Raw genomic sequence first — 72,089 nt, forward strand, 5'->3', positions numbered from 1 at the left:
GAAAGTGCAAATCGAATCATATGTTTTCAATTTAGCAGCGCGCTGATACACCGGCTTTTATGAGGAGACAAATTCCGCTTCTGTTTTTGATTTTAAAAGACAGAATTTGATGAACTGGATGAGCCTGGTCGACTGTCAGTAAATGGCCTCAAAACTTACCCCCAAACTCTGCATTATAAGAAAAAGAAAACACAATGTGCAGTCGGAAGTGTAACATGCTTTATAACGTGCTTTTCCTCAGTGACGTTACTTTGAATGAGTCTGATTTACTATACATTAAACAGCAACTCCGTTTCACTAAAGACAGAGTTAGGATGCCATTCCTTTATTCCATGTGGATGCTATGAGGATAAACACCAAGACCTTAAGTATGGTGAGAATGAATGAATGAATGACAGCTTCTAAAATTGTCTGTGAGTCATCCCCTTTTGCCCAGTATGCCTACCTTGTATTATATTTGCTAATTTAGGCTAATACATTTTTTAAAAGATAAATATAATGTATAAAACTATACATTATTTATATTACTTCATAATACCTATACGTCCGATAACCTTTTTTATAATTATGGACAATGCACAAATATGTTTCACAATGTTTTTACACTACATTATTTGAATCTACTGTAGCAAGCTTAGTTTACAATGTTTACAATGTTTACATTGTTCTACTTACATTAAATCTAAATCCTAAATATCAGAAATGACTGAAATTAACTGAATGTTAAGATTTAATTAATGTAAGTTTTAATGTTATTAATTAATGCACTTATTGACAGATTTCATTCATTCTTTTCCTTCTGCTTTTTGCATAGAACACAGACGTGGGTTTAGCTGGTTTTGACGCAAAAGAAAATCCTTTCCGTTTTAAAAACCAAAGAATGGTCTGTGACAAAGCCTGATAGATCCTTGTTTACAAGAAAAGAGGTCTGATGAATTTCGAGGGTTTTGCATCTGAACTCTTCATTTATTTTTAAAATTATGGATATTTTTTATCTATCATAATTTATTATTTATCTCATGATAAAGATAATGTGATAATTTAATATGTAATTTTCATTCATTTATTAAATATCCTTCAAAATAGTCCCTTTATTCATCAGGGGTCGTCACAGCAGGATTAACCATCAACTTATCCAGCATGTGTTTTATGTAGCGGATACCTTTCCAGCTGCAACACAATACTGGTAAACCACCATGCACACTCATTCACACACACACTCATGGCCAGTTTACTTATTAAGTTCACCTGTACCGCATGTCTTTGGACTGTTGGGGAAACCGGAGCACTCAAAGGAAACCCACACAAACATGGGGAGAACATACAAACTCCACACAGAAATACCAACTGACCCAGCCGGGACTCGAACCAGCGATTTTCCTGCTGTGAGGCGACATATGTAATGTAATTTTATAGCATAATAATAATTAGAACAATCTCATAATTATTACTGTTTTGGGGGGTATAACTGACTTTGTCACAACTGTGACTTACACACAGACTATTTCATCAGAATGTAGTTTGAATAATTAATCATTTGTGTTTCAAATCTCTGCACCTTGCATAAAAGCTTATTTTTAATATTATTTTTAATATTAATTGCAGGTGACACACATTTTTTTACATTTTGTGTTACAAATTCAGCTCAGTTACTATTCATTCAGTATGCTACCTTAAATGTTAGCTGCCTATATAGACAGCTCACTATGTTTTGAAACTGAGCTATTTTGCCCGCTGACATTGGTTCAGTTTTGTAACAAATCCCTTTAGACTGAAACGGACTGTCTATTTGTGTGTGCTCTCAGGGCTCTTCCTAGCATGATGCAGTGGATCCGCTCACAGCGGCCTGGGGAAAGTGGAGTAAACATCATCACTGCCGATTTCGTGGAGCTGGGGGAATTTATCAGCGCTGTTATCACCCTCAACTACTACTTGGATGATGAGGAAGAGAACGCCACCTGAACCTCCACATATACCGTGGTATCGATTACTTGCTCCCTCTCTCTTTGCCATATTTTTTTAAATGTCTTATTGATTTTAATAATTTTTTCGGATCATAGAAACTCTGTTCAACTCTGATATATTTAGGGCTAATGAAAAGCATAAGAATGAGAGTAGAGGCCAGACACGGTCAGATAGAATCATTTTAGGTTTTGTCTGAGAATGAATGGGGGCAGATGATAACATAATTTCGAAGGGGAAAAAAAGGTGACCAGCCTTTTCCTGTTTCTCTGCTTCCCATCTGTTGGACTACTAGTTGCTGATTCACATGCTCAAAACCTTCTGATCTAACAGTTCTCATTTCAAGGAAATAAATATTGTTTGTACAGTGAATGTGATGCTGAATCTATAGTAGGTTTACTTCTAGTGGTCGTAGTAACTTGTATGATTGTCAAATTGTAAATACTTGTAAACCTGTTGAATTGTAACTTTGCTCATCTCACTATTTGTCATGCCCGAAAAAAAAGAAAACATATGTCAAGGTTTCCTTTGGGTGCCTTGGTCTGGTCTTACAATGTTGATGAAGTGAACTATTAGATGTTTGTATTCACAACCAAAAACTGCAAATGTATGTAACAGCATTTTTGCCTTTCAACACTACTAATTAAGGCTTTGTATCAACTTTTTTGTAGTCGTCCTTTACTTTATCCTACAGATTATTTTATACATATCTGGGAATGACATAAATATTCATTTAATTTGCACTGCTGTGACTGTGGACTGTTAAAAGTGGCCATCCGAGTTTGCCAATGCATAAAATCCCTTAATAATGCATCATTTGCATTCAACTGTAAACATGCATACATAAACGAACACACAGGGGACGAACTCAATGGGTGTGAACAGACTTATTATAACACCATTTTCTAATTAGCCCGACTAATTGGATAAATGGCCTTGCGGATGTTTTAATCACACAGACGCCAGGAAATTAAATTTGTTTAAAATCTGACATTATAAAACAATATGTCACGTTGCTGCTTTCTTCTTTTGTCTGTCCTGTTGAGATTAGTCTTAAATTGACTGGAAATTTAAGGTTACGTGGCCCTAGAATTTCAACTTGGAAAGTGTTTGATTCATGTTCAATAATTTGACAATCCCATGGCCGACCTGGAGCATGGACTTGTGTGAATGCATTAATCATGCCTTTGTACAGTACAAATTTGCATGTAGTCGTCAAAGTCGATAAATTGTACGTAAACTTTCTATGGTTATATGTCCTAATCGAGAATTTCTGACAAATCTGGTGTACAATAAATGTAAATACTGCATATACAATGTACCACAAGTGTTTGTTTGACATTGCACTTTAAGTCTAGAGTGTGACGTGTTGTGTATTCGTTGCGTATTACATGTTCAAAATGACGTTTTGACATATTATGTATTTAGAAATGTATTAAATGCAGTTTATTCCCCAATTACTATGACATGCAGAAACAAATAGGAGTCAATAAGTCCGATAAGATAACTCGACTTCTTTATGACAAAGCAAGATTAGTTCATGTTATAAAATCTTTTGATATGGCTTTTCAAAATTAAAGTTTTGGCCAGTTGGTGCGGTGAATTCACATAAATTGGTTATCATTTTAACTTATATTGTTATTGTATGATCTGCTGACTCTCAAGCAAGGGTTAGGTTTAGGGCTACATTTTTATGTTTAGTTTGTTGACAAAGAATGCACAATTTCAACTCAAATTGAACAGAAAGAACTAAATTGGCAACTGACTTGTCAAAATACTCATATAAAATTTTCAATATGGTATCTCCAAGTGAAACATGAGTGAAACATGAATTGAAATCTGTTGAAGTTCATATGAGAAGCAAATTGAAATAAATCATGATCAAAAAATCAGCATTTACACAATTCGGATACTTTGATAGGATACGATTACTTCAAGTTAAAATACTATCTGGAGTCAAATATATATGGATTTTAAAAAATCTTGAAAATTACATTTTCCTGTATTTTATTGTAATTTCCTCCTTGATTATTTACACAATTCACTATTTATAAGCTAATAGGGGACAAAGTTATATGAGCTCATGTGATCATTTGTTCATTTTTGTAATTTGACTTCCATACCGTAGCTACATTTACAAAAGGCTCATTCTGAAAACGTACTGCTATATACATTTCTGTGAAGCGCCAAATACATCTCAGGAGTTCCGTTTTTTTGCAGCTTTTGTTTTTGCGAATCCACCAGAGGCTGCTGTATATGTTTTTTAAGATTTTAAATTTCTCTTGTGAGTGCCATTCGCACCTGCTGTTCTCGTGTAAATCCACCAGAGGTTGACTGACTGACTGACTGAAGTACTGACTGACTGATCGACTGACGCACCCTCCTCTTTTCCTGAACCCAACCAATAGTGTTTTCGAAAGCACCAACTGACCCGCCTTCCCACTTCCCACCAAACTGACATTTTTAAAAAGCAATCCATTTAAAGAAAAGCCCTTGCCTGATTTTTACCACGTTTTTAGATTTTACTACGTTCTCACCTTGTTATTTACTTGTTTATGTTTTTTTTTGTTTGTTTTTTTGGCTTCTGTTTTTGTCCTGCCTGCTTTTTGGAACTGTTCTTTCCTGGACACGAACCCAGTTGTCATGCCATTTTAAAGACGAAATGCAGCCATACGTACTTCTGGCTACATGGTTCGTGATCTCCAGAAATGTATAAAGGGCTACGTTTTCAGAATGTGGCTGTGTTGCAACTAATAACTATGTAATAAAAAAAAACATTTTTTTTTCTATACATTGTTGAAAAGCTTTGCATGTAGTTTACTGTGTGTTATAAAAATCATTCCAGTTCACACAGATATTCACATATGACTAAAATACTGTATTATTGGATACCAATAGATGGTGATTTCAGATATGTACTGCATACTGTATATAGTCATATCATAAACAGGATCATTACTTGGTACTTTCCCTAAACCTACTTCTAACCCATGTAGTTACCTGCATCCATATGTAAGTACATTTACTGTGAAACTTGTATTATTGTATGAATTTGCCACCAATTTGTCAAACTGTTAAACTATGATTGTGATCGTGAGCTTATTATTTATCTGCAAATAAAATTGTTATCTCAAAAAAAAATATCCAATCATAACTGATAAAGTCAGTTTAAAATGCAGTTAAATTGTGCTGAAATTGTTACTCACGGTCTTTTATGATCTCTCCCACCAAATGAGCCATGACTGCCTAAATCTATTGAAATGCAGATGAGAAGCTGATTTGAATAAATAACGATAACAAAAGTAACATTTGCGTAGAGTGTGGTTCGCCAGTTCTCTGGGATGCCGAGAGCAAAGTCCGTGGCCTCATTACATGCTTTCTCAATTACAGCTATTCATTTCTGGCAGAGGTCCGCTCAGCTTGTTTTGACAATGGCGCTATGCAGCTGTGAAAAACCTCTCTTTTACTTTTTTCCGAGCAGTGTGTGCTTTCTTTTCTGATTGTGAGCCTATTACCCGGAGCTGTTAGTCTGCTGATTGTATTTTCAGAAGCGTTGGTGTAACTGTGATTCTCTGAATTAAACTTCATGTTTGATGTTCAGTGGTTTCATGCTACAGTACATGACGGAAATTTTAAAACTCACATGGAGACACTTGCAGATGTGCCTCACAAATTTGAACTATTGTTTTCAACCTCTTGTTGTCTTAGAATTTTGTATTTGGGTCCAAAATAACCCATCTTAACCAAACTTAAAATCCGTTAAATTTAGTTTTGATCCTCAAAGCTATGTTGCATGAAGAAACAAAATAGATTGGAGGTTTTCCCTCATCAGTGTGAAATATTTTATCAAGGTTTAATCAGTGGTCACTACTCTTTTTGACTTTTGACTAAAGTAAAGGGTATATTTTCTAATACTAAAAGTACAATCCCAACAATATTCATAAAAGTTAAAGCATTTATACTGTTTGGGGAAGTTTGTGTTGTAGTGTCCATGTGTGTGTCAGTAGTTTTTATAAATGGTTTGGTGGGCCAAAAAGGGCAAACTGTTGTAAATGTGTACAGCTTGTAAAAATGTTCAGAAAATATGAAAATAGAAAATTATTTATTTTCTCTAATGTTGGGGTCATTTTTGAAAAAAAGTCACCAAACTTCAAAATAAAGATTCTGTTGCTGTTAAAATGGTGGCCAGGTCAATTTTGACTTGTAAGTTGGATTAAACAAATAAACAAAAATATGCTTATTATAGTTTAAAATAGTATAAAGTTCACCACTGGACTGATATGTGGCCTCCTCTTTGACGTTAGCACATGCACTCAAAAATATGTTTAATGTTTATTCAAACATTTTTTGGGGGACAACTTAGTACAATTGGTTTATGCTCAATCCATTTAAATTTGTAAAACTAATAATAATAATAATAATAATAATAATAATAATAATAATAATAATAATAATAATAAATGAATTTATTCCTTTATGTTGTACCAACACAAACTGTGTGGAAGCCAAAATTTTTTACACCGTGGGCCACTCAAACAAACATGCAGAGCTGCAGGCACCAGGTAATAAAGCTAGCTGAACCATTCTCCTTTACCCAAAAGTGTGTGCTTTTTTATAACTATGCTAGTAAATTCCCCAGCCAGTGAACCGAGTTCCTCCAAGGCTCCCAAAACCTGACTTGGCTAAATGCCTGCTTGGTCAACCTGCATATTGGGGATTGGTGCACCATATGTAAGGTTCTGTGGCTTCTCCTACAAGCTAAACTGTCTTCAACTATTGTCTTGACTATTGTCTTTCAATAGTCACCGTATCCAGAATGCCCCCATTGGGAAGTAATTATAGTCTCAGCAGTGTCCTTCCCCTTCAGGAATGCTTCAGAATGGTTTTGCAATGTATTGTCTTATTCAAACCCCTAGTCTTTACTTACCTAGTTGACTCCCGTAAACTGCAAATTTTTCCTCTTCTTTTCATCTTCTTCTTCATTTGTGCATGTATATAGCACATATATTTTGAATTACATACACTTAAAGCTCTTTACATTCATGTAAGGCATACTTGTCAACCCTCCTTTTCCCTGCATTCTCTCGTATTTTACATTTCGTCACCTTAGAATTATAAGGTTCTATCTGACATTTTTGTCAAAATTGAGTAATTGACACATTCCTAATAAATGACAACTTATTTACATCATGTGATGTTTTTTTTTAATGTTGTTTACATTTTAAAGCTTTCTTTAAAAAAAAAAAATTATACACACATACTGTTTGCTATGGAATGCAAAAACTTTAAAGCTCATTATCTCAAAATCATTCAGAACGCAGATAGAACATTATTATTCCAAGGTGATGAATTGCATCCCGCTATCATACCATAAAGTTATATTTCTGTATTACTCCCGTATTTTCAAATTCTCAGTGAAGGGTGGCTATAAACATTAAAGAGTTGATCTTCCCTATATGTAACCCATACCGCCAAAATAAATATGAAAATGGCAGGACACCCTTCCTTTCTATCACAGGCGCCATTGCCCCTCTTATGCAATCCTGTAGTGGTGCATGATCAATTGTGTGACTGTCAGACACACTCCATAGTGATAAATAGATGCCAAACGGATTCTGTACATGCAATCTGAAGTGAAGCGAAAGTCTGGGTTTTGGGTGTTTGTTTGAAAAGACATATACAAATAATTAATAATAATAATAATAATAATAATAATAACAACAACGACATCTAAAGATGATGATCTTGGTGGGTTATCTTTTAAACACAACTAATTTTGTTTTAAATGAGGATAAACAGATAGGAAAGCAAAGTGACACCTCTGTTATTTATTGTAATCAAATGAAAAATCTAAATAAGAGTTTCATTCGCTGCTTTTTAATCAGAATGTTTAAATTATACAGAAAGGTTCATGAGATTTGATAATTTATTTATATTTCTTTATAATAGATATTCATTTTAATAGGCTAAATTGTTTGCTAATTTATGTGCAGCTTTTTCTAATGTTTACTATTTTGTAAATAATAGTAATTTTTCTTCTTCTACTTCTTCTTCTTCTTCTTCTTCTTCTTCTTCTTCTTCTTCTTCTTCTTATTATTATTATTATTATTATAAAACATTGTATCCCTTATTTTCACACCCAGTGTTGATAGGTATGGTTTGAGGTTGTCTTTTTTCACCACCACCAGTGTTTAGCTTCCACAGACATTAGATGATGACACATTTAATGGTGTTTGTGTGCTCACACTACTGTAGATGCTTTACAACATCACTAAAATCATGTAACATCGTTCAGTAGTTGTGGAATTTTCTAAAAGGACCCCATTTGTCGGTCATGTTACAGCATAACTTGTATTGACCAACTGAAAAGCAAGGTCTTGATTACGGATTTAACCCTCATCTTTACAACCACAACTTTAAACTGCCAGCTGAATGCCGAGCTGTGTATTGGCTACTCAGCAATAACCTGAAGAGAGAGCTGCGCACAACAGCTATTTTTATTCCTGGCGGCTATTTAAGTTCTGTGCAGTTCTTGGCCAGTTATTATTTGTTATGGAGTGTTATCAGCATTCATTAAATCTTCTATTAACAGTATCTTCCTGTCTTTTGTGCGCACATGTGACATTTATTATGTTATTCAAAATGTTATTTGAGTTTTATAATCTGGTAATACTTTAAATATGACATTATGAAATTATTGGAATAATTATAATTAGTATTATTCAATAATTATAATAATATATGTATTTTAGAACAAATAAAATGACAACAATACCAACAATAATAATAATAATAATAATTATTATTATTATTATTATATTATTGTATATTATTATTTTTTGTATTTTTACTTGCTAGAATTAGTTTTATTTTATTTTATTTTATTTTATTTTATTTTATTTTATTTTATTTTATTTTATTTTATTAAACATGCTATAATTAGTACAGCTTTTGTTTTCCATGATTTCGTAATTCAGCAACTTGCTCAGAAACAATCCCTGATTCCAAGTTACCTTCAACTGATTTAACAGCAAAGGCAAAGCCGTATCTCTGGGGAATAAATAAAAATCCCTTGTGGGAGGTGATCATGATATAATCATTAGTCAGTTTCCATTTCTGATTTAGAGTGGACATTATCTGATTGGGTCTTTTTCCTGCCAACTGAATCTGTTCATATTTGACAGTTGCCAGCAGCGATATTAAGAACGCTATTGAGAAATTTGCCAAATAAGGACGGGCGTAAGCCTCACACTCACAGTCCTCAGTGTAATTATGAGCAGCATGGCACCATTCGGAAAGTGAAATACGAGTTTTCCTAATGCCAGAGTGCTTTCAGACAGACAGCTGAACAATGTTTGCAGCACTGCATGCATTTACTCCTTTTACTGTGTCAAATAACCCAAAGACAAGTTTAGGAATATATTTTAGTGATTTACATACTAAATATTGCTTCATGGACCACTATTAAAAGCATCAGTTTACAATTTTTTACTGTTTTATACAGTCTATTTTTTGCTCCAAACTAGGAATCATTATTAATCCTGTCTGTGACAGCTCTTTCTTCTGTTCAGTCTCATCATGACCAATGAACCAAATGTTCGATTCCAATGTCACCTGTCAGCTTTATCTGTAAATCTCACTTCACAAATCTTGTTTTCACAACTGAGGTGAATGGCTTACACAGGGCACTTAAAATGCAGACATGTCTACAGCCATCTTTAAACTAAAGTCAAGGTTATGCTGAAAAACATACAGTGAAAGGGAATGAGGCCAATTTAAAAAGCAGAAATATAATTTTATAATTTTATAAAATCACTTTATTCTGTTAAAGCATTTGTATTATTTAAGTTGTGATGATTATTTTGTCATTCACGTAGTTTATGAAATTGTGTTGCTATGGCAACAATAATTGTAAAATAATTGTTATTATTTTAAATAAAATCACTCACATATACATACACATATATAATATGATTTAATAACTAATAGGTTACTGGAATAATGAGTGTTTGTGGATGTTTCCCAGAGATGGGTTGCAGCTGGAAGGGCATCCGCTGTGTAAAAACTTGCTGGATAAGTTGGCGGTTCATTCTGCTGTGGTGACCCCGGATTAATAAAGGGACTAAGGGAACAAGAAAATGAATGAATGAATGAATGAATAATTGGTGCATCGTCTAACTTTGAATCTTTATTAAAATCCAGTGTCAAATTATGTTTTGTTTGTAAATAAATATTAGATAATAATTAAATAAATCTTCCAATGGACCCATTTTTAATGTTTCTAGAACTTGCTGACCATTACTGGAATAAAGTTCATTCGTTCATTCTTTCTGAAAACTGGGATGAGAGTGAAATCAATGTAAGGACTGTGTGCTTTTCCACTGCACAGCATTGTGTTGTGTTCAGAGCATCTTCACCAATTGGTTTCTGTGTATACCTGCTTTTTCTGTTGGTCTCTCATTATTTACCAACTACAGCATGAATTAGTGTGTGGAACTAATAATAAAATGATGTAGAAGCATTCCGGTCAACATTGAGATGTGAAAATAAGGGATATGCCCACCATAACAAATTACTAAATATGTTCATCTGGAGCTGTTTCATTGTAAATAAACAGTTAAATGATCAGTAATAGATTCTATTATTATTATTTACAAAAGAAAAAATAATTAGTATTGGCTAAATTAGCAGTTTAGCTTATTAAAATTAAAAGCTATTATAAAGAAATAGAATCAAGCTATCAAATCTCAATAATCTTTATTTTTCATTGTATAATCTACACATTCTAATTAAAGAGCAATGGATGAATAATCTCAATTATTTAGATTTTTTGTTTCATTATCTTAAACAACAGAGGAGCCACTTTAAAAATGCACACATATAACGTTATAATGAAAGCATTCAAATGCTTATTTTCTAAGGTTTTATGCTCATTTAGGACAAAATTAGTTGTGTTTAATAAAATAAACCAAACCAAGATGGACATTTTTAAATGTTATTATTATTTAATATGTGTATTTGCTTGTTTAAACATGCACCCAAAACCCAGAGTTTCGCTCAGCTTCAAATAGAGTGTACAGAATCTGTTTGGGAGCCAGCGTGTTTTTATCACTATGGGGCACGTCAGCTGACAGTCACGTACCGCTATATGACTGTTTTGAGGATTGCATAGAAGGGGCAACGGCACCTGTAATGAAAAGAAAGGGAATCACTCAGTTTTATATTTATTTTGAAGTGTTTTCCTGTTTAAATAAAACGAAAGCACAGAACAGATTCACATTTAACAGTTAAACTCTGCTACGTTCTCATCGACGTTCGCTTTAAGATTTAAAGGGCTAGCATTGCACCAGACCCCCTTAAGTGATTTTGTTTTAAAGTGTAGAATCTATATTTTATGTACATATGCATTAATTTGGTTTTTATACTACTGCACGAAAGTTATTTACACTTAAATACACAGTATTTTGGATACCCCAGCTGGGTATTGAACATTGGTTCATTTTCAGATTTTTCATATGGTTCATAAATGACACGTACAAGTTATAGCTCAAATGAAAGCTCCTGCCAGTGCTCATACAATTCTAGCATTCTTTTTACTGAATTAAATTCACAAATCAAACAGTTGTTGAATGAATCGCGGTGTTTCCATGGCGCAGAAGTAAAAACAAACATTTATGATCAATAAGCAGCTTCAGATAGCACAGACAGCTGTCATCTCTTACCTTATGCTATGCGCTTCAGGGCCATTCTCCTCTGTTTTTGAGGTGATGGGCATAAGTAATCCTTTTATATGTCTGACGTGGTCCAAACACAGTGAATTATGTTTGATCAAACAAAAGAATAGTGAAATATGAAAACCATGATCGATCCCTGTGGCTTGTATAGCACCTCTCATCAGTTGGTATACAATAACTTTTGCATAGATTATGGTAGAGACATTTTTCTTTTTTCCCGATGATTACAGACATGTGCTGGAACCACTAAAATTAATTACAGCAAACCTAGACCACACAGAACCTAAAAGGTACACTTTCAAAGTTGAGTTTATAAAAAATAAATACAAAAAGCGCCTCTTTTTTCAGGTGTTTATTATAACACAGACAAAATTTACAGTTATTTTAAGCACTTGCAATAGTGTTTTATGAAAATTCAAAGGGTTTTCTTTAAATTTATACCATTTTTTTGCATGTGGATTTGAAAAACTTTTAAATTCGGGTAGGCAAAATCCAGGTAGAAATCCCAAAATAGCACTGGAGTTTAAGAGGTTAAGAGCAAGAGGCATCCCCTGATGGTTCGGCGGTATAGGTTGCATATAGGGAGGATTGGCTCTTTAACATGTATTGCCACCCTTTATAGAAAGATTAAAAATATGGGAGAAATACTGGAAAATACCTTTACGCAATGATAGTGGGATAGAACTATAAAATTATGGGAGAATCCCTGGAAATATGGGAGGGTTGATGGGTGTAGAAGCAATTCTTGTGTGGAGGTGGAGTTTAGCCATACTATTATACAATAAAGTAATGCATTCCACATCATTTTGGCAGATTGGCTTCAATATAAGCTGTTTTTAGAGTTTTGAGTTATGAAACCTTTACAGTATAATGCCCGATATGTCAAATGAACAAGGGAATATTGATTTCTTTGTTCCTTAGCACCTTAAATTCTATAAAGACAGAAAAAAACATGGATGAATAAAAATTCAAATAAAGTCTCCAATATTACAGATTTCATTTGACTTTCAGAGGTTTTCACATACACATTTCAGTGTTTGTAAACACATGCGAATGACTCTGTGAGCACACGACTGGATTTGTGATGCATTATTACCTGCGTGCAGAACATGCTGCTAATAAGAGCTTGGCGATGAGGGGCTCACTGAGAAACTCAATTACCTTTTAATTATACAAATGAGATCCTTAGAGGAACTGTGGATCCTGAGGTCTAAGCAGCAGAAAAGCCTGCCGATTAACCCCTGACCCTGAGACAGTGTATAGCATTATTATTCACAAAGGCATGCGCATTCGTAGGATATTCATGAGGAGACTTTGTCTTTTAAATACAATGATTCTTCCAGTAAACATACACATTTTAAATAGAGCTTTTATATAGTTCTTAATGGTGGAATTCAACTCAAAATTGTGCTTTGTCTCCATCAAGTGTTTATTGTGAATTCCAAATTCAATGTTGTCGGGTTCGTATTCAACACGTGACAAGCTAACATTTATTTACTCAACTGGACATTGGTGGTTTAATTCTCAACATGCTCCATAAATCCTTTAGAGTCATTAGAGAGATTTATGTGCTCTTTCTGTCTCTTGGGTCTCGCTCACATTCCAGTGAAATGAGGATTGTGTTGTTACAGGCATTCTTTGGCAGAGAAATGATCATTTCCCGCTCTCAGCTTGTTTTAGTCAGATAACACTCGGATTGGGAGGGTTTCTCCTATTATGTTGTGGACTGTATAGACAGACAGCTTGCAGAGAAATGTGCGTGCTGCTTCAGATTGCTACAATGAAGGTAAGCACTCTTGATTTTTCAACCAGTATCTAAAAAGTTCTGCATTATTTAAGCATGCATTGATTATGCTAACTCCAATGAGGCACTTTAGTGAAACTGTCAAGTTTAATGCAGTTTTACTCAAATGGTATTTTCATTCAGAACTGGTTTATTAGGAGAAAAACTTGTTTGTTCTCAGTGTGTGTTTCTGCATGGAGTTTTTCTTCTCTCACTGCTGTCTTCAGCTCCAATTACACAGTAAGTAACATTTTTGCATTTATTTTACTAAGTCTGTTGCTTTGTCTGTCCTTCCACTGTAGCTTTCCATATTGTTAAGGTTAAAAAGTGAATTTGAGCTTTGTATGAATCTGCTTGACAGCAAAATATATAGGCTGTCATTAAGGCTTACATAAAAAAGTACTCATAATATGAACTTTAATTTGAACACACTCACATGGTGCCATAGATTACATTAATACAATATGTTGAATTGTTCTCTAATATCTAAATAGAAAGTATCTGGGTTATAGGTAAGTGCCAAAATTCTCCAGAAATTGTTTTATTTGCTCATTTGTAACCACGGGAATTACCCATAGATTCAAAAGCTCAGTTTTGACCATATTTGGAACAGTCGTGAATATTAATGAGATATGATCTGATGCTTGCGAAACACTTGCGAAATAATCATACTTCAGTTGTCAAAAATTATTTTTTTAATGGATTTCTTTTTAAATGACATTCTTTGCAACTGAATGGGGTTTATTTTGGCTAGAAGGAATAAGTGAGCTATCTTTATGCCACCAGAGTAACCTAGTTTGCTTCTGAGTTGGAGACTAAATATAGGCTGAATTATAATTAATCCCAACAAAATGGGCAGACAGAGATATATTTTGGAGTTGTATTTTTTGTTTTATATGAAAACACAGGACATTAATATTAATAAACATTACTATGTTCTTCTCTATAAAAATGTGAATTTTATTGGTGCCTCTTTCACTCTAAACAAATAAACAGTAAAAGAAAATCACAGTAAGAGCTGACTGATATGACACAGTGCATAAACATGGATTTAACACTTGTAATGTGTATGTAACAATTTACTTGTGTTTGTCGCTTTTTTGCAACCATTTGCAGCAAATTTCTCACTATACACATTAAACTAACGAAAGATGAAGTTAAACTGACCTTAAAAGTCGAGTAAAGTGCTTTGAAATGTGCATTTTTTAAAAGTTTGGCGTAATCTCAAGTAAAAAATTAAGAGAAGGTGGGACACAGAGTAGGTCCTCCTCTTTAAATACAAAGCCAATTGCTTTTTGTTTGTATCACAGTTTTGCCAGTGAGAATGATTGAACTCAAGCACATCAAATGAAAAGCAAATGAGAAGGGAGCGGGGCATGTCAGATACTAGAGCATTTGATTGGACAAAATTTGATAAGAAACTAAAGTTTGAGGTGACATAAAAATGAAAAGAAAACATTGATCCATTTAGGTGATCTAACTGCACACTGTACATCTTCATTTTGTTTTGATAACACACTAGCTTATATATCCCTTAAGACTGAAATACTGATTCTAACATCTAAAAAACACTATTTTAATTTCATTGGATCTTTAAGCCTCTTTTAGAGGTGAAGGCTGAATAAATTTGTAATCTGCCTTTCCTGAATTCTGTAGTCTGATGATGATGATGATATTGATGTGTTCACTCTATGGCTGCATTACCTTATAGCTTTATAATGCTGGTCACATTTTTAAAATAAGAGTCCCACATACATAGTAAGCTCAGAAATGAAGAGAAAAATATCACTATTGTAGCTAGGAAACCTATTAATGAGCCCTTTTATTGCCAAAGTCTGTATTTTGTTCTTATTGGCCTGTTTTCCATCAGTATTTTACACTCATATTAAAAGGGTGGTGCAGAGTGTATTTTTAAAGCTTGGTTGTGTTTATAATATGTAAAACAATGTGTGCTCATGCTTCATTTTTAATTAGTGACAGTATTTTTTCATATACTTTGATAATATACTGCTATTCAGCTAACATGACACTGACTGTCAAATGTCCTAGTTCCTCTGAAAGCCAGCCCTCAAGAGGCTCTGATTGGTCAGGTAACATAATGTGCTGTGATTGGCTCCACATCACAGAGAAAAGTCACGCCTCTACTAGCAAGCACTTTGTCTCTGCTGTACAAATACTGTCAGTCAGTGTAACTGTTAGCTATATCAGTTTGAGCCTGAATAAGACAGAAAATGACAAGGACACAGCTGAACCTCACACCTGCTCTCTAAAATAATATTTGATAAGTGTCTTTTACTTATAATCAGAGTAAGCATGTGTAAGTAATACAAAACGTTCATATATTTTTGCGAGATCATTATCTGTATGTAGAATACATGGAAAGCAGCTGCATAGAGAGACACTGCATGCGATACAGGTTGTTGGCGTTCACAGGGGTTTGACGGATAAATATGAATTTGTAGCTAAATTGTTGGTGGTGCCAAACAGCATTTCCCATTGTTTACATCCCTGTTTATGTCCTCGCTACAACATACCGTTTATGCTAGAAACTGTGCATGTAATAGATCAATTTTAACAAATAAAAATACTTACAGGTTGTGGCTCACAACCCACAGCTTCTTCTATTATGGTTGGTGCCGCTTCTTCTTTGAGGAGTTTTTAGCAAAATCTAGCACTGAACTGGGAGAGATTCTGGAAGTTGTGCTTTGTCAAATGCTTGCTATATATTCTTTATAATTCTCTGGAACATAATTAAATTAAAATGTAAGCACTTCTCTCTTTTTGTCATGTCCTTTGGAAGACCAAATACAGAAACAAAAGAAGATCTGTGGAAATACCAGTGTTTGCACAGCATTCTGGCTTTTTCTGCTATAACATTACAGCGCCTCTGGCCACGCCCCTTTACCGCACTTGGTGTATGCGTATGGTGAATGCGCGTTACCTGAAGCATTTGTAATCTCATTAGTCTGGATGTTTTTTTTTATTCTTTTTGTAGTCCCCAAACTTTGTTCGCTGTAGTCTTTGCTAAGCTAACTTTGTAAAAGCTAATGTCTCCCTTTGCATTGAACTTTGAGCGTTTTACATTCAGAGATGCTGTTTATGTTCTCACAGCTACATTACACATTAACTAAAGTTTAAAAATGATATTGTAGTTGACCACCTCTTTATTTACATGAGAACGAGGAAACTGTATGTCATTTCCGTGTACTAAATTCTAAATTGAGCTATGCCTAGGTAAATTCAGATGTTCATTCTATGGCACATTTTAAGTTATCTAAATGTTTTGGGTAATTGTAATGAATTGCATAGTTTTTAGCTTGACTGTATTCTGCTGCTGATAACATGCTTTCATTGAGTTGCTCCTGAATCAGTGCAGGGTCACTTAGGTCCATCAGGTCAGCATCTGAACCTGTGCATTGCTTGTGGGGCTCCTGGTCCAGCTGGTCAGCCTGTGATCGCTGCTCCAAAACACAGGTGGGGACAGCGTTGATTTTTTGATCTGCTATTGGATACCATTGTTCATCATTTCTCATCTTTCTTGTGCAATTGTAAATTGTGTAATGATATGTGTGGTGATTGCAGACACAGATCCGCTTCGTAGCAGTCTTCTCTCAGTTTGGCGGTCAGCCTTGCACTGGAAGCTCAACTCGCACACAGACATGCATTTCGACTCAAGTCTGTCCCCTAGAGGAGGGATGCGGAGGACGCTTCCGATGCCAGTCTGGTAATTGTTTTGATATTTTTCTGTTTGTGTGTGTGTGTGTGTGTGTGTACGTGTTTTTGTGACATATCAGGACCTATGTCCTGTAACCTATGTAATGTACCCACTTTTTACAAAAATAAACGTGTGTGTGTGTTTAAAAGTAAATACACCCCAGGTTAATAACAATAATAATAATTACAATAATTCATTCATTTTCTTGTCGGCTTAGTCCTTTGATTAATCCATGGTCGCCACAGTGGAATGAACCTCCAACTTATCCAGCACGTTTTCACGTCTCAGTATCTACATTCAAAACAAACTCTGATATCCGAACCATTGCACTCACATGTACATACTACTACTACTACTACTACTACTACTACTAGTAATAATAATAATAATAATAATAATAATAATAATAATATCTTTTATTTATAGGCGCCTTCCAAAGCACTCAAGGACACCTTACAGCAGATCACAAGCACATCATAAAAATACAAGCAGTAAATATAACAATCAGCATAATATTAAACCAGCAAATCATTAAAAGCTATCCTTAACAAAAATGTATTTGTCTGAGATTTAAAATTGGAAATAGAGTCAACCTGCTGAATGTGCAAATGCATTGAATTCCATAACTTTGGTACTGTACAACTAAAAGTCCTACCACCAAATGACTTTATCTTAAAGTTTGTAACATAAGAATTCAGCTGAAGATAATCTCAGTGAGCACAAAGGAGTGTACAAATGAAGAAGATCAGAAAGATAGTAAGGGCCAAGCTATGAAAAGCTTTGTATGTTAAGAGGAGGATTTTGTATTGTATACAATAGTGAACAGGAAGTCAGTGTAGGTGAAAGAGAATTGAAGTTACAGTATATAATCAGAATTAAGCGAGCAGGTAACTATCCTAGCTGCTGAACTCTGAATTAACTTGTAGTCTATGACGTTGCTTGTCAGGGATGCCAGATAGGAGAGTTACAGTAATAAATCCGTGATGTAACCAAAGCATCTCTACTTTGTTGAGACGGTGAAGAGCGAAGTCTTGCAATGCTATGCAAATGAAAAAGGCAGAACGTGAGATATTACTATGAGAACCACACGAGAGCATGCTATCCAGTATAACCCCAAGTCTTTTTCACGTGGGTTGAGAAATGGACTGGGAAGTTACCAATAAACAGGGTAAAGGATTGAGCTTTGGATAAAACAGACTTAAAGCCAACCAGAAGGGCTTCAGTTTTACTGTCATTTAACTTTAAGAAATGATAAGTCATCTAATTATTAATCTTATGTAAACATTTAGCAAGGTCAGAAAGGGGGTGGGATATTGTTGGATTTGTGGAGATATAAACTTATGTATCATCTGCATAACAACAAAAATGTATGCTATAAGAACGAAATATATGACATAGAGGTAAGATATAAATAATAAATAAAAGTGGACCCAATACTGACCCTTGAAGAACACCATGAAGGACTGAAATTGGATCAGAGCATCTATTCTTTATCTACACAAACCAGAACCAGCGAAGTGCATTATCAGCTATTGCTATAGAAGCCAGTCATTCCATTAATTACATAATCTGAATTAATTTAGTGTACACTGCGCAAAAGTAGAAAACAGGAACAGGAATTTAGTCCATAAGTCAAACAAGAGAAAATTTAAACAAAATAGAAGAAATAAGAAAAAAAATAAATAAATAAAATATAAATAAATAAATAAAGAAAGAAAGAAAGAAAGAAAGAAAGAAAGAAAGAAAAAGAAAGAAAGCTCCGATTTCTCCCACAGTCCAAAGACTTGTGGTATTGGTGAATTGAAGAAGCTAAATTGAATAGTAGCTGTAAGGGCACCCGCTGTGTAAAACATATGCTGGATAAGTTGGCGATTCATTCCACTTTGGCAACCCCTGATGAATAAAGGGACTAAGCTGAAGGAAAATGAATGAACCCTTATAACCCTTTAACTGCGCCACCTAGAAAAAAAGCTATAGAAAAAATGTTTGGATTGCAATTCTTAACTCCTAAAGTTGCTAGTTAACACAATCAGTGCATTTTTTTAACACATCCCATAATTTCTAAAATATCAACCTCTACTTATATGATATGAAAACATTAGTTTTGCTTTTCTACGTGAAGTTTATTCATAAACTATTTTCGAGAGGAGCATGTGATTATGACTGAACACGGCTGGTTCTGCATTAGCATGCATGATCCACCAATCAGGCCATTTCTAACCCACTATAAAGAGCCAGGGTTTTTTCAATACAGTCATCTGCTATTTGAAGAATCCCCCCTTCCACCCCTACCTCTTCACCTTTCCCTCCATAGGGCAGCACCGTGGCCCAGTAACTAGCACTGTCGCCTCACAGCAAGAAAGTCACCGGTTCTAGTCATTTAACAGGCCGGTGGTCGTTTCTGTGTGTAGTTTGCATGTTCTTCCCGTGCTTGCGTGGGTTTTCCCCGGGTCCTCCGGTTTCCTCCCACATTCCAAAAACATGCACAACAAGTACAGTAAATTGATTAATCTAAATTTTGCACTACAGTTAATCTCTCACCATGCAGCATATCTTTTCATAGCATTAAATTTTTAGTCATCAGTTTTTATCAAGGGGGAGTTGTCGAGATCTACCTGAGCTCAAGGCTCCCCTCTCGCCCTCCAAATGGGAGGGAGCCCAGGGCTCAAGAACCTTTGAGCTCAGGGCTCCCTCCCGGGACAGCATGCCAAACTTGCTTATAATCAATCATCAGCTAAGTGCGAACTCTTGAAGTTTACCATAACGTGACAAATCAACCTTTTGGTTGAGCATGTTTTTAAAAAATTATTACAAACATACTAAATATTTGTCATGGCACAAAGTGACTTAGGGCTCTTAGATGGTACTATTAAAAAAAAAAAAAAATGCTTACCTTGCAAATTTTCCCCAAAAACAGTTCACATGTCAGGAGGGATTTCCTTGTTCTTTACTTCAATGGTAGAAGCAATGTTGTGACGAGTGCTGTTGATTGAGATAGTGACAACTAGTGAATTTTTTTGGTATAACATACTTCAACCAGATCAATTAGGCTCAATCAGGGTTAGTTAAGTTAGATACTCCTCTCCATAAGATATTCATTCATTCATTCATTCATTTTCTTGTCGGCTTAGTCCGGGGTTGCCACAGTGGAATGAACCGCCAACTTATCCAGCAAGTTTTTACGCAGCAGATACTCTTCCAGCCGCAACCCATCTCTAGGAAACATCCACACACACACTCATACACTACGGACAATTTAGCCTACCCAATTCACCTGTACCACATGTCTTTGGACTGTGGGGGAAACCGGAGCACCCGGAGGAAACCCACGCGAAGGCAGGAAGAACATGCAAACTCCACACAGAAACACCAACTGAGCCGAGGTTCGAACAAGCGACCCAGCAACCTTCTTGCTGTGAGGCGACAGCACTACCTACTGCGCCACTGCCTCGCCTCAATAAGATATAGTGAGTCAAAATATGGTCAACCATTTGGTCGAGCAGGCAGTTAATTGAAGGATGATTAATTTTTTTCTTCTTCTTAAATGTCACAGATTAAGTGCACTTGCAAATGTGTTTTACCTTTAAAATACGCATTGGATAGTTTATTTTTTTTCTCCTTTTCTTTTAAGGGAAATGTATCAGCCTGTCTCTGGTGTGCAATAGTGATCAGGATTGTGAGGATGGTTCAGATGAGCAGAGATGTGACAGTAAACCGATCTGTAAAATCTCTGAAAATACTAATCTGCAAAAACCTCCACCGAATGTAGAGATCACTGGTCAAGGGTGATGAGACCTAATAAAGTTATTTGTCTCATATTCAATACAAAAATGCATTTGTATACACTCTAAACCCTAGTGCATAAAGCCACTAAGATTGTGTGTATGTTTGCACTACAGGTTTGACGCGGCGAAGAGAGAAGCCAGAGGTACTGTCATCAACACTAAGAGCTTTGGGGGTCTGTGCCAAAAGACCTTCAGTGGAGACCACAAAGACTTTTATAGACTTCCTCAAAGTGTTCTCAGCTATTCTTTTCAAGCAAGTGAAATATTATCATTATCATAAAAAAAGTAATATAATGAAAATATGTTACATTTTAAATAATAAATTGGGCTTCAACTGTATACACTCACCGGTCATTTTATTAGGTACACCTGTCCAACTGCTTGTTCATACAAATTTCTATTTAGCCGATCACATGGCAGCGACTTAATGCATTTAGGCGTTTAGACACGGTCAAGACAATCTTCTGCAGTTCAAACATAGCATTAGAATGGGGAAGAAAGGTGATTTAAGTGACTTTGGATGAAGCATGGTTGTTGGTGCAAGACAAGCTGGTCTGAGTATTTCAGAAACTGCTGATCTTTTGGGATTTTCACACACAACCATCTCTTGGGTTTAGAGAGAAAAAGGTCAGAAAAAGAGAAAATATCCAGAAAAGCTGCAGTTTTGTGGGCACACACGCCTTTTTGATTCTAGAGGTCAGAGGACCTGAGTATTGTTGCTGACCATGTCCATCCCTTTATGACCTCAGTGTACCAATCTTCTGATAGCTACTTCCAAAGGGACAACGCACCATGTCATGCACCAGCGCGAATCATCTCAGAGTAGTTCCTTAAACATGACAATGAGTTCACTGTACTCAAATGGCCTCCATAGTCGCCAGACTCAATCTAATAGAGCACCTTTGGGATGTGGTGGAACGGGAGATTCAGATCATGGATGTGCAGCCGACAAATCATGCAGCAACTGCATGACGCTATCATGTCAATATGTACCAAAATCTCTGAAATATTCCCATTGTACCTTGTTGAATCTATGCCACGAAGGATTAGTTCTGAAGACAAAAGGGGCTCCAACACGGTACTAGTAAGGTGTACCTTAAAGTGGCCGGTGAGTGTGTATATTGGAAACACATTTTTCTATCATACAATTTCAAGTTAACATCTTGAAATTCTTACAATGTATTTTGAGTTCTTTTATGATTTTTATTATTCTGTTGTTCTGACTTCAGTTATACTGAGTTAACATTTAACAATTTGTTTTATTTCATACAATTTCAAATTAATGTCTAAAAACAGATTCCGACAAAGCCATCCATAAAAGAAAACTTGTCAGTAATTTTAGAGCAGAATCTTTCTGTAAACTTTTTCTTCCAGTTAGTTTAGCTTTAGTTTTCACTTGTTTTGTGTTTCCAGGTAACAGCAAAAAATGATTTTACAGATGAATCCTTTGCCAGTTCGTGGCACTACTTACACCACTATGAAAAACATGAAAAAACTACAGGCACAGACTATGGCCACGATGATTATGTCTTCCATGATGAACTGTCACAGTCAAAGGTACTGTATAATATTGATATGTACGTTCATTATTGCCTTATGTTAATTTATTCAATATCTCACAATTCATCCAGGATTAGGACTGAGCTCTGGTTATTTAACTACAACCCCAAATCAGAAAATGTTGGGACAGTATGAAATACACAAATAAAAAAAGAAAGTAGTGATTTCTAAATTTACTTTGACTTGCAGTCAACACAACAAACATTATTTAATGTGTTCCTCGTGATTTTTTTAATTTTTATTTTCAAAATAAACGCATATTCCAATTTTGGTTCTTGCAACACATTTAAAAAAAGTTGTAACAGTAAAGCATTTACCACTTTGTTATGTTGCCATTTCTTTTCACAACACTTAAAAGTTGTTTAGGGACTGAATACACCAAGTGATGAAGTGTTTTTGGTGTAATTTTTATCCCATTATTCCTACAAACAAGTCTTAATGTGAGCAACAGTATGGGGTCTTCGAAGTTGCATTTTGCACTTCAAAATGTGACACACATACTTTAATGGAGACAAGTCAGGCCTTCCTCCACAGCCAGGACTTTGTGCCGTATGCAACGTGTGGTTTTTCATTGTCTTGTTGAACCATGCAAAGCTTCTGAAAAAGAAGCCAGAATATTGTGCTCCAAAATATCTATGTACCTTACAGTATTAATGGTGCCATTACAGCCATGGCAGACACTGGCTTTTGGACTTGTTGCTGGTAACCGTCTGAATGATAATTTTCTTCTGTGGTCCAGAGCACACAGCATCCATTTCCTAAAAACCCGAAATACTGATTCATCTTACCAGAGTACACATTTACACTGTGTAATGGTCCATCCCTGATGCCTCTTAGCCCAGAGAAATCAACGGGGCTTCTGGACACTGGTAACATAGGGATTCCTTTTGGCACAGTACCGTTTTAACTGGCATTTGTGGACGTAACTAAGTATTGTGTTTCTTGAAAAAGGTTTGCCAAAGTAGTTTTGAGCCCATGTTGTGATGTCACTTATGGACAAATGACGATTATTGATGCTGTGCTGCCTGAGTGATCAGAGATCATGGCTGTTCAGCTTAGGCTTGCGCCATTGTCCTTTAAGCACTGGAATTCCTCCATAAAATTCCCGAAACGTTTCATTATTTTATGCACAGTTAAAGGTGAAATATCCAAATGTCTCCCTATGTTTCTTTGAGGAACATTGTTTTTAAACATTCCAATACATTTTGTATGTGTTACTTGCCAAACTGGTGAACCCTGGCCCATCTTTGTTCCCAAAGGACTAGACCTTTCATGGATGCTGCTTTCAAATCATAATTACAATTTACCTGAATACTAGCCCTAAATTGCTCCTGTCCCAACTTTGTTTGGATTGTGTTGCATTTTTTTAAACGAAACAGCTTTATGACAATACAACAATAATTGTGTAAAATTGTGTAAAAGTGAATTGACAGCAGTGCTGAGAGATAATGCAAACACACAGTATTTACATAATTACGATCAGATGATTCTTTACTGCTTATTTTTAAAGACATTTTGGTTCTGTTTCTTTTGTTTTTAAACTAGTGGTGTGGATTTGAGAAAATTTTCATCAACTTGCTTTTTACTTTTGTTTTTGAGATCGAACATAATATACTAACCGTCTAAATAGCAAAGTTAAGTCGAAATTAATTCAAATGTAATCAAATCAAAGAGATAAACAGAATCAGAAACAGAATTCACTCAAAAAATTATGTTTGCTGCTTGTTTAACCACTTATTTAAAATGAGTTGAGACAACACAATTCTTAAGTTGCTTTCGAGACAACCTAATTGTTTTTATGCTAAATCCACTTTTAAAATCCACCATAAACTTTTACCAAAAACAATTAGGTTAACTTAATCTATTTGTGTTGGGACAACATGAAGGAATCGAAACCCAGCATTTTAACAGTGTACTGCATAAAGAGTCAAAAGCACAATATTAAATAGTTGCTTACTTAAATATAAACAGCTATTATATTTTTATATAATATTATACAGTATTATATAACAATACATAAAATGGCTCAGAGATTAACTATGTTATGCATTAGCTATTGTTAAATTGAATCTTTTTTTTTTTTTTTTTTTATTGTTTTACTAGTTGGCCTTGGCTTTAAGACAATTAAAATATATGCCAGGTATCACATTTTCATAGCAGATAATGGGATATATGCACATCTAGGGCTTTTTTCAGCCACAAATAAACTCCCGTTGAAAGGTAATTGTGACTATTTTTCAATTTTATACAGTTCCTTTTACGGAATGTACATTGTAATGTAATCAAAATACCTTCAGTTAAATATATGTTAGCTTTCATTGAGTAGTTCAAGCATAAAAGGAGATGATAGACCATGTAAACTCTAGCGCCAACAGTGGCAGCAGAAATACATCTGAAAATTAAAATACATCTTTATATTTTAAGGAAATGGTGGGAAAAATGGAATTTAACACAGAGCTTGTTGTCCATTCTGAGACCCACTTTATATCATACATCTATTGAGCAGTGAAGATATATTTAAAGAAAGCATATTGTAAACATGGAAATTTTGTTATGGAAAGAAAATGGCTGTCTGAAAATTAAACGTCTGTGTTCATTTACCCATTGTTTTTACATCTTAAACATTTTTTTAGTTTGCATCTTAACAATCCAGATTTTTTCTTCTCCATTAGACAAAAGTTAAAGCATTATCTCCAAGTAATAAAATATTCAGAGATTGTTAAGTTTTTTATAAGTACCCACAATATTAGTATTGTGCATACTTATTTAGATTAGCTTAGATTAGATTAGATTATATTAGATTAAACTTTATTGTCATTACACATGTACAAGTACAATGCAACGAATGCAGTTTAGGTCTAACTAGCAGTGCTATAAGGTCTAATCAGCAGTGCAATAAAGTGCAGTTATAGAAAAACTATGGTGACATTTACAGATGGATGTACTATCAACATTATATATAGGTTGTATTAGCTATAAACAGAGATTTACAATAGACAAATAAATGTACAGGTTGCTGTTATTAATCAGACGTGTGCAGATAAATAAACATAATTACAGATGTATATGTGCAGTGGGTGTGTACATAATTACAAATGTCCATGTGCAGTGGGTATGTACAGTTCAAATAAGTAAATCAGTGTAATGTAGTGCAATGAATATGTGCACATTTTTAATGTGCAAATGTTAAATAGTGCAGTCAGTGAGGGGCAGACTTCAAGAGGGAGACAGCTCTGGGGAAAAAGCTGTTCCTCAGTCTGCTGGGTTTTTTCCGGGGGAGACTGTGCCTGCTAAAAGGCAGGAGTGAAAACAGTCTGTAAGCTGGGTGAAAGGTGTCCTTCAGAATACTGTGTGCTCGGCGCAGACAGTGTTTTCTCTGGATTTCCTCTATGACTGGCAGTGTATCATCAAAACATATTGTATTACAGAATACCTGCACATGTCAAGTTAACAACTACAGTCTCTTTATTTGCAGTGGCTTTCGATTATTTTGATATCATTGAGAGCAACACAAGCCAACCCATTGAAATAAAACTTTGTTCACTTTTCAGTCCAAAAATCTGATGATTATAAAGAGTGATGTGGAAGTGGGCCAGTTCAAGAATAAGGACCCAGAATATCTGCCACTTTCTGAAGACTTCTGGAAAGCTCTGGTGGCGCTGCCTGTTGTATATGATTATGCTGCCTACCGCAATGTGCTGGAGAGATTTGGCACCCATTATATTTCAGAAGGCTCTCTTGGGGGCCATTTTAAATTATACCTGATGGCCAGCGAAGATGTTATTTCTAAACTGAGTAAGTGTCACACTTGTTCATTTCACTCTAGATAAGTGTTTATTATCCTAAATCTGCCCATTGATTTATTACTTTTTACACAGAATCTGAGAAAAGAGACTATGAGGATTGCGTTGTAACAAGCCATTCAGTCATGTTTTTTATCCGGTGGTCCACAAAAACTTGCAAGACCGACACTATTGATGAAACCAAAACATTTTGTAAGTTATGTAGGACAAATAAAGCTAAATCAAACCATCAATTCTTGCTTCTAGTTTTAGGAGACAATGACACTAATTTGTGCATGAAAAATATTATTATTATTATGCAATATACACTATAGAGCAATGTATTATACTGATGTTCAATTCTGTGTCCCAAACAGATAAAAGCATACCAGAAAGTGATATGAAAACAGATATCATTGGTGGAGATCCTGGATTTATTGCAAAATTGTCAATGTTTTACAAATATGATGTAAAAGAGAATGCCAGGACTTTTTCCCAGTGGTCTGGATCACTGAAGTACTATCCACGCATCATCAAATCTAAGGTTTGGTTGTGAAAACAAATGTTAACATTTGGTAATTTTATACATAAGAGGTCGTTAACATAATAAAGAGTGTAATAAATTGATCATGAGATAAAATGCTAATGAAATACAGCATTTTTAGGACTTTTAACAGTTAAAAGTCAGTTACAACAGGACAAACTGACAGTGCTGTTTACCTGTTACACCTCATGTGCTTTATTCAGTGTTAAATGCTTATAACGTGAGTTTGAATGACATTTTACATGACATTTACTACTGAAAGCAGCAGCAGTTCACCTGAGATCTTGAAAAAAAATATAAACCATTTGAAATTAAACTTCAGAACTGCGATTTAAAACAAACACATTCAGCATGTGCATTCAATAATATTAAATAATTATAAACCTTACCAATTTGTGAGTGAGAGCATATTCTGTGCTTCTGAATGGCTGTATTTAAATTTCTGTCATGTTTCGTCTGGTACAAACAACCAAATTGCTTATCACTGCAAATCTTGTCACGCAGCGCGTTGTTATGACACGGGGTTACAATGTAACCTGCTCACCTAATGTTTACGTTCGTAATATTTACATTATTTGCTAATTAATAACCTCATGTGAAACTCTGAATCTGCTTCTCATTTTGGAGTCTGCTACTTTCCTCCGGAGGTCGCATTTCGGTCACAGACATATGCTTTGAGAACCTTTCAGAATGAATGAATAAAATATATATATATTTTTTTTCTAGCAAGGCAACCCAGGTAGCTGAAATATAATTAGCTAAACAGGCATTGGACAGGTTAAAAGAACCAAAACAAAAACAGCCGTTCCATAACAGAAAACACATTTTCAGAGCAGAGTTATGCTTTAGAATAGTCAAAAACGTATATACAGTGCCTTTAATTAATGGTTTGTTAATCATGACCTCAACAAAAGTGTTACCCAATAAATAAATAAGCAGAAGTAGCCAATGATAAGTACCAGTAGATACTAGTCACTAGCATGAAAAAAGACATTGCTGTGTTTTATAAATTTAATTTAAATGGCTTGCCACTATATCAGAGGATGAAGTCATCTTGAGTATTGTTGATCCATATTTAACAAAAAGCGCATGAAGTAATGTGACCTGTTTTCCATTATACATTTAAATAAAGAACCATTGAGTAGATCACTTGACTATTAACAAGCGTACAGGAGAAACAAGTATTATGATTTGCATGAAAATGTTGTATGAGAGTTGTTATGAGACTGAATGTGTAAATTTGTGATTTGTGCAGCTCAGATCTCTGCATGAACTGGTGAAAGAAGTGCCGTGTGCAGGGCTGAAAAGGTTTCTCTTAAAGCGTGCAATTGAGACGTACCTCACAGAGAAACACTCATGTCAATGCAGAGAATGCCAGAATAATGGGCTGCGTGTGCTGGATGGAAACGTCTGCAAGTGTGTGTGTAAACCGGGAACTAGTGGCCAAGCCTGCGAATATGGGACAGCATATGATGAACAGCCAGGTATTAAGTTATAGGAATTACAGTTGAGTCAGAATTATTGGCATTAAAACAAACACAATTTTATTTTGAATGTTTTTTTTTTTCCACTATACTTCAATATAACACCTTATTTAAAAACCCAAAAATCCAAAATTGTTGAAAAACATTTTTGCCTGCAATGTCTTGCCTTAAAAATCTTATATTACACAGTATATTTAGTTAACTACATGAGGGCAACTTATTTACACATTATTGGTGAATTACTTATCTCTCTTTCTTTCTTTCTTTCTTTCTTTCTTTCTTTCTTTCTTTCTTTCTTTCTTTCTTTCTTTCTTTCTTTCTTTCTTTCTTTCTTTCTTTCTTTTAGCTTTAAATATTTACACTACATTTAAATGACCATGCAAAAATCTTCGCCATAAATGATTTCGCCATTAATTATTTTCAATTTAGGGAACAAAGTCCTGCCTAAAAAGTTTTATTTGAATCAACTGAACTTTTATAGTCATCTCAACTTGACTCAATCAACTGACCTAAAATATAAATAAATAAAAAAACGTTGAAACCTAAAATTAATTGAAATTAACTGAATAAAATGAGTTGAAGTAACAAAAAAGTGTCAATGAATTTTAATAATGGATAAGGACAATAATTATGAAAGTTACTAAACACACAACCGATTGTTTGTAAAGGTGAATTTGTTGTGTTTGTGTTTCAGGAGTGATTCATGGAGACTGGGCCTGCTGGTCTTCATGGAGCAGCTGCAGTGGAGGACAGAAGAGTCGCAGACGCTCATGCACCCGTCCTGCTCCATCAGGTGGACGCGACTGCATTGGGAACACTGAAGAGAGGACAGCCTGTGAAGATGAAGAGGAATTAAACCACCTGCGGTGAGGAGGCTCTACAGCCAGTTCAACATGAATATAATGTAGGCTTATAACATCCTTAACATTATTAGTGGGCTATTATGTATAAACAAGGGGTGACAGCAACATAAAAAAAACATAAACGCCAGTAAAACTTTTACGAATCAAAAATAATGCAGTTATTAGCAACACAGGCTCGTTCTAAAAACTTAGTCCTATATATATGTTTCTGGAGATTGCAAATTATGTAGCTGCATTATGTAAGGCTTCATTTTTTTTTTAAATGAACGATATGGGTTGGTATGATGCCGTTCCTTTTTGTGCTTACCTACCTGACCACTTACCTCCGTATGAATGGCTTTCCCGCTTGTACAGTTTTCCAGTTTGTCCAGTAAGCTCTCTATGAAGGTCGACGGACTGGAGATGCATAGAGGGGTTGACCATGGCGGGGTTTGAGTCTGGTGAAGAACAGTTCCAGAAAGCGGGCAAGACAAAAACAGAAGCCAAAAAAATAAATAAAAATAATACTGAGAATGTGTAAAAATCAGATGAGGGCTTTTCTTTTTCTGCATTGCTTTTGAAAATTATTGGTTGGGTTTAGGGAAGTGGGTGGGCAGGTCAATCAATATAATTAGTTGGGTTTAGGGAAGGAGAAGGGTGGGTCAGTCAATCAAAAAATGTACACAGCGGCGTCTGGTGGATTCGCGAAAACAAAAACTGCAAAAAAAAAAATGTAGCTCCTGAGATTTTGCTCTCTCCAGAAGTGTATATAGAGGTACGTTTTCAGAATGAGCTTGGGTTGGTTGTTAGGGTAATGGTGTTGACAACAATTGTTATTTGACAACAGCAGACCTTGGAATGTTGCAACTGACCAAACAGATTACAGCATTTTAGAAAGCTATTCAAAATAGAAATACTTTTCAGATTTTATAAAGAATGTTTTCCAAATATAATGTGTGGAATCATTCTACAAATTAATAAATTCAAGAGAATGTAAAAATGGCATGCTTTTCCAAATATCTCCAAATAAATAAGTGATGTTTAACAGAGCAAGGACATTTAAAAAACAACAACTTGGTATTATATTTTTCCTCCGGAGAAGTCGTACTGAATTGAAGCTAGTTTAAAAACATATGCCAGAATAGTTGTTGGTTCATTCTGCTGTGGTGACCCCAGATTAATAAAGGGACTAAGCTGAAAAGAAAATGAATAAATTAATGTATTTTGATTAAATATACTGTAAGTAATTAGAGGCTCAATGTAAAAAAAAATTTCCCTGCTTTATGGTTTTGTGGAAACAGATCCGTTTTACTTTGTAGGATTATTTAATTCAAAATAACATGCGTTTAAAATACAATAACAACAAAGCAACTAAGTCCCTTGATTATTATGCAGGAATGAGAGTATACTTCCTGGCGAAATCGACCTAAAAAACAGCAACTTTTCATTTTCTATACAATTTTGTACACAAAGTAATAACAAAAGTGTCCAGATTTATTTGTTCATTCATTTTCTTTTCAGCTTAGTCTCTTTATTAATCTGGGGTCACCACAGCGGAATGAACCGTCAACTTATCCAGCACATGTTTTTATGCAGTGGATGCCCTTAAAGCCACAACCCATCTCTGGGAAACATCTATACACACTCACTCACACTTACACTACGGACAATTTAGCCTATCCAGTTCACCTGTACTGTAGTCTTTGGACTGTGGGGGAAACCGGAGCACCCGGAGGAAACCCACGCAAACACAGGGAGAACATGCAAACTTCAAACAGAAACGAAAACAGCAGCTGAGGCTCGAACTAGCAACCTTCTTGCTGTGAGGCGACACCACTACCTACTGCATCGCCAGTGTTAAGATTTAAATAGGACAAATTATCAAAACTTTTTTTTTTTTTTTTGCATTTTTTGAAGTGAGATGATAATGGTCTAATCCAATTCAAGGATTTATGCTAAGCTAAGCTAAGCTAAAAGTGTTCCCATCAGACCTAGGGCCTTATACATTTAAATTCAAACTCCAAACTTTCAGTTCTCATTCTTTGTGACATCAAGCAACTTCTCTGCACAAAGGATCATGGGTGCCTGAAGTGTTCATCAGTTGTACCCTTCAAAATCCTTCATTCCCAAGGGCCTTTCGAAGTGACCAGTTTTCAACTCTTCAGTTTGAAACAACACTTTAGTATGGTGGTCATTTTTTATTTTTATCTGGTGTCTTTCGAAGGTCTTTCGAATGACTATGAAGTCAGATTTTTTTTCTTTTTAAAATATTTCCCAAATGATGTTTAATAGAGCAAAGAAATTCACACAGTATGTCTGATAATATTTTATCTTGTGGAGAAAGTCTTATTTGTTTTATTTTTGCTAAAAGCAGTTTTTGATTTTTAAAAACATTTTAAACAGGTCAAAAGTATTAGCCCCTTTAAGCTTTTTTTTTTTTTTTTTTTTTTTTTTTTTGATCATCTACAGAACAAACTATTATGTTTAGAAATGTGTTGAAAAAATCTCTCTCTGTTAAACAGAAATTGTGGAAAAAATAAACAGGGGGGCTAATAATTCTGACTTCAACTATATTCCACTTGGAACCCACCTTGAATGTGCATGGGATCCTGCATGCACATAATTTCATACATCTGAATTATTTTGCACATACGCATATTTACAGCTTTGTTCGTATGCATGAACTAAATGCAAGTCTTTGTACATGAGGTCCCTGGAGATCGGCTGAATGGATTCAAAAGTGGTAAAACTCAACTGTTTAACTCTAGGGGATTTGTAAAATGAGCCTATTTCCAAAATAAAGTAAAGTGGTCCTTTAAGACTATTTTTAAGAGCATTTCTGAGACATTTCTGGGCTGTGAATGTTACTGTGCATCAACACTGCCACTGTGTGGAAACTCACTGACTTACTGATTCTGGCCTGTTTTCAGCTCAATGGAGCCTCACTGCTTTGATGATTCGATTAAACCCAGGGAAAGCTGTAAAACGCCGCCCTTCGTTCCTAATGGCTTTGTTTTGGTAATAATGATTATATGAAATGTTCTCTTTTCTGATGTAGTTAAATGTGTTTTTGTGTGTAACGATGTTATTCTCCTGTGCTAATTGCAGTATCCTAAAGATGTGTATCCGGTGGGCAGTAAGATTGAGTATACTTGTATCGAAGGCTATCATTTGATTGGCAATGCTATAGCTAAATGTCAAGAAGATCTGAACTGGCTGCAGTACCCAGTGGAGTGCAAGAGTAAGTGTGGAAATGAGGTTTTTGGATTGACACTTTCAGCGACTCCTGATTTTACTTTATTTGTTTTTTGGTGGTGTGTTTATTCAGTCAGTCAGTATTGAGGATTTTTAATATTTAAATTCTTCATTTATTATAAATCATGTAAATATTAAAATATAAAAATAGACAATATGATAAGTATAGGTTTAATATAATGGGTATAGTATTTTAAAACTTTTATAAATTATAAACAATCAGTATTATACATAATTACTGATTAATTCATCACCACTTTGAGATTTAATTTCAAATAATTCATATTTCAAACAATTGGTTAATTATACTAAACAATATATATATATATATATATATATAGGCATAAAATTATTATTTTTAAAATAAATAAAATATAAATAATAATGCAGTCTATTTTACATAATATACAGTCATTTTAATTGAAAGAAAATTAAAAATAGTGTTTCATAAACAATAAATTAATTAATTTAAATAATACTTATTATTGCTATATATTATATTACATTATTTAAAATAATCATGTTCTATGCATATATTTATTTATTTTATTTATTTGAGATAAATCTCAAAACTTTGAGATGTTTTTTTTCATAGGAATGTAATTTAAATATATATATAATAATTATAGTTTTGTAAGATGTATTTGATCATATATTAATCTAATATTTTAGTTTATTTGTAGTGTTTTAATATGTTTTAAAATGAGAAACCATACTTCAACCATTAAAACAGTTAATATTACAATAGACATGTTAATATATTAATGTAATTTATACTATTACAATACTGTTTCTATTTTCCATTGATGAGTCGAAGCTGGAAGGGCATTTGCTGCGTAAAAACATGCTGGATAAGTTGGCTGTTCATTCCGCTGTGGTGACCCCAGATAATTAAAGGGACTAAGCCGAAAAGAAAATGAATGAATAAATAACTTTATACACATACTGACAATATATAAATATATATTTGAAAAACCTAATTAATCATCAATGACAAATTTATTTGAGATCATATAATAATCTAAATATGGAATTATATTTAAATATTGTTTATCATTTTATTTGATATACTTTATATTATATCATTTAAATGTTTTATACATTTTATAACAATAAAAAGTGATATATATTGAAATTGTATTTATTTTTTTATAAAACAAAATATTAAAATTCTTGTTGTCTTAAATTTTTTAGTTGAATCAAAAAAGCTTTTTTAGTTATCTCAACTTAACTTTGCATAACTTAAAAAGTTTAGTTGAAACCCTATTAACTTATTAAGTTAAGGTAACATAAGGTACAAAAAAAATAAGGTAACAGGTAAAATTAAGTTAGCAAATTTGTTGTCATGACTTTTTGGTATATAATTTGTTTGTTTTTTTATAGTATATAAAACATATTGCTTTGCTGTCTGCAGAAACACAATGTGATCCTCCTCAGCTTCCTCCAGATGTCACCGCAAACCCCTGGAAACTGAACTATAACATCGGTGAAGCCATTGCTTTGTCCTGCCCTGAAGGCAAAGTCAAAGAAGGTCTGGATGAGATTCAGTGCAATGCTGGCCTTTCCTGGTCACCACAACCAAAAAACACCAAGTGTCTCACAGGTACAAAACTAACCCTAATCCATTTTTACAGCATTTACTCAACTGTAACATGAATGGGAAAATCATTGATGCATAATAATAATGTAAAGGAAATTACATTGTTCACAGCAGTTTTAAAGCCGACGGTTGTGCCAGTGAAATGCCAGCCATGGGAGAACCTGGCTAAGGACAAATGTGTGTGTAAAGTTCCTCACCAGTGCAAGTATGTTCACCAACACTAAACAGAGAAACATCTTTCTCTTAATTTTCTTTCATTTGAAGGGATTGTTCACCGAAAAAAATAAATAAAGGTCCTTTCATTATTTATTTAGATTCATTTGATGAAAACCTACTTGCTTGTCTCTGGTAAGAAGATGAAATGCTGGTAGCTGGGACCCATAGAATTTCATAATATTTTTTTTCGACTATGAAAATCAATAGATGCTGTCAACCAGCATTCTTTTTTAGTGTTAAACAGAAAGAAAGAAACTCAAATAGGTGTAAAAGTACATAAGGGAGAAAAAAAATTATGTGGTCATTTTTATTTTAGGCGACCCCTTTAATCATTTTAAGTTTACATTATCATTTTCTGCCCTAAATGTGACGACTCTGCCAAAACCTAAAAGTCCCAGAAAAATGCACATGCACATCTGGACAGACCATAGGTGGTGCTATAATAATAAAAAAAAAAATGTATGTATTTGTCTGTCCAAAGACATGAGGGACAGGTGAATTATGTAGGCTACATTGTCTGTAGTGTTTGAGTGGGGATGTTCCCCAGAGATGGGTTGTGGCTGGAAGGGCATCCACTGCGTAAAAACATGCTGGATAAGTTGGCGGTTCATTCCGTTGTGGCGACTCAGGATTAATAAAGGGACTAAGCCGAAAAGAGAATGAATGAATGAATGTTTCATATAGACACGTTGTATATAGTACAGACCATTTCAATATGGTAATGTCATTGGCCCTAGAATATTTCCTGCCTGTTATCATACAATATTATAACTGTAATAAGAGGCAATTCAATCATATTTTCACGTTAAAACAGCTGTCATAACATTGACATTCATATAGGAATGAAAAATATAAAACAGAACATACATTAGGACCATTACATTCCTCAAAATGGTCTCTTTAGTGGACACTGTATATAGTTCACAATAGACACAATGTTACTACAGTAAATGAATGGTACAGTGACACTGTTGGTTTAAGTAACAATTCACACCATTTACTAATAGCTTATTACCTGCTTATTATAAAGATATTAACTGTTTATAACTAGGATCTTATTTTACATCCATAATCCTACCCAATACCTACAGTTAACCAAACTACTAGTTTACTAATTATTGACAAAGACTATAGAACACACATGGCGTATCACTGATATACAGTGGTTTTGAATGTGGCAAAAATGTAAAGGTCAACATGGCGAATGAAGCCCCACACTTTCAGAAATAAAGGTACAAGAGTTGTCACTGGGGTGGTACTTTTTCAAAAGGTACAAATTTGTACCTAAAAGGTCCATATTAATACCTCAAAGGTACATATTAGTTCCTAAAAAGTACAAAAGTGTTAAATTTCTTAAATTTCTCAAAACTCTTAAATTTTTTTAGTACTAATATATACTTTTAAGGTACCAATATGGACCCTTTAAGTACAAATGTGTACCTTCTGAAAAGGTACCAACCCAGTGACAACTCATGTACCTTTATTTCTGAGAATGCACCTTCTAGTAGAGGAGTCAATCAGCGATCAATATAAACTGACGACTCTATGGGGGATAGTCCTAATATGAAATGTAATCATAAGCTTGGCACGCCATTTTGTAGAATTTGATGTTTCCCCATTCAGACAAAATGCCCAGGCATACTGCCTGAGAGGCTTTTCAAAGACGACCGCCTAGTGAAATGATTTGCCTTAAAGGGACTTTGTTATTAATAAGCAGCCAATTAGCAGAATACTGAAAATCTTAGCTAATGGTTTGTTAATAGAGTGAATTGTATATTAAAATAAAGTTTGACCTGGCTTTTGTTTTACAGGCATTAGGGAATATGGATGAGCCCTTTCTAATAGAACACAAACACATACTCATATTACTCATATTTACATATTACTAAAAAGGAGGCATTTCCCAGCAGACACTTATCAGTTTGATATCAAATAATTGTCAAGATTCGATCCATGACTTTCCATCAAGAGTTAACTTGGTGGATTGTGCTTGGATAAACGCTGTTATTGGCTGTACTGGTCTATTGTTTTCTGTCCTTCACAGGTCTTCTTTAGAGGTGTGTGTGACTGATGAGAAACGCGGTCGGACACAGAGGCTGAGTGTGTGTAAAGTACAGGCCATGCGGTGTCTGGGTCATCAGTACAGCCTCGCTGAAGACTCCGCCTGTCAGTGGACACAACCATCAACCAATAACTGTACACGCTGCACACTCGGAGAAACATGCGACGGTGAGAGGGACCAAAATAACCACACAACATAGCAGGATTTAAGTCAGTATGGGGTTAGGAACATAAGGTAGAGGGTTTTTTTCAGCTAAGAGTGGATGAACAAGAAATTCTATTGGGTTTAAAATATATTCAGAATATATCAGGACTCTTTTTATGTTTTTGAAAGAAGTCTCTTATGTTCGCCAAGACTAAATTTGTTTGATAGAGTAACAACATAAGTATTGTGAAATATTTTTAGAATCCGAAATACCGTAATTGTCTATTATTTGATCTCTGTGAAAAAATCCTGAGAAAAATGATATCATTTTTCAATTTATTTCTACATGTTTGAGTAATATGCAATTAAAAACAAACAAACACACATGCCGAAGACATTTCTTTCAATCTGAAAATAAAAAAGCTGTTTTTTGAATGAAATAACAAAATTGTGTTATGGTTTCTAGTGTGTTTATATTCTTTTAATACAATGGATGTAATTTTTTAACTTAGAATAGCTAAGAAATCAATATTTTGTGGAATAACCCGGATTTTCGAATACAACAAAAGAAGTAATGTAATATTCTGATAGGTTATTTTCTGAGGAAAAAATGTCTTATATGGCAGTGTATATGTGTATATATATTTGGAAAAAGTGTTAGCAGACCTTTATAAAAATAAATCAAATATTACAATTTTACTCAAACCCATACCTACATAATCCAGTCAATCCAGATTCTCTTAATTATTTCCATATTAGATTGCTTTCTGAAATATCACAATACTAAATACTGGATTAAAGATGCTGAAGAAAAAAAAATGTTTTGTCATCACAAGAATAAATACCAATTTAAAATATACATAAGCATAAAACAGCTATTGAAATTGATTATATTTTGCAGCAATACTTCAGTTTTTCATCAAATAAATGCAGTCTTAATGAGCATCAGAGACATATCAAAAACAAAATAAATATTTTTAAAATCTTTGACAATAGTAACTTAATAAAAAATAACATAAATAACACAACACGATAAAACATTTTACAACATAAATTATTAAACCAAATGTAAATGCGACATAATTTGTTGTTATCCATGTGTGTTGTTTTCAAAATTCACATTTTAAAGTGACTAAATTTCATCCAAAAATAATTAAGGTTTCTTCAAGTAATGATTGGAAACTGCCTTTTTTAAAGGGGTGGTCGACTACGATATCATATTTTAAACTTTAGTTGATAGGTAATGTAGAGGTGTGAATATAGACAACATCTCTGAATGTAATACGCTCAAAGTTCAATACAAAGGGAGACATTGGCTTTTTATTGTTAGCTTACAAAGCCTACAGTAAATAAAGTTTAGGGACTACAAAAATACATCCAAGTTATTGAGATCTCAAACACTTTAGGTTTTGTGTATTCACCACATGCACATACATTGTTATAGCAGAGAAAGCTAAATGCCATCTAAACGCTGCAATTTCCACAGAGCTTCTTCTGTTTCTGTATTTGGGCTTCCAAAGGACACAACACGAAGAGAGAAGTGTTTACAATTTAATTATGCTCCAGAGAATTATAAATATATATATATATATATATATAGCTAACATTTGACAAAGGACAGCTTCCAGAATCTCTCCCAGTTCAGTACTGGATTCGGCTAAAAACTCCTCAAAGAAGGAGCAGCTTCAATTACATTAGACAAAGCTGTGGATTGTGAGCCACAACCTGTTTTTTTTTTTATTTGTTGAAATTGAACAGTTACATGCATAGTTTCTAGTGTTAATAGTATGTTGTAGCAAGGGCGTAAACAAGAATGTAAACATGAGAAATGCTGTATGGCACATTTAACAATTTAGCTACAAATTCATATATATCCATAAATCCCTTTAAACACCCACAACCTTCACCAGCACTGCAGTGTCTCGCTTTGTGGCCATTTTTCCTGCGTTCTATCTCAAAAAACAAACTCACAAAATATATGTAAATGTTTCATATTACTTACACATGCTTATTCCGAATATATGTGAAAGACATGTAATACATTGAGTAAGATTTTGTTTGGTGAGAATTACACTCTGGACCACCCCTTTAAAACAAACAAACAAAAAAATAAATTAATGTTCCTGAGCGAACATGTGGCTTGAAAATGTAAAACTTTAAAATAACTGTATTCTGATATGTGTCTAGATCTGGACATGTAGCGGGCACATTGACATTAAAATTACATAAAAAAAAACTATTAAAAAATGTGAATCGATATGATGCCAGGCCACCAGATTATCGATACAAAAATTGCAAGAAAGGTTTTATTCATCTCAAAGCATCAATTCCAAATTTACACTGGAATTTGTATCCCTTGTATGTAAACTAAAGTGATATCAAAACAAATTCAAATTGAAATCTAAAAATGGGCTTAAAAATATATCAAAAATCAATCACAAGACATTCCTGTCATTTATCATTGATGCCAGTGTTAGATGTTTGATTTGACTGTTTTCACATGGTCGATTTGCATTTTTGGTGTGTTTTTTTTAATGTCGTTTTGACATTAAGGTGCTCGCTGGGATGTGGTTGGGAAAAGGTATATTATTCTGTAATGTTTGGCTGTAACAATTGTGTTGTTTCAGAGCAAACAAACAGCTGCCGTTGTAAGACGAGTGAGGATTGTTCATCTCCGGACACCTGGATCCACGTGTGTGTTAAGCAGGACAAAGCGTCTGCTCCAGTGACAATGACTGAGTGTGAGGTTGCCATGAGAAAGTGCAGAGGAGAAACCGTCCACATAGTCAGCATTCAGGCCTGCCAGTCATAAATGCAGAGCCTCACAGACCAATTAAACATTCAGACCACGCTTTATAGTGAAATCAGGGTGGCATTTCTGTATTCGCTTTCTTAGGCTTACAGAATATTAATTCAAAACACAATAAATATACTTTAGAAACAACAAAATGGTTTGACAGGTATACTTGATTGTGTTTCTTTTTTTATACAGAAAGTTTGGGCAGTAAAAGGATAACATCAGTTACATCTTTTTGTAGGACAATCCTCAGAGTCTGAGTACATGAATGGTTTGCAAGAGTGTAGTCAAAGACAACATGAATGTGGGCTTCCTAGTGAGTAATTGCTTTTACCCCCACTGGAAGCGCTTCAAAAATGACTACAGCTATTTAAATATGTCATGTCTTTTATTGTATAAAACATGATAATATGTTGAGCTTATATTAACAAAAAGAAAGCATCTTATATTAACAGACATTATTTCAACCATTTAAGAAAGAAAGAATTATACAAACAACTATAAAATGCAACTTATTTTTGGCTCTTGGCAACTTTTTGCAGTGCAGTCAACAACATTATTGGTCTGTTTTCCTGAAGACAAGTGTATGATAAAATGCTAGTTTTGACCATTTGTTTACACAACAGGGCTATTTTTGCGACCTGAAAATTAAATTGCTTTTAAACTTCAAGTATAATATAATATTACGATAATTATGGAGTCAATCTAGGGCCATATATACTTGCAAAATAAAAGAAAGTCCTTTACAGATAATTATGAGTTGGTTTATGGTTTTTTTTTTTTTTTTTTGGAGAAAAAAAAACTACAAAAAAGCAAAAACAAACAAATAAAGCAAAAACAAATAAATAAATGCAAATCTTCAAAAATTGCAAAGCTAAAATAAACTTTTGAGAAATAAAAATGAAATTTGCAAACAAAAAAAGAACTGCAAATAAAAATCATGCAGTGCAAAAAAAATAAATTAAAAAAAAATATATATATATATATTTGCAATTTTAAAAAAACTAAATATATTTGCAAAACATATTTATAGCATTGCCTTTACAAAACCTGTCCAGTCAGTTGCAATGCACATTTTGATTTGCTTTTTAGTCAACCACTATTTGCACTTCATATTTCTGCACGTTTCACCTTGTGGCCCTACTTGGGTATTTACTGTAGGCCTGGACCTGCCTCCATTAAAGCCATGTCATCACCTAGAGACACAGTATCACCGAGGTGGTCTACAGCTCAGTAGGTCTGGGCCTGACGTAAACGATAAAAGTTCCTTTGATTCCGCCCTTCTATCAAATCAAGGCCACAAAGTGAAATGCACAGAAACGTGAAGTGCAAATAATTATGTTGAGTTTTATTATTATTTTTTTTTTAGCAAATGTTATTTTTATTTCTCAAAACTTAATTTTAACAAAATTAATTTTTATTTTACATAATTTTTTTTTTTTTTTTTTTGCTTTGTGATTTTTGGAGATTTGGATTTATTTATTTATTTTTGCTCAATACTTTATTTTTTGTTTGCAAAACTTTCTTTTATTTTGCAAGTATATAAGGCCCTAGATTGGCTCTAAAGACACATTGATTACTGAGGCTTCAAAATATGTTTTTAGTTGTGCAAATATGGAATCAGCATAATTATGTGTGCGCGAGCACTTGGCACAATCTTGATTGTTTTTATCTTTACTCAGTCAAAACATTTTCATGTGTTTAGCCACGTAGTGCTTCAATACAAAGTAACATTGCCATCTACTGGCCTGGCATGCATAATACATCATTTGATGTGGATTTTGTATGCAGAACTTTTTGTGTGCAGAAATTTTTTTTTAAATGCTGTTTTAGTGCATTGTTGACATGTAAACAATGTACAGACAAAAATAAAGCTTAATAACATATCTTCTCCATCCTCAATTATTTGCATTCCCCCCTTCAAAAAAAAGTCTTTTAGTAGACTTGTTCTGGACATACTGAGCTCAGAGCAGTGTCACATTGAGCTAGATCCAGACGTCCTGCCAAACTCCTGACAACCAGTCCAGACTTTGCCAACAGCTATTCCAGCATCAGCATCGCAGCCAAATAATTAACCTGAAAACCATGTCTGTTCCTATAAATGGCTTTTTTTACACCCTTCATTACAGCTTCAACATTGTTGCGAGGAAGTAAAAAGCAAGGAACTGCTGCCAGGTGCAAATTTAACAGCCTCCCTATTAATGTGCAAACAAATCCAATTACCTATGACTGACCGAGATCCCAATGTGATAAATTTAATGGGAAACGCTGTTTGGGTGTTGAAATCGGAGCTTGTGACCTGTAAAATATTTGTTCTGAGAATTGTCCTTCAAATAACACTGAGAAGATGTTCAGGTTTATGTTTAAAAGATGATGATATCTATTAATTTCAACGTGATTATATCCCAGATGTCATTCATGTACATTTCCTGAACTCATCGTAGTGTTTTAAGCGAAGTAAAAAATGACACAAAGTTCGTCTTGTTAAATCATTAAAAAAAGGTTTATTACCAATGTAAAACGACACTGCGCCTTTTCATGAACACTACAGTATCTTCACCATGCCTGACACATTTAGAACTGTTATTAATAAGCAAGACCCATGCTGAGCCCCTCCAATCTGGACTTATATCACACCAGATGGATAGACATGCCACCCTTTACTGACAATCTCTTTAAAGGAATCACAGTTTCGAAAAATAATTCAGAGCGCTAGGTTTACATTGTATATGTACATCTCTAAAATGTCCATTTATAGATATATTCTTATTTACAAAGGCTTCTTCAGGTATTGTATACTCCTAAAGGCTGAAACAAAAGGAACAAAAATAAAGAGTTACAGGATTTTCGGTTTATGGAAGACTAAATAATACCCTTGTAAAAATATGGTAACAGCCAAAGAATATGTATATAAATAAAATTTTATCCAAAGAATCAACAGTTACCGCATTCGATGGTGTTGTGCAGTGTTTAAAAAATGATAAGCATTATAAAGGTTTAGCATCAGAATCTTTTGCTCTATTTAGCACTCTCGGACGCCTCAATACAACACCTGTCTTGACAAAAAAAGCACAGCATATGAATGATGTACGAACATAGCAGTATTCATACTACAAACCTTTACTAAGCATAATGTAGATGAACATTCATTTCAAAATGAAACTCGGTCATATCGATCAAATATTATAGAGTGTTTGCATGACTACTGATTACACAGATATTACAGGTATTAATGTTGATTGCTGTAAGAAACTGGACAGAACTCACCAAAAGAAAGCACTGGTTTGGGAAATGGCAGTAGTACTGTTGATTGGTGAGTGTCACACATTGTGATAAATCGCAGTCATTCGTGACTGAATTGTGGGAGAGAGAGAGAGAGATCTTAACTGGACACCAGACAACAGAGACCGAAGAACCGCCGCTTTCTCTGCCGGACCATGGGGTATGGCGCCAGATTCAACAAACTGCTGTCATCTGTATTCATACAAAAACAGATAAATGTAGAGATCAATGCTCTGAATTGTTGCTCATTTAGGGATAGTTCACCAAAAAAAAAAAAAAAAAAAATTCTGTCATTATTTCAACCCAGGCTCAATATTGATAAGTACCCCTGGATACGTTTCTGGACAGCATTAAATACATATATATTTTTTTGCAGTTTTTGTTTTCACGAATTCACCAGAGGGCACTGTGTACGCTTTTTCAATCTCAAATTCAGTGTCATATGCGTCTGTTGCTCTCACATAAATCCACCAGAGGCTGCTGTCGACTGTCTGACCGACTGATTCACTCGCGGTCAACTCCTTTCTGTGTCTCAGGTCCGCCAATGTACATGGTGAGCTACTGGGCAAACTGACAACAGTGGAAAAGCTGTCCACATGGAGGTAAGTGGTCAGCGCGTAATTAAACGGAAGCCGCCAGCAGCATCATACTGCCCCGTAGTGTTCGTTTTAAAGTATCTCTGGCTACATAATGCGCTCTCCAGAAATGTATATGGGGGTACGTTCAGTAAGGAGCCTGTGCTGCATTTACTCACTCTTGACTTGTTTTAAAGCATTTTTTTATTGAGTGTTGAACACCTTCTATGGTCAAAAAGACTAAAACTATGGTGCGTTTTCCAAACATTGATATAACTCACGGCTGAACTATCACAATGCGATGTATCATTTGGGAAAAGAACAATGTAGTGAGGAGAGGTTTCCCAAAAACCGTAGTTTCTCTGTCACAAATCCATTATTTTAACCACATTAGTTATAATGTAAAACATCCATAATAATGCTCTAAACAGAGTGAAGAAACAATTTCTTTAGAGAAACCCCCCCATAATTCATTATACAATTTTGATTGTTTTACTCGAACACGCATTTAAAAAAGATCAAATATTAGTTTTGGAAAAAACATCCATGCACTTTTCATATTAAGTACAATATATGTAAACGACACATATAGAACGTATATATATTCCCTTTACAAATATTATTGAGAATATTTCATATAATATTACTAACATAACATGTATTCTAATCTCATATATAAATCAAATACATTGTTAATGGTTGTAGGCCTAATTTACAGTAGGGTAATTATTAAGAAATAAAAAACGTATGCTATATATTTTTGTTTTTACAAGCTTTGGAGACGTAACATCAATTTTAAACAATGTCACCTATAGCTTTTATCATGAGCCATGAGCTGTTTTCAAATTGCATTATAAAAGGCAACGCAATTGTCAATATGAAGATCGCTAAAACTGAACAGTAAAAATACTTTAAAAGCAAATTACACCAAAGAGAGATGACTTTCATGTTTTTTTTTTTTTTTTTTTTTTTTAGATCATTCCAAGTTTAAATGTTATAAATGAACAGGGCAAAGGAGGGATAACTGGAAATAGAACAAAGTCAGGAACTTCTAACTGCAGCTCCAGAGGTGTAGTTGCAAGTGTAAATGTTCGTTGGAAAAACGAATTTGGAAAACGCCAAATCAAGGAATAATGTTTGTAACGACGAAACTTGCGACCTTAGTTGGCTAATGATGGTTTTCAGAAATGCACCCCTGGTTTGATACAAGTCAAGGGTAAGTAAATATTTGCAGAATCATAATTTACACTCATTAGTTCATCCAAGTTGTAGATGAATAATTCAAGTTCAGTAGAAGTTCAGAAGTTCAGCATTTTTTAATGCTGTAACTGTGTCTCTCTGTGATTCATAAACGCAAGTACAAGCGCTTGGTGTTTATTTGAATACTAAGTCAAAAGGTTTAATATCATGTCAAGAAGTTGGATCAGTCTTGTTTCTAAATTAAGACAACCTAAAATCAATTTAAACTGACTACCTTGATGACAAATTGACATCTAACATTGGTGTCAAAAACACACCAAAATTCAAATACAGGACTGTCTATTATTCGATTTTTGACATCAATGCAAGTGTCAATGTGAGATCAGGTTAGTCAATTGACATCAAATCGATTTGCATTTTTGACCTGTTTATTGATGTTGATTTAGCATCAAGGTATCTACAGGGATATATCTACAGTCCCTGACAAAAGTCTTGTCGCTTATCTAATTTGTAGAAACACCTGCTATTAACCTGACTTTTATTTAATCCATTGGTGTTAGGAAGAGTTTATATGAAAAGCTAAAACCCTCCCAAATTATGTTTAATGCACTGAAATAAATTAGTTTCACTGAAACAAGATTTATCATTTAATCAAAACAGAAAGGTCAAATTTTGGCAAGACAAAAGTTCTGTCGCCTGTACGAAAATCAAACAAATTTACTGCAAATACAATAATATGTCAGCAAATTAGGTAGTGGTGCTGTGAGATCCACATTTAATATCTTGTATGACTTCCATGAGCTTGAAGAACTGCATCCATGCGGTTAGGCAAGGATTCATACAATTTATTGATGAAGTCATCAGGAATAGCAAAGAAAGCAGTCTTGCATGCCTCCCAGAGTTCATCAATATTCTTTGGTTTCATTTTCCATGCTTCCTCTTTCATCCTACCCCACATGTGCTCAATGATGTTCATGTCTGGTGACTGGGCTGGCCAATCCTGGAGCATCTTGATCTCCTTCGCCTTGTGGAACTTTGATGTGGAGATGGAAGTATGCGATAGAGCACCATCCTGCTGCAGAATTAGGCCTTTTTTATGGTTGGGAATATAAGAGGTAGCTAAGACTTCTTGGTATTTTAGACTATTGATGTGGCCTTCCACCCTGCAGATCTCATGCACACTCCCATACTGGATGTAACCCCAGACCATGATTTTTCCACCACCAAACTTCACTGTTTTCTGGGTGAATCTTGGATCCATGCGGGGTCCAGTAGGTCTCCTGCAATATTTGCAGCGACTGTGGTGTAATTCAACAGAAGATTCATCAAAAAAATCCACCTTCTGCCACTTTTCCAGTGTCCATCCATTTAGCAGGCAGTGGGCCTTGGCAAATGCCACACGGTTTTTCAATTGTCTTTTGTTTAGTACTTGCTTCTGGGCACTGATTCGGCCATTTCGAGACAGAATACGACAAACTGTTCTGGTTGACACAGGGACTTCAGGTGACCAGGTCTCGTGGAGCTCTGCAGCAGTGGAAAATGGGCTGGCCTTAGATTTTCGAGCCAACAAATGGTCCTCTCGAGCAGTTATCTTGAGGCGTCTGCCTGACCTGGGCTTTTAAAAAACATCTCCAGTCTCTTCAAGTCTTTTTTTTATCCTCTGTACTTGACGCTGAGACACTTCGAAGGTTTCTGCCACATCAGCAGTGGATCTGGTTTTCAGCCTCTTGATAATCAAGACTAGTCTCAGGGTGAAACTTAGGCATTTTTGCAGAGGTCTAGTTGCATTTGATGTGAAGGACTAGTGTACTGGGGTTCTTTTTATACACACCTGAGACCTAATTGGTCCATTATTAGTCACAAGTGAAGCTCATATGACAAGGCGACAACACTTATGTCTTCACAACAATGGACTCAATAGGCTTTACAAAGCTGGGAATATTAGAATACTTTCTGACAGTTTCGTTTTGCACTGAAACATTATTACAAAAGCTGTTGGGATTAAAATGTGCCATTTCTTGAAAAGAAATCTTGATTAGAAATATATTTCAGTGACACTTCAAGTCAATTTGTACACAAGCGACAGGACTTTTGTCAGGGACTGTAGTGTGAGGGTCTATTTAATTTGAATGATACAGAGACCCTTATTTATGTTCAGATTTCTTTTTGTACTTCGTTCTTTAATATTTTGAATCATTGTAATGTATTGCATTTTCAATCAGTACACAATGCCTGCTCATTGAAGGGTTGATTTAAACATTTTATAAATGACTTTTATAGCTCTAAATGTCTGGGTATATACAGTACATACTTAGCTGAGCTTCTGAGACCTTACAAAACAGGTAGATATCTTAGATCTTCTTTTTAACTAATCACATTTACAAGACCTACAACTAAAACTAAAAGAAGAAACCCAAACTTTTGAACACTTCTGTAAATGAAATTTCTTCCTGTCATTTTTTGTTTAATTGTATTTCGTTGTTTAATATTTTGAATCATTGTAATGTATTGCATTTTCAATCAGTACACAATGTCTGCTCATTGAATGAGTGATTTAAATATATTCTTACTGACTTCAACAGCCTTAAACATTCTGGGTACATACAGTACATAGCTGAGCTTCTGAGACATTACAAAACAGGTAGAGGTCTTAAATCTTCTTTTTAACGAATTGCTAGCATTTAAAAGACCTACAACTAAAATTAAAAGGAGAATCCCAAACTTTTGAACGCTTGGGTACAACTGAGACCTTGCTGTTATTGAAAGTTTTGAAAACCCAATTTTTTCAAGCTTTCAGTGAATTAGTCTGTAATATCAGCGAGGGAACTTGTGTAAGTGAACATTACCTTGGTTCTTCAGCGGTAAAGGCATTGTCTCCCTGAGTTTGCTTAGCAGATTTTTCATTTCTGTCATGTCCCTAGAACATCAAGAATGTGTTTGAGATTCAAACTATCAGTTTAACACTGAGCGATTCTGCTCAGACTATTTACCTCTCGATGTTCTCAATGTCTGTGGCCACCAGGAAGTACGTGTGCGGACAGTCCGGTGGAGTGGAGGACGTGTCTTCCAGGATCGGAATGTCAGAACTGTCCTCCTTCCTACTGTCCAACTTTGTAGCTCCTAAGTAATGTTTTCCTGGAACACATACAGTGAGACATTACTTTCATAGTACGTACACTCTAAAAAGTAACACTTGTTGTTTGTTTAAACTTTGTATTTAAATTGATCTGAAACAACACAATTGTTTTTATTTTTGGGGGGACAACTTAATTGTTTTATGTTCAATCCACAAAAATTTGCAAAAACTAATAAGTTAACTTAATTTCTTCATGTTGTCTCAACAAAAACAGATTGTGTAGAAAATTGTTGCAATTTATATGTGTTGAATTTAATCAAACAAATTATAAATAGTAATGTTCAACTTAAGTTGTTTGTTTAAACTCAGCCCAAATAAATTCTTTACAACCTCTTTACTTAAAAAATTAGTAAATCCAACAAATCATCTTTGAATAATTTTTTTCAGTGTAGACTATAGGGCTGTGCGAGCAATTTTAGTTTATAATTTTATCATAATTATTAGGAGAACACTATAAATTGATTGTGAAAATGGCTACATACTGTTCCTATCTTTTAGCACCTAAACTGCTAGCAGTAGTAACCTTTTAAATCAGTTTTATCTAAACAATTTTTGGTAACACTTTACAATAACGTTATATTACATAATGTTAACTAATGCATTACTTAACATGAATTAACAGTGAACAATACATGTGTTAAGCATTACTTAATCTTTGTCAATGTTAACTACACACATACTAATGTGTTACTAACTAATGGTGAACAGCGACTATTATTCAGCATAATCTTGGTTAATGTTAACACTCATATTCTAATGCATGTCTTTACATTAACAGCCTAATTAGTTCATGATTACAAGGGGTTGTATATATATTGGATATTTTATTTAAAAAAATCTGAAAAACAGCCATAATGTTTTTTTTTTACCAAGGTGATTTTAGAGTTAGAGTCATGGACTGTTGTCCTTCCAGTGTAGACTCAGTGTAGACTAAGTGTAGACAGTGTAGACTCAGTGTAGACTAAATCAACCAAATTACAGATGATTCATCAATGGTAATATGGTCCACTTTAGCCTTCAGATATGCACTCGAATAGACAAATACTGTACACAGAAATCTATATTAGAATGTCTGCCTTTTCATGCTTTATCTTAAAACAAGTAAAGTAGGCAGTTAGAAAAGTAATCATATGTTTGTTAGTATATAGGTATTCTGTCTTAAGGTGACAGTCAACACATGTTAAAGTGTTATTTCAACAAAGAAAATACATAACAGCACAGTGCTTATGAACACATGCAGCAAACTGACGCTGAGAAGAAACATTGAATACAATAATTTTTGTTTTATTAGCACACCAAAATATGTTTGTAACTTTATGATATTCTGACTGAACCACATATGGTTTGAGGATATGTTTTAAAAATCGATAAAACTTTAGTTTAGGTCACAATTCACGATATTAACTACTGGCTTATCAGCTGCCTATTATTGAGACGTTAACTGTTGATTAGTATTTATAAAGCATGATCTTATTATACATCCCTAATCTTGCCTAATACCTAAACCCAACTACTACCTTATTAACTATTAATAAACAGCTAATTAGTAGTTTATTAAGCTAGAAGTGTTAATGATTTGGTAATACCATGAATTGAATGTTACTAAAACATTTTGTGGACTTTTACTTTTTTTCTTGTTCTTGTTTGTTCTTGTTTTTTGGAAGATGAGGGAACTCAGATTTCACCTAAACTATATTAATGTCTAAAGTTTAAGGATTTTGAAATTACACGAGAAAAAGTAATTAATCACAATCACATAATGTTTTAAGGGTAAACCAATCTTTTAATAAAAAAATAATGAGTGAATAACAAGGAAGAATAAGAATACCTCTTACAACAACTTCACAGCAGATTCGAATGTTATCTCTCCATTGAATGAGTGTTATCAGTGGATGGGCCAGTAGGGGCCTTCTGAGCCTACTGGCAGGCTCAGAAGGCTGTTATCATCCATCCACATGGTTCATCTGCTATAGATTTGCTGAAGTTTGCCCTGCGGGATTGCACTTTTTTTTTTTAAAAGAAACTTCTTTGGAGCATCAATCTTGTCAATGCTATTATTGAATGGGCATTATCAATGGTTATCAGCTAATAAATATGGGCAGTGGACACACTGAGGAAGGCATTGTGCCTAAAGGTTTGTGTCTTTAAATCACTCGAAGAATGTAAAAAGAGAAAATAAAAACAGTACGAAGCAATTACTTAATGAGTGTGAATCATTACCTTTCTGAAGAATCAGCTATAGATCCCATACGGCTGCAGCCAGAAGTTAACAAGAATTATATTTATTATTTATTAAATTTGCCATTACTTTAATTAAATTAATGTTTACCCCAACCCTAAACCCAACCATCACAGTAATGTAAAAGCAGATCTGTATCCCGAGTCTTCGCTATTAGTATAGCTGATTAACCACGTGGATGGATGGCAACAGCTATCTGAGCCAACCAAAAGGTGCAGAAGGCCTGTACTTGCCCATATCTATTAGCTGATAACCACCGATAATTCCCATTCAATCAAGTGATAACATTCGAAGAGGGTAACTTTATTTAGAATGAATGTATAACTAAATAATACTCTTTAAAAAAGTATGAGATTTGATTCCTCGATTCAATTTCTGTATGTTAAGAACATTCCATTTACCAGGCTATATTGTTTATTTCTTTGGTTTATGTGTATAATCTACACCACTACCAGCGTCTGCTTCCTCAAATAGTGTACTCTTTAACAAAATAACAAAATCTAACACTATTTCTACAAGGTGCAATTTTGGATACAGCCAAAGTCTGACAAGTTTGTAGTATACTTCCTCTGTCTGGTTGTGCTTAAAACCACAGTAAGGGTGTTACATATCACACATGCACACTTCAGTTAACTGACAGACTGCAGGTTTGCTTTCACATGCTGCTTAAAATCAACATAAGAGGCAAAAATCTATTGTATTTATTCTATTGTTTGTCATTTTTACTGACTGTTTCAACTGACCATAGTTTGTTGATTGTGAATTGCTCTCAAAAAGAAAATATGAAGAGATTTGGTAGCATTTTGGGGTTTTTATCAATGCATTGACTCTTGAAGTTTTTTCTTCAGGGACCTAGAAGTCTAGGACCTCCTCGCCTCTGACTGGCAGAAATGACCATCACAAGATTTGACCTCAAGGCAACAGTCTGCTTGTCCATATTTACTGAGCTCAAATCACAGACACAAATAAAGTAAGCTCCAGCCAACATGAAGCCACTAGAAAGCTCTAGATTTGGACAAGCCGGCTTCATGGACAGCAGTTTCCCCCCAAGGCGTCCTCGCAGCATTACCTTTCCTGTGTAGCTGCAGGGACCCCAGCAGACACACAGATTTCAGCATCTCCGTCAGGTACATCTCCAGACAGCACTGCAGCTGGATGAAGAGGCGGCAGATCTCCGGATGGATTTCTCCATCTTCTGGGCTGTGAAGAAAAAGCATCAATAATGCATTTTAGATCTGGATTCTGCAAAGTTCTGGCCCCGAGCCCTGCGCTTCAACCTGTCTAATTTCTCACGAGTTACCATGTCCTTGCATTTCTGCAGTCGACAATAAGCCTTCACTGAAAGCATACTATATATCTATATATATATATATATATATATATTTATATATATATATATATATATATATATATATATATATATATATATATATATATATATATATATATATATTGTATAGCTTAACATGTGTGTAGCGTTTTTAGCCTTCTGATTATTGATACATATTGGTTATATTGGTTAAAACATGTCTTAAAAAACGTTTTATACACTATAAAAATAACATGATTAATAGGTCACACAGTTTTGCTACTTTAAAGGATTCACTTTTTGGTGCACATATAACCAAAGTGCTCGTGAATGTGAACACTGATCTGGCGATGCAAGAAGAAACAGCTGAATAAAGTCATTATTTTCTATCATGTGCACACAAATGTACTTTCGTAGCTTCATAATATTCTCATTGAGCCACTGAATATGTAACAGTTGCTGTCTATGGAGGATGAGAGAGCTCTCGGATTTTTTCTAACATATCTTAATTTGTGTTCTGAAGATGAACGAATGTCCCAAGGGTTTGGAATGACATGAGGGATGAGTAAATAAATGACAGAATTTTCATTTTGGGGTAAGCTAACCCTTTAAATTAACAATGTTTATTGTAAAAGTTTTACAATATTTAATATTTGAATACAATTTTAGATGTTCTATTTTGTTTATATTGAGTGTTTCTGCCTTATTTCTGCTTTCATTGTTTTTTAAATAATTTTGTTTTAGACTTTTTTGATTTAAGTAAAATAAAATAAAATTGTATTCGCAAATGGGTTAAATAAGTTGTAATGTTTAATATAAATACATGATTAGAAAAGGGGCAACCCAGTACGGTGCTGCCGTACCGAGGGGTGCCCAAACTCGGTTCTGGAGGGCCGGTGTCCTTAAAAGTTTAGTTCCAACCCCAATCAGACACACCTGGGCTAGCTGATCAAGCTCTTACTAGGCTTTCTAGAAACATGGTGAGTTGAGGCAAGTTAGGGCTAAAATCTGCAGGACACTGGCTTAAATTTTAAGCATTTTAATTAAAAGTTTGCTTTTTCACATCTGATTTTTTTTTTTTTTAAAGACAAATTTATATTTATACTATTTACAATATCTATCCATTTATCAGTAAAACACCATATTTGCATATTTGAAATTCCATTAAGAATTGCTATTTTGGAGTTTAACATACTATTGTAGCTATTTAATTTTTTAATTTTTATATAGAATTTTATATAGAAATTATATATAATTTTTGAGTAAATTGCTTGTGTGTTTGCCATTTATTTAATTTTTCTATATAGTTAGCCTTTTTGTCATAATCTTAATGCCAACATAACAACAATAAACAATAATATTTTTACAGTAAATGTATATTTTATTGAAAACAAATGTGTTTAGCTTTAATGTTTTTGTTTACTATAATAACCCTTAATGAAATCTACAATGTTCTAATGACCAAACACAAAGCTCATTGAAATCTTGGCAGTATTCGAGAAGCTAACAATATCATAGTGAATATATGATGAATATTCAATATACAGCCCTGTTTGATTTTTTTCTGAGCTGCATGTTTACAAGGTTGTACAGACAATCTAGAGCTCTAAACACATTAGCTCAATAGCGAGCGAGAATTCGTAGAAAATCTGATTTCTCAGAATCCTACGCATGTAATTACTGCTCTGTAAATCCCAGGTGAAATGCTGTGGCATGGCGGAAACTTCATTTTCCTGTTCTTCAATTACCTGGAACAGAAGGATGGCACCAAACCCATCCAGGACAAATCATGTAAAAGGTCTATCAGGCACAGCATGGCCTTGGTGGTAAATTGCCACATTAACTAACTATAACAGGGACTACATGTTGAACAACACTCAACACGGAATCTATTTGACTATATTGCTTCTATAAAAATTCTGTTATTTTATCTGTAGAAAGAAAATTCACTCCATGTTCATGCGAAGGTCAAAGTAACATCCATGATAATGGAAAATAAAGCTTATATGTATTACTAAGTGCTGTGAAGGTGAAGTTTCAGATTTATAACATATACTACTATAATCATGTATGATTTTTATTACAGCTCACATGCTCATCAGATACTTACGTAAAGATATCAATGGTTTTATTATACTTGAAAAAAGTTGAAATTACTTGTTGTTGTTCTTATTGGTTTAGCAAAAATCAGTAAAAATGTCTGTACAACTACATTCAAGTTTACTTAACCTAAATAATAATATAGAATTTTTTCCCTAACAAAAATCAAATGAAAATTCTAATGCCTAAAGATCAAGTAATAAATTGAACTTTCAAAACAACTACCCAGATAAATCAAATGCTCAAACAACGATAAATAAAAATGCATTCTCAAATGAGAAATCAAATTTATTTGATATTTAATTTTCATGAACAACTCAGTAAAATTCTGTAATAATTAAATGACAAATCAAATGAATAATTCAAATGGAAGAACCAGTTTCTGGTTCCTGAATACACACACAGCTGGAAGCCATGATGGACTGATTACTGGGACTATAAAGACACCTCACTCACACAGACCTTGCTGAGTCTTGTTTTTCCCTGTGAAGCAGTACAAAATTTTTTCGCTGTTTGTCCTGCCATGTTTTGATCCTTGTCTTGTTTACGGTTATTGTTGTTTTACCTCCTGTCCTGTTTCTAATTCTGTCTAGAAAATGTCTTGTTAACATTTGTCTCTGCTTTAGTTTTTTTTTTTTTTTTTTTTTAAATAATGTATTATTTCTTAGTACAAATTTCCAAATGAGTTTTATTGTTCACTTAATTTCAGATATTTTAGGTCAGTGCAACAGATGTTTTCAAAAATTAAACAAAAAAAAAAAAAACAAAGGGAAATAAGAATTGTTTTTTTTTTTTTTTTTTTTTTTTTGTACTGGCTTAATATTTTACAGTGTAGTAAATCCATGGTTAATCTGTGGTTACCAGAGGTTAACTGGAAACGACATTTTTATAATTGCTTAAATGTTTTATATTAAGTGGCTTTAATAACTATAAATCTACATTTAAATTAAAATTTGGTACAACGCTCTTACTGTGTACATAAATGTTTTTACATTGTACTTATATTTAAAAAAAATAGTTTGCATGCAATAACATTTGTGGTTAACTAACCCTTTAACCTATACCCATATCCAACCTCAATAGCACCATAAGTGTTGTTTAATATGAACACAGCATGTACATTTTAGATATTTTTGGATGTAAGTACTTAGTAGTTAAGGTCACTTAATATAAAGTGGGACCAAATGTTTTTATTTAGTTTGTAGTAAAATTATGTTTCATTGACGTTTTCAAGAATGGGTCCATGACACCTAGGTGCTCGCAAGGGTACTGCAAATATTGTATATATAAATATATATTAGAGGGCGATGCAGTGAAGAAGTCTTGCCTCACAGCAAGAAGGTCGCTGTTTCGAGCCTTGGCTGGATTAGTTAGCGTTCCTGTGTGGAGTTTGCATGTTCTCCCTGTGTTCGTGTGGGTTTCCTCCGTGTGCTCCAGTTTCCCCCAAAGTCCAAAGACATGCTGTACAGGTGAATTTGGTAGGCTAAATTGTCTATAGTGTATGAATTAGTGTGTATGACAAAGTAGTGTGTATGGATGTTTCCCAGAGAAGGGTTGCAGCTGGAAGGGCATCCGCTGCGTAAAACATATGCTGGATAAGTTGGCGATTCATTCTGCTGTGGAGACCCTTAATAAAGGGTCTAAGCCGAAAAGGAAAAAAAATTCTAATTCTTAGTCCCACACATTAACATGCAATAAACAAATACATCAAAATTGTGAAATTGCACATCCTACCCTGATATTGCAGAAAGGTTCTGATGTGCTGTTCGTGCCATCTCACAGCCTTTTGTGCGTGTCTTGTGCATTTCCGCCCGAAGAGAAGGACAATCAGCGGAAATCTCTCCAATAGAGATAACCAACTCCCTATAGAGGGCCACAAGTGTATTGAACTCCTGGACAACCTTTTGGAAGAGAGGAAAACAAAGGCAAACAAGCTAAGAAAGTACAGGCTGAACAAATCTATTTTAACCTTGAAAATGTATCAAGCCGATAAATTAAAGAGGTTTTTAACTTTGAGGAGATGACATGCATCCAAGTTGCCTAGACATTTTTCATTCTTAACATTGAAACATCCAGACAGTTTCACAAAGGTAAAACAGGCTATTTGCTGGGGAGCAGAGCCTCAGGCGACAGATGCTCATGCCATTTTATCAATATTTGGTATAAAGGATTAGCGTTCAATGGCAAGCAGTTTTAACATTTATGCCTTACTTTACAAGTAGTATCCATTTTTATGCTATTAGGACATAACTTATAGCAAATTTACATTTATTCAATTAACTCATTTATTCAAAGTGGCTTATATTGCAGGTAAGAATACAGTAAGCACTTCAAATCATCAGAGAGGTGCAGTTTATAAATGCTATAATAAATCTGTCATTTTTTTTTCTTTATTTAAAAAAATTTAATTGTACCCCCGAGCATACAAGGATGAAAAAATGTGTCCTATAGGTGGTTTGTCAAACCCACTCACCTGCGTTAAGCACACTAAGAACTGCATGATATTTACAGAAACATGGAGTGTTTAAAAAAGGAAAGTGTTCGGTGCATATGAAGAGGAGAAATTGGGTCCTACAAGTGGTTTGAGGTTTTGTAATTTGATCACTCATAAATAATCTCATGGTGTCTACTCTATTATGTTGCTTGTAACTCTTGCAAGGGATGTTCCTACTTACAAGTGGACAAGTCTAAAAGGGATAGCTCACCCAAAAATGTATTTACCACAACCGAATATCCATGGTCTAGATGCCTTTCTTAAGCAGAATATTAAAGAAGGTCTACTCACATTAAAGAAGTGTTCCTCTAAAAAAAGAAAGGCACCTCTTGGATGACCTGTGGGTAAATAAATTAACAGGAGAATTTTTGGGGGGTGAGATGTCCCTTTAATAACAACTGACCTAGATATATATATATATATATATATATATATATATATATATATATATATATATATATATATATATATATATATATATATATATATATATCATAGATTAAGGATTGCATGGCACCATGTTTTCACCGTTTTCAGTTTGACCATTAGCTTCCACTTTGGAGTGGCAATTCTTCTCTGTTGATCTCAGTTCCCATTACATAAGGGAATGATGCAAAAAAGGAAAGCCCCACCAGTACTTAATATTTTATTTCAGATGGAAGTGCATCCACATACTGAAATAAAAGTCCCAGCAACCTCCGGTTCATGGGGATGAAAGAAATTAGAGTTTCCCACTCATATTAATGGCCACGCATGGCACAGTGGGTGGTACTGTCACCTCACAGCAAAAAGATTGCTGGTTCGAGCCTTGGCTAGGTCAGTTGGCATTTCTGTGTGGAGTTTGCACGTTCTCCCTGCATTTGCGTGGGTTTCCTCTGGGTGCTCCGGTTTCCCTCACAAGTGGTACAGGTAAATTGGGTAAGCTCAAATTGTCAGTAGTGTATGTGTGTGAATGAGAGTATATGGGTGTTTCACTGTGAAGGGTTGCAGCTGGAAGGGCATCCTCTGTGTAAAACATATGTTAGATAAGTTAATAAAATGACTAAGCTAAAAGAAAATAAAGGTTTGAATGAATAAATGAATGAATGAATGAATGAATGAATGAATGAATGAATGAATGAATGAATGAATGAATGAATGAATGAATGAATGAATGACTCATATTAACAAGTTTGTGGTGACGTTCATATGAATTCAACAACATACAATTTTTCCAACAGGACTTGAAGGGATTATCTTTAGATATTAGTATCCACTGACTGGCACCTTTATGTGGTACAACTGCACAAACATCTAATCAGCCAATCATATGGCAGCATCCCAGCAAATTTAAGCAAGAAGATGTGGTCAAGACTATCTACTGAAGTACAAGCTGAGCATTAGAATGAGGAAGGAAGGTGATTGAATTACTTTGAATGTGGTATTTTTGGATCTTGTCTGAGCATTTCAGAAACTATTGATCTACTGGGATAACAGCAAGTGAGCAACAGTAATATTTTTTTAAATGCTTTGTTGGACCAAGAGAGTCAGAAATATTGACCTGAATGTTTATAACGATAAAACGGCAACAGCAATTCAAACAACCACTTATTAAAAATGAGATCTGCAGAAGAGAATCTAAACCTTAAAGCAAACCTTGAAGCAGATGAACTACAGCAGTAGAAGAGCGCACCAGTGGCAATCCTGTCAAGTAACAAACCCAAACTCACACTACAAATTAGACAGGCTTACAAAAATTAAACAAAAAAAGTATAAGATTGCCTGATTAAATTATTATTATTATTTTTTTTTGTAGAATTAACACAAGCAACACAAAGGAATGGATTTGTCATGCATTGTATCAATTGTTTAGGTTGTTGGTGGTATAAAAGGGGTGGATGAGGTTTTCTGTGATTTTGGTCTCTTTAATACCATTTGAGCATTGTTTAAATATCAGACTCTACAGCAACAACATCAGCAATGTGATATTATTACATATAAACCAACATCTCAGAGGAAGGTGCTTTTCTAGCACCTTGCTGAATTCAGGCCACACAGATTTAGAGCAATACTAAAGCCAAAAATGGTATGGTGAAACCTGGTACTTGCAGGGTGAATCAAATGAGTTATACAGAAATTATTAGAATTTTTTTAAAACTAGTACATGTAACACATAAACGTTATGTTTGGTAAATGGTTGCATATTTTTGTTATTGAATTATGTTGGTTTTGGTTCAGATGTCAACAAACTTCCATCAAATTAAAGTTGCATATAAACTAACTAGACGGACAATGGCAACACTTACTAATGATTTTGGAAAAGTTATTAGACACATCTTATGATTATACATAAGTGAACAGTGGTCAAATTTGGTCAATGAGTTTGTTTACATAAACATTCTTAAGACGATCATGCTTAAGCTGACAATGTATGTCTTCAGGCAAATGTGTTAAACCATATTCCTTTACCAACATTAGATCATATAAAGCTTAAAGGAATAATTCACCTAAAAATTTTAACTAAACCATACTTTACTCACCCCAAATACATTCTCTGTGTATATTGATTTATTCTTTTAGATGAACACAGCCAGTAGTTTTTTTTTTTCTTTCTTTTTTTCATTCTGGTTCATCCATGCTGTACAATGGTGTTGGTAGTGGCCTTTCTTTGTAGCTTCCAAAAGCTCATCAATCTGTTGTAAACTAACCCACAAGCTTCTAGGGGTTTAATGCATGTCAACCACAAAGTTACAATAAAATCACTGACTTCAGGTGGCAGCCAAATGTGAATTCTCTACTTGGCTGACCTCTGATAAGTCATATATACACAGAAGGTGGCTTGAGTGTGAGTAAATTATGGGGTAGTTTTAATTTTAAGTTGACAAACTATTGAAAATGTTTGTCCATTACCCCAGTTTTTCCAGGCATAAAAACACACTAACCTGCATTCAGTTAATTTACTGTAGTGCCCATGTGTCATATGTGATATGTGTGATATGCATCAATGAAAGTACGCTCATGTCAAATCATGTAAGCACATAAGGTCAAAGCCAGCATAGGTATGATAAGGTAAGCAAGGAGAACAAATATCGAAAACTTTTTCCTTTAACAAATGAATAAATAGTACTGGACACATAGCAGGCATAGAAATGTAGAATATGATAGGAAATGCACGACTGATAAATTGGAAAACTACAAGACTATTGATTATGCCATTAAAGTGAGAAATCATAGTGAATGGGTTAAGCATGCAAAAGACAATCCATTAAAAAGATTAACCATGAAAAAGACAATAATCCCTCTTGAAAATAAACCACAGCTTTATTAAGCATAGTAACCACAGATTTACTACCACAGTTAAATCTTTGCTAGAGTTGCAAACCCATGGGTAATTAGTGCTTATCATAATTTAACAAATATAAAATAATAATAATAATAATAATAATAAACCAAACCTTTTGTTGATTTATCTTAATTTTCACGAGGGGTGTTAGCGTTTTGATGTGAATAAATTAAAAGAAAGTATTTTATATAATAATTAAGTTACCTAATTGCTAGTAAACTATTAAAACAGTTAATTTTCATAAACCATTTTCAGACAGAATGAGCGTACAGGAGTTCATGAACGCATCCAATGCTAAAACGGCTTGCCACACGCTTTCTGCCTGTTAATGGGGCAAAGACTCCTCAAACACAACACGCGAGCTTGCAGTTCTCGCCCAAAATAGAGCACTAAATCACATTGCTCACTTCACGCCATAATCTGTCAAACGAAATGGAAAAATAAACCCCGAAAAAAGAAAGCTGCAACTACAGCCGCACCACAGGAAAAAGTCACAAACCTCCACGCCAAAAGCGTTCATTATTTAACCTCCCCAATGTCGCATTATACATTTAGGATGTTTGCACTTGCAGAAACCAGCGTGAATTTAAAACAGCGCTTCAACAATCAGTGGGATAATAAAAAAAGAAGAAGCTGTGGCTCATCATGACGCAGGCTTATACGCACCATTCTGCAGTCCGAGACGGCAAGCAGAGCTTCGCTGCTCTCCCGGCGCTCCGACTCTCTGGACGGGGCTTTACCGCCGATCTGGAAAATGGTCCCGGCAGTTCTGGGGCGGTTTTTGCGCCCATTCGGTGCAGAACTCATGCATACACATCAAGTGAAGAAACTGCCCTGATATAAAATGCTGATTGATCAATATACTGCCGCCGGTTTGCTAAACGTCTTACTCAATTGATCGATCTGCTCCTGGATTCTCTCCGCATTGCCGCGACGCAGAAGCCGAGTCACCTTCATTCACTCCAGCAGACAGCCGAAGTGTCCTTGCAGGGCTTCGTCTTATTCAGCAGAGAGAAATGCGATAACAAAGAACCAGATGCAAACATGTCTTGATGCCCCGTACAGTCCTTCAACAAAGAAAGAATAGCTGCTGCTTAAAAAAAACCAAACACCCCGCCGCGAGAATCTTTGCTCCCAAAAATGGACTAATATGCGGCGCAAGTGTGAACGCTCAACTCTGTGCGGCGTTTATTGAGAGTAGATTGCAGAAGGTGATCTAAGAGCGCTATTCTAACCTTGATAGGTGCAGTTGCTTGAGGCATGACGTGGTTGAACACACTGCACTCTCATAGGATGAGAATACTAATGCAACAGATTCACCAACTCCAGTGTGCACGGCTTCATCAAATGTGCCACTGAAGGATGGAGGCAGCAGAAATACACAGATCAAATGTACCGACGAACATCGTAAAAGCCTAACCAAGATGATTTAAGGGTGTTAACTGGTCTTTTCAGGCTGGTCATTATAGAGTTTGGCATGTGGAAAGTGCACAAAACCATTTAGCCTACCTATAAGCCTAGCGGGATATTTAAAACAATTAAACCATTCGGTTTAAAAGTGTTTTGGCAAAATATGCAATTTATCAATCTACTGTATACTCATGACTTAATATGAATTTAATCTATTTTATCATTAAGAGGCAGCATTAACTTAAATTTAAAAAAGTGATGATATAAATATAATTCATATTAACTGCAAGTAAACTATGTAATGGTGATAATGAAGTAAAAATGTTGGTGAAATGCATTCATTATAATGGTAATAAATTTGATTAGATTTGATTAATTTAAATTAAATACCATTTGCTGGTAAAAAGGTAGCAGTTTGAAGGATTAGATAGAGATTTAAAGTTACAATTAATTAACATTTTTGTGATTTCTATTCATTTATATATTTGTATATTTTTTAATATTTTTTTGTGTTTTTTGTAAACCATGATAAAATATACAGTGCTCATAATTAATAATTAATAAAAGTAATTAAATAAAATTCAGTTAAATTAATTTTAAAAATTATTTTATTCATTTCTCAGTGAATAGGCAATATATGTTTTGTACATTTAATCAAGACAGATTTAATAAACAGGTATATATATTTTTTAAATAATATTTTTGTCTTTGAACAGCTTTAGAATTAGAAAGGTTATACATTTAAATTCATGTGAAATATTAATGTTTTATTTATTTATTCGTGTTTATTCATATAGCATATTTACAATGCAGATTGTGTCAGATTAGCTTGACAAAAAAAAGTTCCAGTAAATTGAAAAAGTGTCAGTCTAGTTTCCAGAAATATTGGGGGGAAAATTACAAACTACAAAATTTTAACAAAAATGTATACATTTTTCTGTTTCGCTTAAATTTTGCTCTTTTAATTTTTTTAATTTAATATTTTTTCCTAACAAATACATTTGGGCTACTAATTTTTGGACCATTACCATCAGTTATTCTGTTAGATTAGGTCCAGATTTGGCTTCAGCACTGACTAATAATGTTTATGCACAAATATAATATTGTAAAGCTTTATATAGATAATATTAATTTAAATGAGATATTTGTGAGGCGTGTACTCATACAATATTTCCCAAATGATGTTTAACAGAGCAAGGATATTTTCACAGTATGTCTGATAATATTTTTTTTTCTTCTTCTGGAGAAAGTCTTATTTGTTGTATTTCGGCTAGAATGAAAGCAGTTTTTAATTTTTTAAAACCTATTTTAAGGTCAAAATTATTAGCCTCTTAAGATTTTTTTCGATTGTCCACAGAATAAACCATCTTTATACAACAATTTGCCTAAATACGCTAACCTGCCTAGTTAAGCTAATTAACCTAGTTAAGCCTTTAAATGTCACTTTAAGCTGTATAAAAGTATCTTGAAAAATATCTAGTAAAATATTATGTACTGTCATCATGGCAAAGATAAAAGAAATCAGTTATTAGAAATTAGTTATTAAAACTGTTATGTTTAGAAATGAGTTGAAAAAATATTCTCTCTATTAAGCTGAAATTGAGGGGAAAAAAATAAACAGCGGGCTAATAATTTAGGGGGCTAATAACTCTAACCTCAACTGTTTGTTGAGCACTGTATATTACATAAAATATTCTAAAACATAAATAAATAAATAAATTAATTAATTAAAAGTGACATTCTGATTTTTAAGCTGTATTGCAGTCTTATCTATTACATCTCAAGCTTCATCTCAAATGCATCTCAATAAATATTCATCAATGAAAATAAGTAAAAATAAGTTAAATTCAAGTAATGTTTTCAAATAACATTTTATAAAATATCTAAATAGTATGGCAAAATAGTGTTCCATCATCAATGAGTGTAATAAAATATGTACAAATTAAAACAACATTTATTAATATACATAAAAGTACAGTTAATTATAATGTTTTTATATTTAACAAAAAATCCTTATAGCAGACAAACAAATACCCCCATGTTATTTTATTAAATAATAATAAAAATTTTCAAATTAAATTAAATCAAATTAGCACACACACCAAATTAATTCTGATCATTTTAAGCTGTGCTTTTTTATTTTGTGCTTTTCTATTTTGATTTTTTTATTATTAATAATTAAATTTATTATTTTATTTATTTCACCTATACAGAATCAAAAATAGTTTTTCATGTAACTTTCTTATGTTAGCAATCTCAAATAAACCGTATTAAATATTCATGAATGGAAAGTACTGTAGCTACTTATGGTTTGTTATTAGGAAATGCTCTATCAGTGGTTGAATCATGCTGTTTGTTGTAATAAATCCTAATTGTATAAAAAGCAAGAAACAAAATTAGACCTAATATTGGACAAATTACTAATTGCAGCCTTGTATTAGCGTTGCATTCTGCCAAGCCACTATAGAGAAACCACAGCGTTTGACATTTTACTAATGTAATCTATCTGTGTGCAACCGCTGAGATGAAAGTGATGTGATGAAGCTGATATGAAGAACACTTGGTTTAGAACAAGACAAAATTTCTAAACAAAGACTGGACAAAGCTTACAATGGCTGAAACTTTATGCTTTCAACATGAAATATTTATTTAAGTGTATCTTGTTTTTTAAATAAAATGATGTCATTAAATATTTACAAATAGTTGCATAACGATATGCAGCCAGCAAATCTGCTGCAACTGCATGTGTCTGACATGTCAACTTAAAGAAATAATTCTCTTTTTTCAATCTATGACATAAATAAATAATATTATTATTCAATATATCCATATCTATATATTAATTCATTATCCAACCCATAAATGGAAATTGTAATATTAATTACCTTTAGTCAAGTATAAATTTTATCTGACGTAAAATCTTCTTGATTGCAGGGGTGCTCAAAAATAATACTTAAATGAACACTACACTTTAAAAAGGCTCCTTTTACAGTTGTGATTTTTTAATTCATTCAGCTGATCTGTTGTTACATTCCTTGATTAATACTCCGGAATGAAAACATTGTTCTATATCCTATATACAGTTGAAGTCAGAATGTGTGTGTGTGTGTGTGTGTGTGTGTGTGTGTGTGTGTATTTGATGTTTCTTCATGCTAAGCATGCTGTTTAAGTGTCTGTTTACAAAATGTGCGCGAGTTAAAAAAGTGGTAAGGAGTAACTGCTTTTTATTTTCAAAAATGTAAAGCAAAAGTACAAGTAGTCAATTTTAATGAAGTAAAATTAATAAGCACCCTGCTTAGTAATGATTTAACAGATCAATAACAATAAATGTGAGCATTTATTATTGAGACCAGTCGAAGAACCATAATGACAAATACTATACCATAATGAGAAATACCGTAAAACAACAATTAAGACAGGTTTTGTTAACAATTAGGTTGACTGGATTTGGATTTATTTACGTGACAATTGCACTTTTGAAATAGTTTTAGCATTTAGTTTGTGTTGTTTCATGTAACAGTAACACTTTATTTTGATGGTCTATTTATGTATTAGCAGACTGCCTGCTTAATACCAGTTGATACTGCTACTTTAACTGACTATAAGAAACTTTGCAAATCAGCTTACACTAACCCTAACCCTTACCCTAAACCCAACCTAACAGTCTACTTATAAATAATGAGAATTAGTTGGCATGTATATGCCATGTAACTTAAATTCAACAAACAATCAAAATAAAGTGTGACCCGTGTAACAATGTATTTATACAGAATATAGAGCATGCAAATTCATCTTGCTGTAAACTGAATAGTCCACTCATGTGATCCAAATCCAAAGCAGTCACAATTCTGCATAAATTCTGCACAAAAATCATTATCATTGAAACAGTATGAATGCATTTGGCTCAATGATTGGTGTTTTTTCATATAAATCCAGAAGTAGTAGCAGCACGCAATTCCTTTCTTTCAGACTTCTGTATTGTCATAAAAGATCTGAAATACTGTGACAGCTTCCTGTGCTTTCGTTTTAAAATGAGAGGAAGAAGAAATAGCAGAAGAAGCAGAAGATAATGAAGCCAATGACCCAGTTGACGGAGTATATATAGATGATCACCATGTCCATGTCAAATCGCCAGCCATGCGAATCATCCTCAAAGTTGAAGGCATCAAGCCGGTAGCTGCCGTGAGGGAACTGGCGTCTGCCGATTGGACTTGCCTGCCTTTGAAAGCCTCATACACACAAAAAGATAACAATAAGTTTTATTAATTATAACATCTAAGTGTGTCAACTAAGTAAGACCAAAGTTAAAGCACAACTTACAGTTTTCCTCAAATTTGAGAGCAATTGAAGTTATCCTAACATGAGTAAACTTTTTTTTTTTTTTGTCACCAGACTAGTGATGTCACAAGTCTTACTCAGGACATCACTAGTCTCTTCTTAGGCCATAAGTAGATGTTCAGACATCACTAGTTTCTCATACTCTTGGCTGTGTTTTTGATTTGCTCTTCTTCAGTCTCTTACATAGCTCATTGACTGTTGTTCATAGCTATAACTTTATCATCAATGATTTTTTTTTTTCAATCAGGTTAACATCAGGATTCTAGGCTGTCATTTCCTTATTTTTAATGTTTTCAGTTTCAAGGAGCTACTTCATTTATTTTCCTATGTGATGGCTCATTGTCCTGCTTGAAAATGGCTATTTGATTGGGCAATGAATGCAGGAAAGGAGCCACATGTTTCAGTCTCTGTCGTGTATCTAAATAAGATGTTGAACCCCTGCTGCAAAATACCTCACCAAACCATGACACTCCATGACACCTTCCACTGATCTCTGCATACACGTTGGGTTCAGTCTTTCCTAGTTTTCTCACAAATATAATGTAAAATATAGTATATTAAAGTAAAGCTTTCAGTCCAAACAACATGCTTCTTAGCTAAAGGTTAGCTTCACCTTTTTGTTTTGCCTTTTTAAAGCTGTTAGTGAGTAATAATGCAAACAAGCATTATGCGCAGATTTGGAATGACGCTTTTCTTGCTATTATTTGAAGCCTTGTCCCTTTGACCTACCTTCATTTACACAACTTGCTGTCAGAGGGTTTCAAAAACTTCAGAATGGCTCTCCATCTTGGAAATGCAATCAAACCAGGTACCAGATAAACAGCAGTAACTGAAATGGTTCCCTAATTTAAATTTGTGTTTTTTCCGGACTTTATGTACACTACCTGACAAAAGTCTGGTTGTCGATCCCAGTTGTAAGAGCAAAAAATAATAACTTTTCTTCTAGTTGATTCTTTGGAAAAGTGGCAGAAGGTAAATTTCTCAGATTAATCATTTTGAACTCCATACCAAAGATCACAAATACTGCAGAAGACATATTGGAACCTGCATGGACCCAAGACTCTCCAGAAATCAGTTAGGTTTGGGGTTACATTTATTATGGGGCGTGCAAGAGATCTGCAGAGTGAATGGCAACATCATGAGCCTGGGTTATCAAGACATTTGTGCAGCCCATTGCATTACAAACCACAGGACAGGGCAAATTCTTCAGCAGGATAGCGCTCTTTCTCCTATCTCAGCCTCTACATCAAAGTTCCTGAAAGCAAAGAAGGTCTAGGTGCTTCAGGATTGGCCCACCCAGTCACCAGAAGTAAACATTATTGAGCATATCTGGAGTAAGATGAAAGAGGAGGCACTGAAGATGAATCCAAAGAATCTTGATGAACCCTGGGAGTCCTGCAAGAATGCTTTCTTTGTCATTCCAGATGACTTTATTAAACAGTTTTTTGAGTCATTGCAGAGATGTATGGATGCAGTCCTCCAAGCTCCTGGAAGTCATACACAATATTAATTATTTTTCACTGCACTACGACTTTATATTCTATACTGTACATTATTGTACAAGTAAAGTCTGACCTTACTGACTTTGAAATAATTAAAAATAAAGGTATGATCATATTTTATTTTGCTAAAATAAGCATAGCCTTGAGGTCTTCGCCTTTTACATAAACCACCTCTGATACCAAATGATCAACTACAAGTCAAGTTATTGATTGTTGTTTCTTAAACTTGGATAGGCGACACGACTATGGTCAGGTAGTGTACAGTAGCTCATGAAATATGCTTTAAAACTGTTCTTTCATAACTGTTAGGAAACCTGACTAAGCTGTGACCTCAAAATGGATGAAATTGCAGGTTGTTCTCTAATTTTGATCTCTACTGTATTTGTAATTGGTGCAACAGAATATGGTTTTACCTCCAAAAATGCGAAACAGTTTACGGCAGCTTGGAAGAGGCCATTTTGCACAGCTCGCTTTCTGGAAATTCTGTTTTCGAGACAGGTATTCCTTTGGGAAGAAGGTACGAGCTGTATGGTTCAGTTCTGCGGAGAGTGGGATGTGTGAATTTATTAATCTGTGAATCATTAGTGTGCTCAGTCCAGTGCGCTTTACTTTCAGAAGCCCTGACTCAATATATACATATTTACATATCTGTCTTGATATATATGTTTTATATATGTAAAATTTAAAGATGATATATGTGTTTTGCTTATATAGCCATATATCAGATTTAAATATCTTCAATGCAATAGGTCTTACCCATTTGTCAGCAAAAAAATAAATAAATAAAAATATGGAAAAACATAATAGTTTGAATCACTTATATAGATCAGAGTAAGCATATTTTGTTTTAACATAAATATATCTGTTACACTGAACATCATTTCACAGCAATATTTTGACATTATACACATAATTTTGACACTAAAGCATTTAAAGGGACAGTTCACCCAAAATGAAAAGTCTATTTTTATAATATTTTAAAGAATGTTTGTAACCACTTACTTCCAAAGTATTTATTTTTCTTACTGTTTAAGAATGAGGTCTGTGGCTACCATGAAATGTTTGGTACATCATATCTTATTTCAAGTTCAATAGAATAAACTATTGATGGTGCAAATGCTGAGTATTTTTCCCTTGTGAATACTCCTTTAAATATGCTTTCTATATATCTGAAATTTTAAAAGGGGGTTTCAAACATCTAGAAATCCCTATGGCCAAAATAAATGGAAAGAAGTACCCCAGAGCCAAAGCCACTGAAAATGCTGTTTAATCACTTAAGAGGTCTGTAATGTGCAGGAAGGATGTGAAATGTGAAGCTCTCATTAGCTTCAATCATTAAATGTCTTCATTACATCATGATTTACGAAAGCACATTCTAATTATTCCAATAATCCGCAATCTTCTAAAACTATAATCATACTCTAACATATATTCAAAACTCAGCACCAGATAAATATATACAATAGTTAACAAAATTGTCTTTTTGCCTCATCTTTCTGCATTCATTTATCCCTTTTTCTCATGTGTATAAGTTCAGGTTTTCTTACAGTTTTTCTCAGTCGCTTTGATGCATTTCTCACAACACTACTTACTTTAGTACAACAGTTAATGCATTTCTCAAAACAATTAGTCATTTGTGCACATCCTAGAAGCAGTTTCTCATTCCTCCCAACAAATTGCAAATGCTTTTGGACATGCATCAATTGTTTTCATACAACTCTCTGCCATTTATAACATTATCATTCGCTTATGTCATGTCAGTCAAAATTAACTAAACTTGTAAATGCTGAACTCTCATTGCATATAAAACTAGCAGTCTTCATTTCATTACTTTAGTCATTACATATAAAAATGTTGAACTAGTTGTCAAAATCTAGCAAATTTTATTAAAAAACAAATAAATCTTTGTTATTCTGAAAATGTCTTTTAAATGTAACAATTTCATGAATGATTTACAGACCTGTGTTGTAGGCTCAGTTCCAATATGTTCTGCAATATGGTTTACAGTTGTGCCCAGCTTTACCCAAAGGAAGCTTATGCTTGTTGTAAATAAGGGTGTATTTATTCTTTTGCAAAATTCTTTGAATAAATAAGAATTGCAACGAGCATCTGCAGTAAAAAATGTGAAACATACATATTCAGTGTCTTGTACTCAGATACCTAAATGCAGTGATGTCTAACTTTGCTGTAGTTTTCAAATGGCTGTGCAAATAGTATGAAGTGCTGTCTTGAGCAGTTTTTAGGAAGTGTCACCAACATCTGACATTTTTGCATTGAAAAAATGTCCAGAGTAAACTGTCATAATGAAAACATGACAAAGCCATTTGACTATCTTGTCTATAAACAATGGTGTCAGGACTTTTCGTTTTGATGATACTGACACTTTGATTGACATGAATACTTGCTTTTAAGGAATGAACTATCCATTTTGAGCATGTGACGCGCTTTTGCAGGTTATCAGCTAGGTTTTGCAGTTTGTACTAATTGTTTTAAGAAATGCATTAACTGTTGTGCAGAAATGCACTGGTGTTGTGAAAGATGCACCAAAGCCACTGAGAAAAACTGTAATTCAGTGTCATGAACTTTCTCCGTCAGATCTCAGCTTATGTCTGTTCTTCTGCTCTGGTTCTGTTAATCTTGCTAAACTATTTGAGGGTAAATTCAGAAGGTTACAGTTTTTCTCAGACGCTTTGGTGCATTTCTCACAACACTATTTACATTTGCACAACAGTTAATGCAAACTGCAAAACAATTAGTGCAAACTGCAAAACCTAGCTGATAACCTGCAAAAGCACGTCACTTGCTCAAAATGGATAGTTCATTCCTCAAAAGCAAGTATTCATGTCAATCAAAGTGTCAGTATCATCAAAATGAAAAGTCCTGTCACCATTGTTTATGAACAAGATAGTCAAATGTCATGTTTTCATTATGACACTTTACTCTGGACATTTTTTCAATGCAAAAAAAGTCAGATGTTGGTGACACTTGCTGAAAATGCTCAAGACAGCACTATATACTATTTGCACAGCCATTTGAACACTACAGTAAAGTTAGACATCACTGCATTTAGTGAAGTATCTGAGTACAAGACACTGAATATGTATGTTTCACATTTTTACTGCATTTGCTCTTTACAATTCTAATTTATTCACAGCTATGTGCAAAAGAATAAACACACCCTTATTTACAACAAACATAAACTCCCTTTGGGTAGAGCTGTGCTCAACTGAAGACAATATTGCAGTACATATTGGAACTGAACCTACAACATACACAGGTCTTTAAATCAGTCATCAAATTGTTCAATTTTTAAGACATTTTCAGCAAAATAAAGTTTTACAATTTTTTTATAAAATTTGCTTGACAGATTTTGACAACTAGTTCAACATTTTTGTGTGTAATGACTCAAGTAATGAAACAAGGACTATTAGTTTTATATGGAATGACTATTCAGCATTCACAAGTTTAGTTAATTTTGACTGACATGACATAAGCAGATGATAATGTTCTAAACAGCAGAGAGTCGTATGAAAGCAATTGATGCATTTCCAAAAGCATTTGCAATGTGTTGGAAGGAATGAGAAACTGCTATTATGATGTGCACAAATGACTAATTGTTTTGAGAAATGCATTAACTGTTGTGCAAATGTAAATAGTGTTGTGAGAAATGCACCAAAGCGACTGAGAAAAACTGTAATATTAAGTGGCGTTCTGTGGGAATATCTCATTTAAATCTTTCAAGCCGCTGTTATTGGTTTTATGCACAGACGGACGGACGGACGGACAGACAGACAGACAGATTTTTAACAAATTACCCAAAAAAATGAAAAATATAGACAGAAAGAAAGAAAGAAAGAAAGACTTTTTAAATGTAATATTATTATGTGAGACCGACCCTTCTGGAAGAAGACGTGTGTGATGGTGGTCCTGCAGAGTGGGCAGGGAGTGTTGCTGGGGCAATTTTTGGCCAGCGTCCGGAGGCAGGGCTCACAGAAGACATGGCTGCAGGGGTGACACATGTATGGGCTGAAATAAACATCCAGACACACAGCACAGATGAAGCCCTCACGCTCGTCCTCATCCTCACTGCTGCTGCTGGATGGCTGTCCTGTAGAGCCCTTTAGTGGAGAGAGAGAGAGGAGAGCAGAAGATCAGACCAACAGCCTGATCTGCTTCACATTGATACTTGACCATCGTTTTCTCTGTAAACGGGACTTTAACACTAGAACTACCAGGAGTTGTTGTACAGCATAGTGAAAACCACCAGCAGGTAAAATGTACCCACACAGATGATTACTGTTTTTATACGGCTAAAAAACATGGTACAAATGGCCTGTTTTGAATCTGGTTTTATTTACACATTTTTAGCAATAAGGGACAACTTACAAATACTCAGGTTTCTGTAATTAAGTAGTTTTTGTTTTCTCAGGAATTTTATGTTACTAAGTACTGTTAGTTTTAATAAATTGTACTTTTACTTTTCATGCATTTTTGTTACATCATTACTTGTGCTGCCCTTCCTTCAACTTGCACTCACTACTTTATATGTACATTTCAACCCAGGCTCATTCTGAAAACATATCGATTAATACATTTCTAGCGCCAAATACGTCCCAGGAGTATTTGTTGTTGGTGGACTGACTGACTGATCGACTGATCCACCCTCCTCCGACCCTAAACCCAGCCAATAGTGTTTTCAAAAGCACAGATTGCCCCCCCCCCCCCCACTTCCCTAAACCCAACCAACAATTTTACAAAGCAATCCAGAAAAAGCCCTCGTCTAATTTTTCTCTTATTACTTGTTTATTTTATTTATTTATTTAAATTTTTTTTTGCTTGCTTTTGTCTGCGTGGTCAACTCCTCTCTGCGCCTCGAGTCAAATGACGTACATGGCGAGATAACTAGACAAGCTGTTAACAGTGGGAAAGCCGTCCATACGGAGGTAATCGGTCAGCTAGTATGTGCGAAAAATGAACACCGTCATACAGCCCCATATCGTTTGTTTAAAAGACGAAATGCAGCCATACATTTTTCTGGCTACATAATTCGCAAATGGTTAATTATTTTTTCTTATCTACAGTGATTGGCTAAGTAGAATAATCAGTCTTGTGATTACCATCCAATCAAATCGTGTTTGAAAATTCTGGCAGAACAACTTCAAGACACAGATGCTTTATAAACGCAGCCAACATGTGCAACGCAATAAGTGTTTAGACTGTATGATGAGAAATGAAGGATGATGAAAATCTCCAAAAGGGGCTTAAACAATAATAAATGCACTACATAATGTTATGTTTTCAAACACATGCACAGATAACATGGATTCCATCAGTGCTGCAGGAGCTTAAATCAAGGTTTAATATTTTTACTCAAGTAAAAATATTACCTGCTACCACAACTTGGTAAAGACCTGTTTGAGATTCTTTCCTGTGATTCACAATTACTGGTGACTACTAACTAACGACTGCTAGTTTCTAACATTTTTCAAAATATTTAGTAATTGTGTTATATATAAATATTATATAATAAGGGGCGAAGCAGTGGTGTAGTAAGTAGTGCTGTTGCCTCACAGCGAGAAGGTCGCTGGGTCGCTGGTTCGAGCCTCGGCTCAGTTGGCGTTTCTGTATGGAGTTTGCATGTTCTCCCTGCATTTGCGTGGGTTTTCTCCGGGTGCTCCGGTTTCACCCACAGTCCAAAGACATGTGGTACAGGTGAATTGGGTAGGCTAAATTGTCTGTAGTGTATGAGTGTGTGTGTGAATGTGTGTGGATGTTTCCCAGAGATGGGTTGCAGTTGGAAGGGCATAATAAAACTTGCTGGATAAGTTGGTGGTTCATACCCCGGATTAATAAAGGGAGTAAGCCGATAAGAAAATGAATGAATAATATATAATAAGTGTGTACAGCAGAAGCAAAG

At 34.4% G+C, this 72,089-nt stretch overlaps 4 protein-coding genes across 8 annotated transcripts in view; 2 read left to right on the forward strand and 2 right to left on the reverse strand.

Annotated features, from left to right (window-relative positions):
• The window catches only part of plcxd3 (phosphatidylinositol-specific phospholipase C, X domain containing 3), a 41,407-nt gene extending 38,135 nt beyond the window's left edge, over positions 1-3,272 (forward strand). The window contains 1 exon segment of the mRNA NM_001014300.1: positions 1,806-3,272. Coding sequence (NP_001014322.1) covers positions 1,806-1,962 — 157 coding nt within the window. The 3' untranslated portion in view covers positions 1,963-3,272.
• Positions 3,273-13,412: 10,140 nt separating this feature from the next.
• Positions 13,413-41,151, forward strand: c7a (complement component 7a). 4 transcript variants are annotated; one of them, XR_012384447.1, is made up of 19 exons: positions 13,413-13,482; positions 13,661-13,719; positions 16,851-16,953; positions 17,062-17,203; positions 20,826-20,979; positions 21,094-21,232; positions 22,393-22,536; positions 26,091-26,334; positions 26,418-26,534; positions 26,699-26,865; positions 28,121-28,349; positions 29,044-29,215; positions 32,122-32,209; positions 32,300-32,432; positions 33,861-34,049; positions 34,158-34,251; positions 36,307-36,491; positions 39,096-40,035; positions 40,820-41,151. XR_012384447.1 is itself a non-coding variant. In XM_685854.11 (18 exons), the coding sequence occupies exons 1-18, from the start codon at positions 13,450-13,452 to the stop codon at positions 39,278-39,280; spliced, it is 2,577 nt and encodes an 858-aa protein (XP_690946.4). In that variant the 5' UTR covers positions 13,413-13,449; the 3' UTR covers positions 39,281-40,222. The 4 variants fall into 4 exon arrangements, 2 of the variants coding, with proteins under 2 accessions (XP_690946.4, XP_009302346.1); XR_012384448.1 differs by having other exon boundaries at positions 34,161-34,251; XM_685854.11 differs by lacking the exon at positions 40,820-41,151 and having other exon boundaries at positions 39,096-40,222.
• Positions 41,152-41,749: 598 nt separating this feature from the next.
• Positions 41,750-60,125, reverse strand: rgs7bpa (regulator of G protein signaling 7 binding protein a). The gene is given in 6 exon segments (NM_001076608.1): positions 41,750-42,739; positions 47,169-47,239; positions 47,313-47,457; positions 50,767-50,897; positions 54,841-55,007; positions 59,589-60,125. Coding segments are annotated over 6 exon segments (747 nt in total). The 5' UTR covers positions 59,730-60,125; the 3' UTR covers positions 41,750-42,647.
• Positions 60,126-63,542: 3,417 nt separating this feature from the next.
• Positions 63,543-72,089, reverse strand: part of rnf180a (ring finger protein 180a) — a 15,396-nt gene continuing 6,849 nt past the window's right edge. The window contains exons 3-5 of one of the 2 annotated variants that reach the window (XM_685746.11): positions 70,068-70,290; positions 66,586-66,711; positions 63,543-64,561 (exon numbers count right to left, since the gene is read on the reverse strand). In XM_685746.11, the coding sequence (XP_690838.5) occupies positions 64,359-64,561; positions 66,586-66,711; positions 70,068-70,290 (552 nt within the window). In that variant the 3' untranslated portion in view covers positions 63,543-64,358. Of the gene's footprint in view, positions 64,562-65,747; positions 66,158-66,585; positions 66,712-70,067; positions 70,291-72,089 lie in introns of those variants that run through there. The other variant, XM_068223160.2, reaches the window with a different exon arrangement.

Source organism: Danio rerio, chromosome 8, assembly GCF_049306965.1.
Source record: "Danio rerio strain Tuebingen ecotype United States chromosome 8, GRCz12tu, whole genome shotgun sequence".
NCBI lineage: Eukaryota > Metazoa > Chordata > Actinopteri > Cypriniformes > Danionidae > Danio > Danio rerio.

Excerpts from the sequence above, each read along its gene's own strand:
- c7a (XM_685854.11), top strand. The coding sequence starts at position 13,450 with ATGTGCGTGCTGCTTCAGATTGCTACAATGAAG. Across the intron at positions 26,866-28,120 it reads CACGCATCATCAAATCTAAG|CTCAGATCTCTGCATGAACT; the intron begins GTTTGGTTGTGA and ends TGATTTGTGCAG. Across the intron at positions 29,216-32,121 it reads GAGGAATTAAACCACCTGCG|CTCAATGGAGCCTCACTGCT; the intron begins GTGAGGAGGCTC and ends GCCTGTTTTCAG.